The following is a 55,104-nucleotide window of genomic DNA, read 5'->3' as shown; positions in this document are numbered from 1 at the left end:
AACACAATTTTGGTACAATAAAAAAAAAATAAATAAAAAAAACAAGACATAGTAGTATAACAGTTTAAAAATAAAATGAAATATATATATAATTACATTTCTAAATGACAAGGAAATGAAAAAGGAAAAACTTACCATAAGTCCACATTAAAATCCAAAAAATAAAAATAGAGGAACGTTAATTGCATCCCCTAAAAAGACAATGAAAAGAAAAAAAAGCTTAACTTAGTCATCAGAAACCCAAAACCATGTCTAAAGAAGGAGCATTAATTGCGTTCTTAAACAAGAAGTTTAAAGACAGATAAGTAATTTACCATTTAGTTCTTAAGAAACTCCAAGAAGCCACCCTATAACATTTTTCTAGTTTTTATTCCAAAGAAACTCAGACACGTGATCATTTTTTCTGAAACATTTTTTATGGCCATCACTAAAAGAAAAAATCAATGTTAATTACGCCCAAGAAAAAAAAACAATAAAAATAAAAGGAGCATTAATCGTACCCTTAAGCAAAAACAATAATAAAACCATTAAATATTTTTAAGAAAAAATTTATGTGAACCCTTATACTAAAAAGGTTTCGTCCAGATTTTCGTATTTCGACCTAATTTTGGATTTTGACCTGATCTTGGAGTTTCATTTCGGAATGATTGGTCAAAAGCCGAATACTAAAATTAGGCCAAAATTATTGAGTTTCAGCCACATGTATTTTAGTTACTAGGCAAATTTTTAAAATTAGTAATAATAACATTCTTTGGAAAATAATTATGAATATCATCAAGGAAAATCATTTATCTGCAATATACTGAAGTTAAAGCTCATACAGATGATGTTTTAAATAATTATGTTGATAATATAGTTACTATAGCAACATAATGATCAAAATTTAAATATTAATTTAAAATTTGAAAAGGTTTTTAAACCTAAATAGAAATGACAAGTATAGAAAATGTGAAATAGACTGGTCAGTTTTTTTTAATAATTTTTTGGGAGAAAAACAAAAACTACATACAGATTTCAAAGAATCGAAAATTAGAAGACACAAATAAAATTCAACTGATGATTGAAGAACTTCCTTGTATTGAACAAATTAAACGAACTTTATTTTCATTATATAAAGAAAGGCTTTGTCCTATGTGCAAGAAAAAAGAAGAGGATTTCAATCATATTTGGATTTGTGAGGAAAGGCGAGGTAATATGGAAGATTTAGTTTCTGGTATACAAGCGTGGCTTTTTTCAAGAAATTAGTAAAATTTTAGATCCTGTCAATCATATTACTCTCGATCATATTAAAAATATTGACAATATTTGGATTTTGGAAGCTTGAAATATCTGAGGATCATATAACTTTCATAGATTTGGTTAAAGGTTTTTTTCCTTGCTTATTAATTAATTTTTTTTAAACAATTATTATCTACGAAATTAAAGGTTGAAATTTTATCATATAATTTAAGGAATGAAATCTTAGATAAATCTATGATTTTTTGGAAAGTGAGGTGTAATAAACTTAATGAAATTTGATAGAGGGTTGGAAATAGATAATAATGTTAAAAAACATTTTGGTAAAGAACAGTTATTGATATTTCAATTTACAAAGTCTTCAAAATCATATTTATTTTAGGTAACACAGATTACTATAATATTATTGATTACGTAGTTTTAGTATTTTTTTTATTATTTTTTGTAGTTATGTAGCAGTAAAAGGTGTTGTGGGGGAGAAAATGAGGAACTCTTCCCGCCGATCATTCGGACCAAAAATTTCAGGACGAAAAAATGGCGGAAGAGTTCAAAAGTGCTTATGGAAATTTATTAATTTACGCATTTTAACATCACCAACTGTTTATTCAGTCTTTTCCGAGCATTTTGATATGGAGTTTAGACGAAGTTTGCTAGAAGGACTCAAATTTTTTCAACCAAAAATTTATTTCTCACTTTCAACTTAATGGTAGTGACCCAAAAATGCCAAGGAGGGCTGGGTGTTGCTCCAAATAAATTTTTGCCAGTGGGCGATAATAGAGGCTTGGAAAAATAAAAAGAAGTAGGCCTTTGGATATTGAAGAAGTTTTTGGATAGCTCTTGGAAATATTGGTTTCTTGGGAATTTTTCGTCGCAAAATTTTTCGTCGGCGCAGCAAAAATTTTAGCACGTGGATGGATATAAAGTAGTAACGGAAGATTCAGTGAGGAACCAATTGGATTGCAAGGAAATGAGGTGATTTACTGGGGGACAAATTGCGGCAACAAATTTAGCCAAGGAAGAGATCAGCCATATCCGCAGTAATCACGTGAGAGAAGAGATGACTATTCTAGTTTTGACTTGGATGGTAGCAATGTAAATAAATGTAGACAAACACTTGTTTTGTTCAAAGAAATACAAAAAGCTAACGTTAGGCAAGTCATGTGAATGGAAAAGGGAACTATGGAGAATGGAAAGGTAAAAGGTAACTATGGAGAACGCGCTTTTCGGGAAGAAGGACGCTCCACTGCGGGGCCTAGCCAACTCTACAGGGGAAAATGCTCTTTTTGGGAAGATGGACGTTTCATTGCGGGGCCTAGCCAACTCTGCGGTGACTGCTTGTATGTTTTGAAAGAGTAGGTCAGATTAGATAGGGTGTTAGGAAGACGTTTTAGTTTGGTTTTGAATCAGAGTAGTTTTTGTCATTTTGTTTTTCCTTTGAGAAGTGTGAAATGCGTAAGGAAGGAGGGTTGTTATTAATAAAGTATCTATGTGTGGGGAGTTCGATGAAGTTTAACATTGGCGCAAACTCTTGGTTAAAAATTTGTCAAACCAGGCGTAAAAATAGCTAGTGTTAAATTTTACATGTTCTTTTGTTTTATTGAGTTTAGTTTAGTGTTTCTTGTTGTATGTTTTTATTTTGTTTGTGTTTTTAGTAGATAGATACTTTATTAGCAGATGCACGTCGTCTAGAACATGATGCGCTGTTTCAACGATCATCATGTTATTAATAAAGTTAAACGTTAAAAAAAAAAGAAAAAAAAAAGGTGTTGTGGTGGGTTCTTATATAACATTACCGAAGTCCATACGAATAGTAGTAGTTATGCGGGTAGTTTAGTGAACCTATTTGGGTGTAGATAGTTCTTTTAAACATAAAATCTTAAGTCCCTAATAATATTATAGTATAGTTCACTAAATGTTAAATAATGTAGATCTTTTCTTTTTTTGTAATTTTTCTTAATTTCCTAATAAAGTAATAAAATGACCGTTAAAAAAAAAAAAATTGACAGCATGATGATCCTTTATCATTTATCCGTTCAATCTGACGGATTATACCCAACGGATAAAATCCGATTAGATTGTTGAATGTACCATATAAGAGAATTTAGCGATAAAAATATCAAAAAAAAATATATATAATTTTAGAATCATTATAATAAAGATTGCCATAACTTTTACACTAGAATAAATTTTATTATTAAGAATATCTTTATAATTCACATTCATTTCAACATTTTTATTGTTAAATATATATATATTATAGGATAAATCTAATTGTAACACCCTGTTACGCGTCTTATTTGTAACAACTCCCAATTTTATCCAATTAAAATTTAAGATCAGGCGTAATGTAAACAAAAACAAAAGATCAGTCGTGTAACTAAGACAAAAGAATTTTTTAAAAAATTTCAAGAAACTGCTTATAACTTAAAATTTTGTCTATGAAACTGTCTTAAATACATTAAGTAAAAGTTTTCCAAATTAAATTTTGCATATAAAAATTTTATTTGTGAAACACATATTAAATTTATTATTAAAAAAAAATAAAAAAAGGATGTTACAAATAAGATATGTAACAGGCTGTTACAAATACATTTTTTCTATATTATATATATAAAAATAATAATAACTACAATTTACGAAAAAAAAAAGAACTAAAATTTAAATAAAATTTAAATAAAATCTGTTATAATAATAAAAATTACATAACATCAAATTTACCGATAACTTTCTTTCCTTTATTTCTCGTTCTAGTAGGTTGAGTTGGACTAGTTAGACTTAAGAATGTAGCATCTGAAGGTGCGATCATTTGTGTATCTATTGAAATTGAATTGGTATTCATTTCACTCGAGTATAATTGTTTAGATTTGAATGTCTAAATTTTTTTTTTTAAAAAAAGGGTTAAAATCACTATAGTATTGTGAAAAAAAAAATTCATGTATATAATACATACCTCTTTTTTCTGCGTAACGTATTCATAAGCAGTAAAAGAATTGGTTACCAAAAGAGTATTAGGAAATTTAGCATCTAAAATTTCTTTTATTACATTATTATTCCAAAGATTAAGAGACATATCAGTAAAATAATCATAGAGTTTATGATATTCTTTATAATTTTCATAATTTTCAATTTGTAATACTCTTTGAATAAATCTTTTCATGGCAATTATGAATGAATCTACAGGAATTTTTTCTTTATTTCTATTTTCATAATCAATAGCATTATCAATCTCTTCTTCCATTTCTTCATTTAAAGGTTTTTTATATTTCTTATCAACGAATTGAATCATAATATCGGCTACTTGTTCTTCAATAATTTCATAAAGTGATACAATATGTTTTAATTGAAGATTAAAAGATAAAATAGTTTCGAATCTTGAATCTTCTGTTAATGAAGATAATTGAACCCATTGATTTATAAATTCAATTAAACTTAATTCTCCATTACCAACTGATGTTCTTTTTATGAAACAAAGTAAAATTTCTAATAAAGAAAGTAATTCAGAAGAATTATTATTCTTTGAAGCTAAGGTTGAAGAAAATGTTGAAAGTGACATATAAGAGGTAATAGCGTTTTGACCGATTATAAGTGATAATTTATCAGAAGGAATTGGCTCTTGAGGAATTACCGATTTAATATCACCAAGTATACGCATAGAAGATGAGAATAATTCTAAATGATAAGGGAAAGGTTCTAATACTAATTGTTCATTACCAACTTCAAAATGAACTTTATTTTGAACTAAAATATTGGCCAATTCACTTTCAATACGTTGTAAATCATAAATAATATCTTGGCCTTTTCCTATACCTAAATTTCTTTGAGAATATTGAAGAATTTCATCATTCCATTCATAAATAATAAAATTATCTTCAATTGCATGATCAACCCTCATAGTTCTAATAAAGTAAGGAGTATCATCAATTGTAGAAGTGGTATCGTCCCAAGAAGGAGATTGTAAGAATCCAAGAGAATCACAGGATTCAGGTGGTATTGACATTATTTTTCCCAAGAAAGTATTTTGAATATTAATTAAATATTCTAGTATAGCACAAAGATAAATTCCTTCATCTTTCCCTTCTATTAATCCATATATAATACTAAATTTGTCAGTAATTTGTGGTTTAATTCTAGGTAAATCATGACATTGATATCTTTTAACTTTGTTAATCATAAAATTATAAGCTACTTGAAATTCGTTAAAAGATTTACCAAGTGCATCGTAAGCCTCTTTATCACCTTCACTTTCGATAAACATTCTAAAGGTTGTTTTTTTAGCATCTTCTCTTAATAATTTATAACCTAATTTATTATTTAACATTTGAATGAATTTAACCATAGGGTAAAGATATTTAATTAAGGGTAAATCTTCGAAATATTTAAAGAAAATGTTGAGGAAAGGATATTTTCTAATATTTTTTGGTTCAGAAATATAATAAGCTCTAAAACTATTAAAATCAATTTTACAAATTATTCTCCATAAAGAAGGTAAATTTTCATTACAATATTTTTCATCCATTGAATTAGTTTGATTGATCTGTTCCTCTAATAAAGATTTTTTAACATCATCTTTTTTCATATTTTGTTCTATTTGAGCACGAAATTGAGCAGATGATTCATTTATATTACGAGTAAATGGAAGTACGTATATCTGAGTAAAATTTGTTTCCCATTGATCTCTGTCATCAGGAGTATCAAGTTTTGAATTATAAGTTGGCGGATTATTAGTAAGGGCCATTATAATTGAGTGAAATGTTAAAGCTAAATTTTCATCAGAACAATTAAGAATTCTCTTTAAAACTTCCCAATCATTTTTGATATGTTCCATACAATAATCTACTGCATTAGTATAATTCTTATTATGTTGTTGAATTAATGCGGTAACAGCTTGAGAAGGAGCTTGAGAACCAATAATAGTATGAACAATTAAATGAAGTATTCTATATGCAACCGGAGGCATTTTTCTTGTAGTGTAACTAATATCCTTGTCAATACGTTCAGAAATATAACCTTTCTGATCATTTGGTTCAAATGCGTTTCGATTTGCTGTGTCAATTCTTGTATTACCAGTAGCTGAAACAAAATTACTTCCTCCAATTACTCTTTTACATTCGGGACATTTACTTGTAGCCATTGCTTTACCACATTCGCCAATTAAATATTTATAACCACATTTACAAGAATATCTTGATACGTTATCTCTTGCCGCAATAGCATTAAAGACTAAACTTTCAATATCTGACTGACACGTTAATACAAAAGTATTTTGAGCATTTTCTATATTATGCATATACATTGATAATGGTGTGGTATTTGAATCAAGTAATATATGTAATCCAATTACATGAGCAATAACTGATTTCATTAATAATTCACTATTTGTTATCCCATTATTAACTCTTAATAATGATTGTGTATTTGTCATGATCTTAAGTAAATTTGCTCTGAAATTTTCTGGGATTGCGGTCAACAAATTAATTTTTTCTATAAAATATACGGAAATTTGATTTTCATTATATCTCCATTCCCTTGAAGCTCTAATTACATGTAATTTAGATACTACAATACCAAATAATCTCATTTTATTTAATAAATTGGGTGCTTGATTATTATATTGTTTGAAAATTTCATCAAATTGTGTCTTATTATTACTATTGTAAAGTAATGTATACGCAATTTCTAATTTACCATAATCTGAAATAGCCCAATAAGGGTTAAATGGTAATCTACATTCTTCTTTATCGTCCAAGTCAAGATTACTAAACCAATTTATATTTGATTGAGCTTCACAGAATTTCTTAATATCATCAGTGGAAAATTCTTTGTTAATACGTAATTCTCTTAAAAGATATAATTTAAATGCATTAATTAATGGATGGACTAATTTCATTGTTGTATTCAATTGTTCTACTAATGATGCACCATCGAAATCTATTACATCACATAATTTGTATGTAAGGGGTTTAATATAATCTTTTTTATTCTCAATTAAAAGATCCCAGAATTTTTTGGCGAACTCTTTAAGTAATGCAATTGAAGCGATACGTTGTAATGGTTGGATATTGTTGTTGTATAATGCGCCGATTGCTGAATTAAAACAATTAACTAAAGTAGTTAAATCCAATTTTGAAAAGAATTCTTGTTGAAAAGTATCACATGTTAACGTAGTCATCATTGTATTTAATTTATTAATATCAAAGCATCTGTTGATGATATTAAGTCTTTCCGAATATCCCAAGATTTGATTTGGTTGTCGAATAAGTTGTAATATAAAATTTGGATGTTCTTTTTCTTCAGTCTTAAAGATGCGTATTATAATTGCTCCCATAAGTGGAAATGGCTGAAGAGTAAATAATCCTTGATAAAGAAATTGTCTAACTGGTGATGTTAAAGCAAGTATATCAAGACATCTTAAAATAAATAGACGTCTCGGAATTAAATTCTTTTCATTAGGCTCAAGTTTAATTAATATAGTCATAACAACGTCAATAAACTCTTTTGAAATAACTTCATCAGAAGAAATCATATTTTGTTGAGCGTATCTAATAATTTGTTTCATATCATCTAATGGGATCGATTTTGCAATCAATAAATCATTACAAATTCTAAGTAAGCGTAATGAATATAATTCAGAAGTGGCATTGATCTTTTCACATAGTGATATTACTTTTGTCACTTCATATTGCCATCTTTCAATTATTAACCTATCTCCACATCTTTTCTTTTCTTCTTCTTTCAGATAATTGATTCTATTTAAAAGATCTCTGATTACTTGTTCAACGAGGTATTTTTCAAATTCTATTTCCAATAATTTATTTTCATCAGTCTCAGTATCAAATTGTTTAATAACGTGAGGACTAATTTGGGCTAAAGTAAGTTCGGCGAGAATAGATGATGAATTTTCCCACCAGCATAAATGTAATCTAACAGGATTTAAAATATCATTATCGGAAGCACTTAATCTTCTTTTAAAAATAAGTTTCAATAATTCCTCATTAGATTTACTATCCTTTTCTTTTACTTCACTACTACTACTAGCTTCATTAGATAATATAATGTTAATAAAATCTTTGAAATACTTTTCAGGATAATTAACGATAGGAGAATTTTTAATTATAGGAATTTCTCCAATGTTTTTAATAAATTTCTTATTGTATTCTTCTATTTTGTAAGAATATAATTTTCCCGTTTTTTTATCAACATTATCTGCATCATTAAATAATAATGATAATTCTTCTTCATATACTCTTCTTGAATCATTGATTTTTTTCATTATATAATATGAAAATGGAAATTCTAATTCATATATTCCATGTGGCATTTTATAACTATCTGGTGATGGATCGCCTATTAATTCCTCTATTGAAATTATATTTTTATCGTCAACTATTTTATTCCAAAATTCTAATAAATAGGCATCATCGTCAATTATGATTTCATCATAATCTTCCATACCTTCCATCATGAATTCTGCGAGACCTTTTGTAGTGAGGTTTTTATTATGCAAGAAAATTATAGTATGAATTACCGCATATTTCTCGAGAGCATATAACCATTTTGCGATAGGTTTACGTACAATACTCCTAATATGAGCCAAGAGTGCGTTAACAAAGGAGGAATAAGCGTATAATAATTTCTTATTAGATGCTATTTTATATTGCCAATTCGTATCATTAGGATTTTCTATTAACCATTCTAAAGTTCTGGTCTTTAAAAAATTAACCAATATAGGATTTTCACAAATTTTTTCATTAAGCATCTTAATATGTTCTACTGATTTGATGTTGGAAGGATATTTTATACATAATAAACACCATAATAATTCTTGTTTTAGGATTACTTCAAATGGATATGTGCTGCTTAATATTAAATCTGATAAACTTTCATTCAAAAGTGTTGATAAATTCCTTTCTTGCGGTAATAAGGTTTCTATTGTAATTTTGTCCCATCCGCACATGAAATCAAATGACGCTGAAGAACTTCCTAATTCTCTATGAATATGTAAGATAATACACACATGTTTAATAGGAAGCTGCTGCATATCTTTCTGTTTCGATGATGATAGTTGTAATTGTCGTCTCTTTTTCTGGAAGTATTCATTACGAAATTGTTCAATCAAAAATTTTGCTAATTTAATACATCCTGCATTAATCGTAGTGACATCACATTGCAATATTAACATTTCATCTTGAGATTCAGTCCAGAAATATTTAATTCTATTTTGAAATTGTGATTCGGTTTTGAATGTTGATAATTTATCTACTTGACAACTAATTTGATTTTGTAAACATGTTTTAACATCTGTATTAATATTTGAAAACGTATTGATTATAATTTGTAACCCTTCATCGTTAACGATTTCTTCTTGAATAGGAGTATTTTCTTCGTGAACGAAATTTTTAAGTCGATATTGAATATGATCGATTAAATTATTATGATGCTGATTGTTGAAATAAACATTTTTCCAATATCTAACTTCTTCTAAATTTAAATTTGATTTTTCGGCTCTAATCATACCATCAGATGACGCAATATTAATTAATTTTTCCTTACATTTAATCAATACCTCCTCCTCATCCGCTTCAGGAAAGCTCTTTTTCACGTCGATAACTAAACTTTGTAAAGTTTCATTCTTGTCGAATCCAATAAATAAATCTTCTTGTTTAAATCCTCTTAACTTAACGGTAGAAATTAACTCTGCCCAATCTTTAAGGGTTTCCACCAAATCTTGTTCTTGCGGCATTAACGCATCATTCATGGTTATTCTCTGTTTTTCAAATCTATTGAGTAATGGTGGATCGGCTTTTTCTAATTTACTTTCATCCATCACTAATATACACTTAAATGTTGGGGCTACATATAACAATGGATTTGAATATGCTCCAAGTGCTACTCTGGCATAAAATTTTGGATCTTCTTCGCTACCAACAACGATATAATTTTGGTTCCATAAATCGTATAAATTTCCTATTTATTTGAAAGGAGAGGAAAGTTAAATATTTTTTTTTTTATAAAAAAAACAAAAATGAATAAAAAAAGAAACTGACCATAAATAATTTCTAAATCTGTTAAAATTAATGGTCTACCGGTTTCGACGCACATCATAATTCTGTTTAAAACACTATAAGAATAATCATCTTGATCTTCAGGAAATTGGGATCCAAGTATTACGACAGGATCTAGACCCTTTTTTCTTAGTTGATAATTTAATAAGTTAACAATGCTATCACTTTTACCTATAACCATTAAATGTCTCGCATCTTTATCTTCTAGATTCGCATTAATTAAATCCCAAATTGGTATAGGTTTATAGTCATATTCCTTTGATGAATTAAAATTTTTTATTACTAAACCGAAATAATCTTTCACTAATTCTTCAATATTGCCTATACCTCCAAAATTTCTCGTTAATGCCAAATGTATATTTTCCGGTGTTAAACTATTATATTGTGATAAACTTTTTACTAAAGAATAGTAATCTCTTAATCCATGAAAATTGGATAATTTTTGTCCTCTTTGTTCGTAAATTAAATATGATTGTGCTAATAATTGCAATGATGCCTTTTTTATTGGTGAATTCTCATTTTTTATAAGTAATCGTGACGCTGTTTCTGTTAAATCATTTAATTCAAATTTGGGTCTTTGAACTAATAATGCTTTACTACTTTTACTATTATCTAATCTCCAATTCGAAATAGCTACACAAGAAACCGCTGGTTCAGTATTAGGATAACTCGGTTCAAGTAGTGAATGTAATACTTTTAATGGGTTAAACGGACTGATTTCAGCCAATCCCACTAAAAAAACAATATTAACAAATAAGTTAATATTTTGAAATTTTTAATAGTTAAGGTTTAAAAAATCTTTCATACATACCCCCATCAAGTAATACGACACTGAGAATAGGAAATTCGTCAGAACTTGTTTTTTGATAATTCGCTGCTTTTTCAAATACTTTGTGAATACCTTCAGAAGTTGAAGATGATGAACCTTGATGTGGAATTAAATATACTTGAGGTAAGCTTCTAAAATATTCATCATTTGAATCTACTCCTTGAAGATTTTGAATTATAAGTCTAACAGCTAAAGATTTTGATGATCCAGTTGCTCCAATTATAAAGCAAGGTATTTTGGTTAAAATGCATACAATCATAACTAATACGTTTTCTAGTAAAGCTTCATTCTTTGCCGTATTAGGTGGACATTGCATTCTGTCAATATAATTTTCCTGTTCTTCCCTTATAAATCTGTCAAATCTCTCTTCAGTAATATTAAATTTATGCTTCTTCAAAATTTCGCTCATCCTTCTTCTATATTCTTTTCTTAATCGCTGTTCATATAGCCTTGATTGATAACATAATCCTAATGCAAGTATATAAGAGCGTACATTATTTGTGATGTCACTAGGTAAAGGATATTTTATAATTTTTCCATATTTCTTAATCGGAGGTCGATCTTTTAAACTATTAATAAAGAATTTAACAAGCTTAATAGCACGCTTAACATCACGTAAACTAACGCTATAGGATTCTTCAGTTCTTCTTATAAAATCTTGAGAAAAAAATAAACATTCCGATAATACTTTATGACCAAGATCTTTAAGTAGTTCTTTTACCATAATTTCAATATATTTTGCTTCTTCTGCAGGTTTAAGAATGCCATAATCCCAGACATAATCTAATATTTGATCAGGTAATGGATTAACTTGATAAACAAGTTTACTTTTTTCTTGAAATCGTGATTCTTTAGGTTTTAGTAATCCTGCTTCTGTTGCTGTTTTGGTACGTATACGATATGGATTACACGCTGCAAAAAGTCGAATATTGTGATGAATTGGTTTTCCATTTAACATTCTATGAGCGATCAAATCAGCTAGTAATCCAATATGATTACATGTGTTAATTTCATCAAAGAATAACCAAATTTCTCCTTTATCAGCTTCTTTTAGAGATTCTTTCATAAAAAGTAAAATAATTTCTTCTGTAATACCGGCATGAAGATTCAATGCACGAAATTTTACTTCAACAACTTTGGATAAAAATCCTATTAAACTTGTTTTTCCACATCCAGCTTCACCGCATACAATTACAGGAATATTAGCACGAACTCTTAAGAGAATAAGAGCCATTTTAATTAAATTATCGGCAGAAAGAGCATATTGAGGGTAATCAATTTTATGTGTAGTTTTTCTTGCTAAATTTTCCAAAGTGGATAATAAATCTTTAGAATCCATATTACGATAGTCATCTAAATCCCAATTCTTATCTCCAATATATTTATTTTGTAATAAAGTTTTCACATTTTGTGGAACATTTTTCTTGTCTCTGTATAATGCACAGATCGAATCTGGTGTTTTAGATAAGAAAAATACCAACAAATGATTTGAATCATCCCACTGTACTATTGTACCGAGAGCAGCATTTTCATCATCAGGAGTTGAAATATTTTCTTTTTGCGCTGCTTTAGTTGCAATAGATTTTGTGGCAAAATCTTTTGATACACTTAATAATGTTTGAACGAGTGTACTATGTAAATTTTTTTTATCCACCATAAGTTTTAAATTTTCAACTTTGAAATAAGAACTTAATGATAGTCTAACTAACTGATCGGCAAATACGTTAACAAATATTTCGACAAATCTAAATGATGAAATTTCTCTTTCGTCTTTTATATCCTTATTATTCTTTACAAACAGATAATCTTTAATTAACTTTCTGCATTTATTAGCGGGTAATGGTTGTAAATCTAGAGCTCCCTCTACACTTCTGAAATGAATATCCTGATCATTTATTGCAACTTTTTTACTAAGTGCTTTCAAATAATGACAAACAACTTGAATTGGACTATTAATTTCTTGTGAAACAGTTAAATTTTCTATATTCCAATATAAATGTGTTTGACGAAGATATCCTGCGATGGGTAGAGATTCAAGCAAATGTTGTCTTATTGTAGAAGCTACCTCAATAAATATATGAGTGTTTGGAAGAAATGCGATATCCATATTACAAAATACAACTCCTAAGGTTAAAAGTTCAAATAATAACAAATTAACGTCCCCGGGGCGATCAGCTGATATGATATTAAAATGCACACTTTCAAATGGTTGCAAATTAAATTCTTTAAGTCTATGAACAAGCGTTCCGAAATCAATTCCATCACTAATAAGAAAAGTTTTTGGTGTTAAATTTTTTGAATAACTATATTGTCTAATATATTCAGTTTTACCCTGTCCAGACAATTCTGAAGAAATGCTCATGACATTTGGACATAATTCACGATAAAGGGTTTTCATTGCTTCACCACTTAATCCATTTGTTGCATGAACGTCTTGCGAAAATTGATCTAAAATATGATGAGGTAGTTCTTGTTCACGATAACAAATTAGTGCTAGTAGAAATTTATCATTATATTCACACATAGACTTAATGAGATTAACTAAATTATATTGTAATTCAAAATCTAATAACTCCATGTTAGCAAGACAGAATAAGGTTCCTTTGTATCCATTTTTATTTGCAAAGAAACATCTTTTAATGAAAATTGCGAGTTCTTCCATAGTTGTAGAAGCTGTACATATTAATATTTGCCATGGTAAAGGATGACATTCATGGTTCACGTATAATGACATTATAATGTTTGGAACAAGGAATTTATCAGTACATGCAGCAACAAATAATTTTCCAGGATAAACTACATCTGAAATTACACGCTCTTTAATATTCTTGACTTGACGTTCTTCTTTGGGAACTGTTGTAAATATTTCTTGTAAGATTGTTCCAATTTTTCCAAAAGTATCATCATATTTATTTCCTTCCAAATTAATTGTAATTTTGTCTTTTGGAGGTAATTTAGCTTTACTATTGACAAATCGGATCAATTTTTTACATTCTTCAGTATTTGCTTTGTCATTTGTTTTACTTTCAACGCTAAAATAATCAAGGAATGACAAAATATGTCGAGCCGGGAAAAATGTTAAATAATAATATTCCTCTTGGGCTTCATTCACAATTGCTTCCCTATTTTTTTTTAAAAAAAAAGGAAAATAATTATAAGTCAGGCATATAACAATTAGATGTCGCTATTATAAACATCACGAAAACATATAATTACCATTCTTTTAAGTGCTCTTTTAATTCAATTACTGTATGTTGCATATTCTCGGTACCTTTGATTTCTCGCTTAAATTTACGATAATAAAAGTGACCTGTTTGAAAAAGCTTCGAAGAAAGGTTGATAATTTCTTGTGACATATCTACTTGAATAACGAATTCGTCCATAATAGGTTTAGAAACTTTCTGTTCAACTTCTAATCCGGGAGCGTGATTAGTTGCAATATCAACAGACACTGAAGGTTTTGATATCAAGAGCGCACGTTCACGCAAATCGTGTAAATCGGTCAAGGAGTAAGAAGGTTTAGTAGTTCCCCTAGTAAATGTAGAATAAGACAAAGTAACTTTACACGTATCTCCTTTAATATCACGTTCGAAAGTGTAAGTCCCTCTCTTAGCCGCATTTCTAATCTTTTCCCTCGTATTTTCTTCTTTATTTGAAATACTGTTATACAAATTTTGCAATGCCATGTTGTTGCTACTACAAAGTGCTACTTTGCTTCCTAACTTTGCATTCTGCTGAGTTATATTGCTAATTTCAATCAAAAATTTCTTAAGCGATAATCTTTCCACAGATTTTAATAAAGGGAGCAAAAATTGTTTGACTTGAATGAGAGAAGAAACTTTGTCTTCTTCATATGAAGATTCGTCTACCGAATTAACTAAATTTTTTATGTCATGTTCAGCGATTTTATAAAGAAATACAATAAAATCACTAGCTTTTGAGAGTTCTTTGATCAAATCCCAACAATCATCATTAATTAATCCAAAATGTTGATTAAATATTTCAAAGAAATTCACTAATTTTCCTAACCAAAGATAATCGTCACGAAGAACTAACTGTATTCTTTCAAGCCAATCATCTTTAGTGTGAGTTATTTTAAACATAACTACGACTATAGATAATTGCTGAAGTCGTTCAATTTGAGTCGGAACTAAAGAAAGATATTCAAGTGTTTTAATTAACTTTGGACTTTTTTCTGTTTGAATGTAATCACTTATCAAATTTAATTCTTTTTCGATATCTTTCACATTTTTCCATATAAGGATTCCTTCTGAACATTTAAGACTTTCCCATTCTTTATATTGTTGACATAATTGATCATATTCGATAAATACGGCTGGCATTAAAGTTTGAGCTATATATTCGACAGTTACTAATTCATATTCATATGATTCCAATTCCAATTTATTATTAAAAACATTATAGAATGTATGCGACTTTGCCCATTTATGTGCTTTTCTAGCGGTAACTATATTTTTTTTATGAAAATTCCAATGATTATCAGCCAAAGTTTCTTTAAGCGTAAGATTTCCTAGATTATTATTTCGATTATTAATGTCATTAAGAAAATTTTGAACGTCTTCAACTTTTTCAATAGGACAAAATTTATCATAAAATGATCTTAATTGTTCTATTTTCAAAATGTATCCATGGTAGTTTTTTCGAAGATTTTTAACCAGAACTTCGCTAATTTTCTCTTTCTCGGCAGATAAATTGAGAAAGGGATACAAAACTTCAGTATCATATTCAAGAATTTCTTGTAGGGATCGGATTGTTATATCCTCTCTAATAATAACGGCATCGAATTTAAAGATTAATCCTTGAACTTGCTTAACATAAGGATGGGAATACAAATTATCAACAAGGCCAGTTGCGTTGAAAATTAAACTCCAAAATCGATAATTTTCAAGTAATCTTAAAATTACAGTCGATAAATTTGTATTATTCTTGATAATTTTATCTTTAGCTTCCAAATATGTCATTACGTGATAGACAATATTTTCGCTTAAGCTAATAAAGTAAAAGTGAATTTTTAAATTAGTAAATTATAAAATCATATATAAAGTCATCCGGTATTTGAAAAGAAATCTTTAATTACCTATTTTGTATAAATAAAACTTCGTTTTTGCAACCACAAACTTGCAACAAATATCTTATCACGTTATTATCAATTTTATTTATGTAATTTTTTAATAATTCCTTGACCATTTCTCCATATGAATCATGAATTTCTTTCTCTAAAGTTGAGATAACTGGCGTAATAGTTAAAATATTAGAAATATTAGATAGAGCGCAGTTTTTGGCACGACCAGCCGCAACATCTAATAAATCTTTAAAAATTTTAGCATGCTTTCCAACTATTGGAAAGATGATTGATAAATAATAATAAATTTCATAAATGAAGTTTGAATCGTTAGAATCATATGATCCAGATCTATAATAATTATTCAAACTTGTTGCATGTGATGATGAAATAAGTTGCTCAACGCGAAGACAAAAGTATTTAATAAGTTGAATATCGCGTTCTGTCGTGTGTTCAATGATATCAGTCCAAATAAAACGAAGAATTTCGAAGGAGTTACAATTGTAAAATAACCACTAAAAAAATAAATCAATTTATAATTAAGAATTTTAATTATAATATCGTTTATAAAAAAACTTTAACTTACCCTTCCAATATTGGAATAAATTGACAAGTTCTTAATTTGATTTACGATAGATTTTGCGGATTTTGTATATTCTATTAAAAAATTCTTCATTCGATCATTGCTATATTTAAGGTCTTGAATTACTTCGATAAAACTAAAATGTGGATCGATAATACTAGCAACTTTGAAAAGCTTTAGCCAATCAAAAGATCTATTGATTACGTTTAAACGGATTGCAGCAGTCATTGTTATGTTTAATGCGTCATAGAATTCTCCAGGCAAAAGATCGGATTGAAATTTCTCTAAAGTATCAATAATTTGAGCTATAGGAAACCCATTTGGTAAGCCAAACCGACCAAATGATTCTTGGCGAAAGTGAATATAATTTCCTAAAAGAAGACATAAAAAAATACGCTTTTCGTATTCCTTTGATTTTGTCTTTGAATATTCTGACTAATAAAATCAATATCTGTTTCATGCAATACAGGATTACGAAAGTTATCCATAAGTCCTTGATATTCCATAATCTTATCTTTAAAATTATCTGAAGTTATACTATTAAGGATAATACTCGTAAACACAAAGTCTCTAAGAGATCGAAACTCAGTGCGCCGGGTTTTAATAACAAATACTTGTGCTATATCAAATTTGAATCCAGTTTTTTTTTCCAAAAGTCGCAATTGCTCATTTTCCTCCGAATAAAGATCTCCTTCATCAGGATCATCGTCGTTGTATTTTTTCTTTTCATCAGATTTGGGTTTGGTAAATAAAGAAAATTTTGATTTTCCCTCAATTCTTGGCTTCGGGATGAAGAACGCATATTTGTACTTGACTTCATAATTATTGAATCTATCAAGTGGTATGGAAATTGGATCTGAATACCAATAATTAGATTTAAAGTGCAAATATTCACCTTCCTGTTGTTTTAGTTTAACAATCGGATTTTCCCAATTGCCCAATTCTTCGATATTACCAACAACAATAGGATAACCTTCAACAAATTCAAAGGAAGGTAAGTAAACATGAAAAGTAACTTTAATATTTGAAGAATCATCTACGAAAATGGTTTTCTTCCATCCCTTGAAAAAATTTTTGTTTTCTGTGTTAGTCGATTCAGGCTGTGATTGATGCTCAAAATCATCGGCTTGCAAAGAAGTTTCGGACAAAGTTTCTACGGTGGATTTGTCCAATAAAATCACAGTTCCATCTTTATTAGTTTCGGACGACATATTTCATATTTCCAAATAATTGTTATTATTCAAACTATGACAAAGATAATTATAAAATCTGTCAGTTCGAACAAGAATAAGAAAAAAAAACGAAATGAAAATTTTAATATGAATTTATCTGAAAGATTGTTCAAAAAAAAAAAAAAAAAAATTATATTTTCATTGTTTATTTTCCAAATTAAGAAATACTGCGTAAGTTTATTCACTTAATTTAAATGAATTAACTTATCCGGTTAATTAGATCTTGTTTTTTTTGTTCTTCATTTGCTTGAAATGGATTCTATTTGGAAGTATTTAAATGAAAAATTATTTTTGGACTAGCTTTGATTTGAAATTCCTAAAATTAGTTTAAATAAGTGTACGTAATTTAACGTAATACATATGGGCGGATTTGATGATCGGAATGTCGATCATTTTGGCCAAAATTAACGTTAATTTTGGCCAAAATGAGTCAATCCGCCCATATTATGTAACAACAATTACTGATTTTGACCAGCATTACTATTAATTTTGGCCAAATAATCCAAATAATGAATATATTTCAGAAAAAATATTAATTCTTCCAATTTTGTTTAATTCATACCGTTTGTGGGTATGCATTACATAGATTTTACAAAGTATGAAAGTAACATTAATGGTTGGATAATTTGAATGATACCCTTTTTTTATACATATCAGATATAAATTGATCCGCGAATATGTTAAATTTTACAACTATTATGTAAACGATTGTTTTATAAAAAAAAAAAATTTTTATGTATTTATACTAAAAAATATATCTTTTTGTATACTGTACAGGAAAAGAATTTTTTTTCCCGTAGTTAGTTCTGAAAATTATGAGAAAGAATTCATATAAATTACACTGATACTTCGATTTAAACTATATTCAGTTTTATCCACATGCCTAAAAATAAAGTGGTTACAAATTCAATACACGTAGTGGTCAATCTCGCAAGGATGACAAAAAAGAAAATTTAACGCAAAGACTATAATATTCCTAAATTCGTAAAAAAATGATGCTAGAAAGTGTAAAATCGAAAATTTGTTATTATTGGAGATAAAAATAATTGATTCTTAATCAAATATTAATAACGCAATTAAGGATTATTAACGCGAATGGCCAAAACTAATGTGGTGGGCGAAACTCTATTATTTTAAATAAAAATAGTAAGACACAATTATATCAACTTTAAATTAGAAGGCATGCAAATTTCAGAATTTGACTTTATATCGCGCTTTTCAGAATTGTGTTACCCATGCAAATAACTTAATTACCAGATTAATTAATTATTTGCATGCATGGATAGCACAATTCTGAAAAGCGCGATGAAATGTTTTGCCAACCAAAAACAACTATTGATCATATTTGAGAAGAAATCTAACAATAAATCGAACTGAAACAATTGGTACAAAAAAATTACATTATTTACTATTCATAGTTTTGTTTTTCAAGGTAATGTTATTCTATAGTATAATGCTTGTGGATCCTATTCTGATAAAATACAGTTACACTTACTGTATATAGTGATGAAAATGAATTGATAACGGGTAAAAGTTTGTGTTATCCGTTTTCCGTGATGCAAATAATTTTTGAAGAATTTCAGTTTGTGAGTATTCCCTGCAAATGTGTAACCAAACTCGAAAATTATTTATATACTTGCCTCGTTCAAAATTTTTTCCAATAATTTCTTTGCCATAACTCCTTAGTTACTCTGTTACCAGTCTGATCCAACATGAACATGTGAATAGTTTAGGCCTTTCGGCCTTATAAAGGAGTTTCGGACATAGTTTCGGATTCCGTCTGAGGTTTCGGATTTCGACTGAGGTTTCGGTTTCGGAAAAGGGGTTTTGAAATCCGAAACTGGCCAAAATCCAAAACTGAAACCTGGCCGAAACTGGGGGGTTCGGCTACATGTATAATTTAGGGTTAAACAAGAAAATTGTTTCTAGTTTATATTTAAAAACTTTTTTTTAATAGGATTTCCTAATTATGAAAATGTATTATAAATAATATTTGACTTTATTTATATTTCAAAATAATTTGCAAATACAAACTGTTTTACATAAATATTTGCATATACTCTATAATCAGTATTGAATAATAAAATAATTTCTACTTTAAAAAAAAAAAAATTTTCATTCGAGTCGAAAATATGATATAGTAAACTTCTAATTATTTATATTGCACCGTCTAAACATTCGCTATTATTATTATCATTATTTTCATCATATTTTAGATAATCTGTAAAGAATTGAGTATTCGAGATGTATAAATAGCCCAAGGATGATTAGTTGCTTGGTCAACTATAAAAAAAGGAAGATTTGCTTTTCGATATTCTTCTGCTTGTTTAAATGAATCATTATTTATATATTGATTCCAAGAAGATATTTGTCATATATTTCAGTTGCACATGGTCTTTCGTCCGGATTTGAATCCCAACACTTTTTCATTAAGTCAATATAAAGTATAATTTCAATGATTTAGTCATTATTCTTTATTAATTCATTTAAAGTATCATTTATATCAATAATTTTCTGTTAAAAATCTCTTTATATTTGTCTTTTAATAAATTTTTCATTCAAAGAATGAAAAATTATTTAATGTTTTACGAAATTTCAAAATGAAAAATGAAAGAAAAATGATCATTCATATGTACAAAATATATCCGTCCGGCACGCGGCGATTGATTTAATAACGCTAGTTAGATATGGTCCTACATAATTTATTCTATAGATTAACATCATGCAAAAATCTTCTCATCATAATACAATAAAATTATTAAAATAATCATGTCGGACATAAAATTACGCCAATCTATTGTATCAAATACTATTTTAATCACCGAAAAATAGATCATAAAGTAAGGATTCGAATGGTTATGCGTGCATTCTTTTTCCTTGAAATCTGGAAAGATTATATTAAACGTTGTAGTACGATTCATTTATCAAAATGGTATAATATGCAACGTAGTAACGTAGTATTATTTCTATTCAAAGTTTTGAAATCTTTATTAGTATGGCAGAATCCTTATTTTAGTTCATCGAAATTACTATCCTAATTATCCTTTATTTTTATGGGATCATGGAACTGAGGCAACTGAACATATTTTTGATATATCATATACCCACGTCAAATATTAGCAGATTCTAACTTTTATGAATTTTATAAAATTCAAAAACGTGTTATGTATCGAGATAAGATGCCACATGCTGGATTAATTGATATATCAAGAGATCGGACATCAGCTGCAGATAAAAATCCATATCAATTAAAATAAAGTTTAATTAAAATTTTACACTATTAAATATTTTAGGCTATTGAATTTTTACGTACTTGGCCATCTGATGATGACATTAAAGAAGTGATTCGAATTGGATATGATGAAGCAATAGCATTGGCAAATTATCAATTGAACTTCAAATTCAATTCAGTAGCAGATTTCTTACAATGAAACTTCTTCAGACAATAATACAATAATTGATAATGAAGATGATCAAGATCAAAATTCAGGTATGAAAATAATTTGTTATCCTAAATCTTTATTAAATTTTACTAAAATTGCTAATATTTATATTAGAACAATGAAGTTGAAATACAAATAAATTCTGAAAATATAGGGACTGCTGCATTTGAAGTTTCCCGCTCTTGTTAGATGAAATCATGATGCTTTCTCGCCCGGATCTTTCATCGCCAATGATTTTATATTCGTTGCGAATTGATTCCAAAATACCTAAAACTGATGTTCCATAATTTTCAAGTCTAAATAAAAAAATCATAAAGTTATCATCATCGTCCAAAATTTCGTGAATAGGTGGAGTAATTTACTCTCAAGGCCATATCTCGCAAATACTTCTTCCAAACACAAAAGACGAAAAGTTTTTCTCTTAACTTATTTAACGGAGTTCACAAATCTCGTCCACCTTTCATGTCATAACTTCTGTTTCTCTGAGAAAGTTACGGTCATTTTGCTTGAAGGAATGCTACCAAGTTCTCTCACCATTTGGTAAGAAGTATTTGGCTATAACTCCTTATTACAGATACTTCTAAAAAATTTCTTTGATATTTTATTTTGAAAATGGTTTCGACGTTAACATTTCATTTAAATAATCTATGATATAAATTATATTATAAATTTTCATTTAATAGTATTAAATATATACATTATACAATTCAATTTTATTATTTTATTAATAAATAATTTGATCATAAATATTTTTAGATTCCACGTGAACGAGGTCACGATACAAGCTATAAGGACAAACTATTCGTAAGCCTTTAACTAAAAATCGGGAACACCGCCATTATGACAGCGCCACCCTGGTGTCGAAAAACAATGTTTTTATGTCACACAGACATGTCAGGTGATTTCCACAATAAAATCATTGCACAAACCTCTCAACTTCCACAACTTGAACAACTTCCATAACTTGAACAATTTCCACAATCTGAACAACTTCCACAACTTGTTCCACAACCTATCACGGAAAGCTCCTCTATGAAATATTATCGTGTGCCCGCCGGAACTGGTCCTCCGGAAGTAGGTGAAAAATACACAATATTACATTGGCCACTTCACCGAATAAATGCCTTGTCACAAGGACCCCTCAAAGGGGAATACAAATTAGATGAAAATAATGTGAAGTTCTACCAAACTACGAAGGATGGCTTTGTAGTGCCTGGCTGTTCAAGTTTCGTACCTCTAAACAGCAGACACAATGTTCCGAGTCGACGGTTACTAGGTCCGGAATCTCCTTGTTATTTTCTTTCTCCGGGGACAGTCCTTCCTGATGGACTTGCTATCGTCTACACTAAGAAAATGAAGACTAGGTTTCCTTCGGACTTACAACATTTATGGCACTTCAATATCTTTCCCACTAGAAGCATGACGCTTCACGAATATTCAAATATGATAAAAAATCTTGATTGGAAGCCATGTAATATTAAGGTAGGTGCATCACCAGATAAACTGGTATCTAAAAACGACGACATCGATGGTTTGAAAAGCATCGAAATTCTTGGGTTATATTTCCTTATGTCATTGTGGTACGATCAAGCGACCAATTCCATGGATCGCCTTCAGGCAAATGAAATTCATACATGGATTTCTTTGGATAAACCCACATTTCAAGACTTAATTTGTGATGAGGATCGTTCATTTTATGTGTTCTCGATGCTCGACCAATTAAAGACAGAATCTGTTACATTAGAAACTTATTGTGCTGATATTTTAGGCGAATTAGAAGATAGATTTATGTGGAAAGAATCAGATTTCTTTGATCCTAAGGTTAGTATTGATTAGGTTTAAACATTTGTGCCAAAGATTCAATATTCTTATGTACATGTAGAATTATTTAATATAGTGAAGGATTATTGAAGAGTTGAAGATTGATGATCGCACAGGTAATTTCAGTTCTTTATTTACATAGGATGAAGTTAGTGTTAAAATAAAGATTAATTGTATATTTCTTTACATTATTACAATAGACATCTTCATCAACTGACAGTTTTTTACTTTAGACAGATATAGATGATGACGGGAAATTCACAGTTACTCTTACGATCAATGGTGAAGAAAACAATAAAAGAATATTACACAGATTACTCCGCTTTGGGTAAAATGACTATGCATGTAATTTTATTTATCATAATATTAATAAAAAATTTCCTGGCAAAATTTCCGCTTGTCCAAAATGATGTGTTTTTTTTTTCTTGATTGGAGTTAGTGTTTCTAACAGATTTTCCTAGATGCATCATGCTAATGATGCAGTAATTTTTGGATTTCCATGGAATTCCTATTTTTTGCACAATGTATAAATATATAATGGTATTTAATCAGGTATATTCTGACTTACTAGCAAAATCACCAGCTTTTCTAATAAATGAGGCATGGGTACGTCCCACATCACAGAAGCATAACCCACTATCTGTAAAGAAGCTAGTGAAATTAACTCCATTGTAAAATCATTTTAAAACATGAAGCTATTAAATATCAGAAAAGATTAATGCACGTGCCAATGTTATTATCATTTAAAAAATTACCAGTTGCATATATTACAGATATGGGACTCAAGCCAATATTATTACGTGCAATCATGAAGAAGAAACAATCACTGGGTTATGAATGAACTTAAAGTATTAACCCAGCACCTGTTTGATTATAATAAAAGAACATTTAAGAAGTTCATGTGAGACATAGAAAAAGAATATAGAGAGAGGGTTAATGCAAATAAGAAGTTGCGGTGTGAAATTGAGGATCTAAAGATCCAAATGAAGGAGGCGGAAAAAAAAGCTGGCATCTATAAAATTACCTGAGATGCACTTTGATAATTCTATTCGCTAAGGAATGGTAATATCATCCTTTATGAATACTATGATGATGGTTTTGAGAGACTATTAAATTGAAGATGACAAAATTTTAATCACGTAAATAGTTATCAACATCATTATATATGCTATGCCAATCATTGGCATATAAGTGGAGAATTCTACTCAATTCATCCAAGGTGGACCCATTGAGAATGATATAATTTAATTATTTTCTTATTAGTTTCAGACAGTTAAAAAACTTTACAATATATAGATTGGGCTTATATTTTGTGGCATCCTTTAGTGAATGAAATCATCTCCTGAATCAGCACACAGGTTTTTGAATATAACAACATTTATAAAAAGTATTCAGGAGTCGACAAATATTTATTAAAGCTTTTTATTTGATTCATTTCCAATCCGTCTAAAATCGGCACTATCGCGAAATTTGATGTAAAACTCCATATTTACCATACCTTCTGCTTTGTTATGAATTTTATGACATATAATTAAGTTTTAATAGCTTAGTGTTTACCAATCTCGTGAAAAACGCAAATAAAGACACTTCCTTTTTTGCAATAATAAACATGCAACTTTTTAGCGTACTCCTTTTCCTTGGAGTTTTTTACATATATGGTATGATTTTATAAAATATAAATAAGCTTTCGCAATTATAGTGTTTGTGTTATTGTCAATCTACGAAACATTAAATTTCACCCCGATTTTTAATATAACGATAGTGAGGATCAGTGATTTAATCTAATGAAATTTGTATCTTTTTCATAACATATAATTAATTTATATTTATTTAGCTGTACAAATACAGGAACTTTTTATACTTAAACGATTATGAGCATGTATACTTTCAATTTCTGCAAAAAAATTCTGAAGTTATTGCAGGAGAGATCTCATGACAAATATTATATCAGCGTCATCAAAAATTATATTTACCAAATTTTAGCTTAAAAGAAATATTGTCAAAATAATGACTAGATAAAAAATCAAATAAAATTTTTTTTAACGATCTTACTGCGCCCTATATATATTTGTGTAGCTAAATTTTCAAAATCGACAAACAAATCCCTCTGATATACTCTATTTAGTTTCGTTCTTTTTAATTTCGTTCTATGCATTAATTTTCGTGTTTTCTAAACCTGAACAACGTAACAATCTAGAGTTTGCATAGTAACAAATGCATGCTAGCTTGTCTGCAATCTGTCCAATTTGTCAGTTGTCAGAGAATATTCGATCGTCAAACGCCGTAAAGTTATTTATGGGAAAATGTCTCACTTCTTTATTAATAAATAGTTATGATAAAAAAATTTACAAATAGGTTCATAAGCATTTGACTATTATAAAAGATTAAAGTTGATTTGTTGACCCGAAGCCCCTTTTGCTGTGAGGTGTAAAAATAAATAGGTAAACATTTTTGCATTACATAAATAATAAGAATTTCTTGTTTTAGCAAAATTAAAAAATAACATGTAAGATTATTAAAAAATGCTAAATAATAAATTATTAATCTATGATCCTAATTGTTGTTGAGTAGTTTATTACGAAATATCATCATGTGGTGCATCGGCAGCATAAGTTTTATTTGATTGTGGTGTAGAATCAGCTGTCAAGGTTTGAGTTAAATTTGGTGGTATTGTAATCGCTAAATTTTCATTTTGTTGCTGTGATGATATGGTCTCAGATGTAGTAAAAGATGCTGAATTCGTATTTTGATTATCATCCGTATTATTCGTTGTGTCTACGTTATCACGAATTCTATCTAAATATTGTACATCAACGACGTATTCTTGTAGAAATAACTCTAAACTATTAAGTCTCAATAGAAACAATTTATTTTGCTCGGCTAAAGAAAGAGAATTTATTTGATCTTTAGTATTAGGATCATCAGAAAATGGAACAGTCGGTAGGGAATCTTTAAGCTTATTTTGTGTCAAACGAGAAAATCCGCAACAATGCGATTGTACGGCTCCCCATGGTTGTAAGATGTTCGCGCCTGTAAAGAAGCAAAGAAAAGATCAATTTAAATTTTTTATGTCGATAAATAAATAAACAAAATGCCGAGATAAAATGAATAACGCTATAGCTTACCAAAAAGAAATGTATAAATTGCTGCAGCTAATCCCCACGCACCACCTATTAAACCCAAACCACTTAAGTACTATATGATGAATGTTTAATTAATAATCTTTTTAAATAAAATTGATTAAAACATTTAATAAATACTTACTGTATGTGTTCTTTTAAAATATTAAATTAATTTATTCAGTTAGTACGATTTGCAGATTACCATTATAGTGCAAAACAAACGATACAAACCTGAGTTCTTTATCTATTTGAATGGTATTAGAATACTTAGGTTGTATAGTAAAACTTATAATCTGCTCTGATGTTTTGTCTTGTACTATTGGATTTCCAACTGAAAAAAAAAAATTGTAGTAAATGTAAATTAAAAAAAAAAAAAAGAAAAAAATTTAATTACCTAAATCAGATATGATATATGGTTTTCGTTCATATTTTGGAGGAACACCAAAATCATTCATCCAACTTGGTACTATAACTTCTCTAATTATATTAGAATAAGTAAATCTGTAATCCTACAAAAAAGAAAGTTGTGAATAAATTAATGTGATATTTTTAATAATTCTACATACCTGACTTGGCATTATTGAATAAGTGTTCAATGTAAAAATTGATTCTTCAACAAAGTCACTTCTTCCTTGATAAAAAAAGTCTTTTTCTAATATTTAAAATTAAAATAATTGAGTATTATATTAATTCTGGCCAGAATTAAATGATCATAAGATACCTGGATCATAAGCCATTAACGTCATGTCCCAAGGTTTTTCAAGTGTAAATTCTTCATTAATAACTAATTTCAAAGTTACATAATATAATGATTTCTTACTGAAAAAAACATTTTTTATCGGTTGGTAACTTGTAATATAGTGATTTATTTTCTCATCGTAATATAGTTTTGTGTCTTCTAAGCAATCTACTGGTGGTGCAAGCATATCATTCACCACTAAGTGATAGATAGATTGGTTTTTTTATTAATGTAAACAATTAATTATGACAACTTCAGTTATTTATAAATGACTTACTATGAACTTCTTGACAGGAAATACTAGAATTATAAACACCACCAAAATGCAAATCTATAATAATAATAATTTCTTTAATTAATTTTATAATTTATAAAAATAACATTAAAGTTTCATTCTTTATTACTTGGAGCTCGAACGCCATCAACATTAACATAAGAAGTTATTATAATTGGAGCATCTTGGTTTACATCAACTATTAAAACAGCGAGATAACCTGTCAAACCAGATATGAGCACGATCATTGTAAAAATTTTTAATCCCAAAAGATATTTAGGTTCGCTACGACGATTTCCGCCTAATAAATTTGTCAATCTCATGATTTTACAAGTATAATTAAGACTTCTAATGAATTTTTTTTTTTAGAAAAAAAAATTAGTAATTGATAAGAATATGATTCTAAGCCAAATTTATAAAAACACAAATGAAGTATGTGCTATAATTGGTAATATTATAATGAATTAAAGATAGGGGTGTTTATTTTTTTTGGATTGTTTGGATTGTTTTAATCGTGAAACAATGATTTACACAAACATCAATTTAATTTTATTTTATATACTGTATCCCTGTAAAAAAAGTCAATCCGTTTTTTATATTCCATCTTTTTTCCGTAAAAGGCTCATATTTCCGGAATTAATAACCTTATATCGCGGAATTTATCGAATCTGTGAAAGGCTCATTTTTACGGAGTTTTTACAGAATTAACGGATAAAATTTTTTATAGGGTATAAAATTCCAAATAGAAATTCTTCAAAAAAGATAATTCTATGTGAGTGTAGATGTGTGATTGTGCGGCCCTTCACGAGATATTTCCCCTGCATGGAGGTCACGGCAGTCTGAGTGATACTAAGAGGATCATTCGCCAGTACACGAAAGAGTCTGAGCGGGATATGTAATGTGTGGAAGTTATTTAGGATATTTTTACTCTTATTTTTCTTATAAATAATGAATTTAGGGAAATGACTAATTATTGAGCAAAAATATTTTAATACAAGTCTTGGAATATTCTTATTTCTTAAGTGGGTTGAAATGAGAGCTGGTGTATGACAGTTCATTTAATAAAATTATTTAATTGTATAATCTATTGTAAAGGATAATAAACAAAACATATAATATAAGGACTAATATGAATTAATAATCTTGCAACAAAGGACGTTATTTATCGTAACTGAATTCAACGATGCATATGGTCACGCGGAAATAAAGTTCGTCTAGATGTAATGCAGTGATCATGTAATTATGTGACAATGTATATGGATTAACAAATAAATGTACATCATATTATAATAAGATTGTTCGACCATCACATAAAAATATCGATCGGCAAAGGCCGTGAAATTAGCAAATTAAAAATTCATTTATGGAATAAATAAATGGCCATCTCTTATAAATAAATATAATAAAAAAAAAAAATTTTCATACAGTAAGAGATTTGATCTTAAAATTGAATTTGTTGAGCCGAAGCCCCTCTTTGTAATTTTGTTGTAGTAGACAAAATTAATTAAATGCATAATTGTATTGCATTGTATACTTAAATCACATGATTTTTTCAGCCAAAAATTAAAAAAAAAAATAACACGTACAATTATCAAAAAAAGTGCTATACAATATTAAATAATAAATTACTAATATATTATACTATCGCTATTGTTGAGTTGTTCATCATGTGCTGTATCGGTAGCATAAGTTATATTTGATTGTAAATTTTCATTTTATTGATGTGATGATATGGTTCCAAGCGTAGAAGATTCTGAATTCGTATTTTGATTATCTCCCGTATTATTCGCTGTGTTCATATTATCACGAATTCTATCTAAATATTTGACATCAACAACATATTCCTGTAAAAATGATTCTAAATTATTAAGTCTCGATAGTAATAATTTATTTTGTTCGGCTAAAGAAAGAGAATTTATTTGATGGCCTTTAGTATTATGATCATCGGAAAATGGAACAATTGGTAGGGAATTTTTAAGCTTCTTTTGTGTCAAACGAGAAAATCCGCAGCAGTACGATTGTACGACTCCCCATGGTTGTAAGGTTTTCGCGCCTGTAAAGATAAAAAGATACGATTTAATATAAATCTTTTATCTCAATAAAAAATAAAAAGAAGGAAATATGAGATAAAATAGATAACGATAAAACTTACCAAAAAGAAATGTATAAATTGCTGCCGCTAATCCCCACGCACCACCTATTAGACCCAAACTACCTAAGTACTTTACGAGTTTACGATGATATTCATATTAATAGATTTATAAATAAAATTGATTATAATATCTAATAAATACTTACTGTACGTGTTCTTTTAAATATCGTATTTTATTATTTGACTTACAATTAGTAAAAATAAGGATAAGATTACAATTATACTGAAACACAAACCTAACTTCTCTATTTAATTGAATAGTATTGATATACTTAGGTTGTATAATAAATTGTAGCATACCATCCGAATTTTTGTTTTGTAATGGGCCTCCAACTGAAAAAAAATACTAATAGTTATAGTAATATAATTAAAAGAAAAAAAATTATTTACTTACCTAAATTGGATGTGATATATGGTTTTTGTTCATATGTTGGAGGAACTCCAAAATCATTCATCCAACTTGGTACTATAGCTTCTCTAATTATATTTGAATACGTAAATCTGTAGTCCTACAAAAAAAGGTCGAGAGTAAATTAATGTGATATTTTTACCATACGTAAAGTATTTCTGCATATACAGTACCTGGTTTGGCGCTATATTATATGTGTTCATTGCAAAAATCATATCATCAACATCATCACTTGGATTTTGATAGTAAAAGTCTCGTTCTAATATTTCAAATTAAGATAAACACTCAATACCGGCCAGAATCAAGTAATATATTAAATTAAGGTTATCAGCCTCTTTTTGATCATACAATACCTGAATCATAAGCCGCTAAAAACATCTCCCACGGTTTTTCAAGTGTAATTTCTTCATAAACAAGAAAGAACAGAACTATATTATATAATGAACCCTTACTAAAAAAAACATCCTTTGATGGTTGATAATCTATCAAAAATTTTTTTGATTTCTCATCATATGATTGTTTCATGTCTCCTAAGCAATCTACTGGAACAAACGCTTTATTCACCACTAAGTGATAGATCAATTATTTTGTTAATGTAAGCAATTAACTTATGGCAACTTTCTTTTTAAATGACTTACTACGAGCTTCAACACATCCAGTGATACTGGCATTATAAACACCACTAAAATGCAAATCTATAATAATAATAAAAAATCATGTTTGTATAAGTAATGTTATTTCATAATTTATAATCAAAACATTATCATTTCATTCTTTATTACTTGGAGGTCGAACGCCGTCAACATTAAAATAAGAAGTGACAATAATTGAAGCACCTTGGTTTACATCAATTATTAAAACAGCGAGATAACCTGTCAAACAAGCTATGAGCATAATCATTGTAAAAAGTTTTATTCCTAAAAGGTGTTTAGGTTCACTACGACGACGTCCGCCTAATAAACTTGTCAATTTCATGATTTTACAAGTATAATTAGGATTTCTAAAGAATTTTTTTTAAAAAAAAAAATGACCGATGCGAATATAGTTCTAAACCAAATTTATAAAATCACAAGACAAGCTATAAGCTATAAATGGAATGAGGGAGTTTATTTGCTTGGACTGTGAAACATAATCAATTTATTTATTTATTTATTTATTTATTTATTAATTTATTTATATATTTATTAATTTATTAATTTAAAGTATTTTTTTATACTTTAAGCGACATCCGAACTTTGTATTATATAGTTGGGAACTGAGTTAAAATGTTGAGTATGCATAAGGGGTGAGAGATTAGGATACGGAATAATAATAATCTTGGTTAGCTATTATGTAAATTATTAATTATTTGTCATACAAATAAAGGTTCTAATTTTAAATTTAATAATTTTTACGGCAAGATTCTTTTTTAAAGCGGGCCGCGATACAATTCTCGACGCACATGTTGAACACGACATTAGCGAACGCGGAGGGAAATTGTTTAATACAATATTTTCTCCATCTGTAAATTAATTTTGAAAATTTTGAAAATCTTTTCATTCCTGATGTTAACACCCAAAAACTCAGCAATGATTTACAAAATTTTATTAATTTTCGTATTAAATCAATTATTTTTATTAGGGTTTGGACAGAATTACGTACCAGAGCCTCGAGTAGGGCAAGCAGCAGTTATTATTGAAGATAAAATATATTATATTGGAGGATATAAATTTAACCAATCACAACCCACAAGTGATGTTTTTTACCTCGATGTAAAAGAATTTAAGTTTACATGGACAGATTTAGTGAGTCTAGGAGCAAATCTAACATTGACATCATGGCACACTGCAAGTCCAAATGGCATTAGTCTTGATTCAATATTTATATTGGGAGGTGTACATTTAGATGAAGCAAATATGAATTATGTATATAAATTAGATATTAAAACAAATGTAATAAGTGTACCAATAATTCAAGGAAAAACTCCACAACCACGTCAAGGAATGAATTCTGCTGTTAGTATTGAAGGAAAAATTTATATATTTGGTGGCTACGTAGGTTCTGGCGATAATATCATATTTGTTAATAGTTTAGATATATTAGATACTATTAACTTGAGTTGGAGTGTCGGTAGCTTGGTTAATTCTCCTGTTGGTAGAATCTATTATACAGCAACATTACTTAATGATGGAACTATTTATTATATTGGTGGTAAAGTGGATCGTAATAATTTTTCCCCAATGACCGAGGTATGTGTTTTTATTGTGTAAATTTATAAATACTTAAAAATTATGTCTAATGAGTTATTTGTCACAATAGATTTACCAATACGATACTATTGGGGATAAATGGTCTTTGAAGGTTTGTAAAAATATTAAATATACCATTTAAATGCAACCTTTTGCTAAAATAAAATAATCATATTTCTAGACAGCTACAGCTGAAGTTGCAGAAACTATGCCAGGACCTAGAATGGGGCATACAGCCGTTTTAGGTAATTTATTTTTTTTTTTCTCATCTCATACATAAAAAAAGAATAACTATAAAATTTTATATTATGTTTAGGCTCCAGTAAAATTATTGTCTACGGAGGATTGTACTATAATGATGACATACCATATGGTATACCATCTAAAGAAACAATTGCTATGTTGGATATTACTACTCTAGTATGGTCGATACCTCCGCTTGAAAATTTTAATAATATACCAAAACTTGCTTTTCATTCTGCTAAATTGGTGTATGATGCGGCTATGATTATCACTTTTGGTGAGTTACCTTTTTTTTAAAAAAAAAAAATTAGGATTGCATATCTTTCTAAACTTACACGATTCATCTGATTTTACTCTTTCAGGAAATAATACGGACATTCCAAATAGTAATAATCAATATAATAGATTTATCTATGTTTTTTTATTTGTAGGCCAAAAATATAAATGGATAAATGTACCATTAAATGTACCAACGAAGGATAGTATTAAACCAAAATCAAAATCAGAAATCCCATCACCTAATATTTCTAAAACGAGTCCACCTCAAACTAATTCAAATAGCAAAATTTTAATTGTCTGTGTGTCGATTGGATCAGTAGCGGCTGGTTTAACATTATTTGTAGCTTCTATATTTGCTTATAAACGCATTAAGAAAAATAAGAATCAATCATCTAGTTGATTCGATGCTTTTTAATCAAGTTAATGAGTTGATTATTATACATTAAATTATTTTAGAGTATAATATTTATATGTTTATTTTAATTACTTAAATAAAGTTTACCGGCCTAAAAAGCTATTACAATTTCTATTGCTGCATAATTAATACTAAATGAAAAATTTTATTTAAAAATCGCCCTCACAAAAAATTCAATTCTCTCACGTCCATAACTCATCAAGTTTTAATAATTGAATAAAATTACAGACGCAAATTTTAGAATTTAATTTATTTAAATTATTTTAGACAAAAAAGTATCCAAAATAACTTGTTAACGTTTAGTTTTTTAAACAATTATATAAATTGCGAATCTGCAAGAAATTATAATAAAATAATGTTTCAATCAACCCAAGAGTATTTTTGATTTTGAGTAAAACAGTTAAAGAAAACCATATGTGGTCGACGATTTTCACGTGACTTTTACGGATCAAATTCTCACGTGATAATTTAGCCGGCATTACAGCATTAAGTGTGGCGTCATAGAATTAAGTGTGGCACTCATGTGACTAAAAATGGTATTAGTCCTTTTCTTTATTTTTTTTTAAAATTTATCCAAAAAGTCCAATAATTCAAAAAAATAAAAATAAAATTTTGTAAGATTTATATAATATTTAATACTATAATTAAATAGATTTTATTTATACTTAATTAGTTTAATTTGAATATTACTATTATATTTAAAATATAACTTTTATATATATGAAATTATATAAATTAATCAATAATTACCAAAAAAATCAAGTTATACAAAAAAAAATCAAAAAATGAAATGCCAAAACTTAATATTTCATAAATATTCCATGGATTTTTATAGATTTCCATGGAAATTTATTTATAATAATAAAAATTAGGCAATTTCTATTTGTACACTATGAGATCCCCCAATTCCCTCTGTCATCAATTTACAGAGTTGCCACATCGAACGGGCATTCTCATGGTCGAACGAACGAATAAACGAATGAACGAACAATTAAACGAGCGAGCAATTAATCAACAACATAATTAACAAACAACATACAACAACATTATACGACAACATTCTTGGTTCACAACATAAATAGCGTTAGTAATATAAAACGTCGAACGAAATAAAATAAAATTTAACTTCTCTAAATTTCCCCAAATTATATCCACTTTTACCTTTAATTTCAAACTTCGATAGCTCTCGCTACGAATTATTACTTTCCAAAAGTGTATATTTAATTCATCTTAAAATTTCCATTTATTCAATTAAAATTAATGAGGCAAACATTAATTAAAGTTTAGGGCGAACCTATTACCTTTAATTAACATTAAACTTTACTAACAAATAATTAAAAAAATAAAACTTATATTTTTATTGAGTTCTGTGGATGAGAACTAAGGAATTACCTTGAATTCCGCTCTCTATATATACAATTTTTATGCTACTTTCTATTCTATCTATATACTATCTTTTATGTTCTTTTTACATATTATCTCTGAACTATCTTTCTAATATACTATCTATATTTTAAATACGCTATCTTTTAATATGCTATCTTTTAATATGCTATCTTTTTATATATGTTCTTTTTAATATATTATCTTTTACGTTCCATCTTTATACTATCTTTTTATATTATCTTTTACATTATTTTGTGTTCTTTAATCTTTCTGACATTATTTTATATGTTCTTTTAATTCGCTTTATGTGTTTTGCTTATAATCTATCTTTTGTGGCTTATAATTATTCTTTCTTATCGTTCTTATTGTTAAAGATTGCTAAGCCGCAATTGATCGACTCTATTTATCCTATTGGTTCCTTGTCAATCATTCAATAAATATTACATCATGTAGATCATTACTCTTCCTAAATGTTTATCCTTTTCGGCTAATTATTTATCCATTTACGCCAATCCACGATTAATTTGTTCGTTCTTAATATTTAATAATTACATTTGGTGGTTGAATTTTATCATCTTTTCGTGCTTGATATTTGACCGTTTACATTATCCCCCTCTTCGCTATTTGTGACCTCACAAATAACTTTGATAGAATCGAACTCGTGTCTTATCCATAATATTTTACTCGAATCGAACTCGGGTCTTATCGAATACCTCTTTAATTGATTTCGCTTCTAAATTTGTTACTTTCGTTATGTGTTCTGTATTTTTAGTTCTGTGCTCTTCTCCATTTCTCCACCTCTTTAAATACTTTCCTCCAACTACTATTGTCATTTTTAACTTTTACTCGACTGTATCTTTCAGTATCTTTGTACACGCCCTGATTTTCTTCAAACATTCTAACCATGTCCAAATATTCATCCTTCTTTAATGTTGGATATGATGATTTTTCCGTTTTCTTTGTTTCTCTTCCAATGTAATTTTTCCAACATACGTCGCCATCTTTTTCTAAAAATATCACTATTGATTTATCTATTGTTTCTTTCAATCTGAATATTTCTTTTTCCATCTCATGATTTCCATGTGGAGTAATTAATCCTCTGTCAAAACTTTTCGTCTTTTGATAATAATATTCACAATATGGTGATTTGTCTAAAATTATTATATCTGTATCTTCGTCATATTCTAACATTCTTCTGTTTATTTGTTCTACTACTTCTTTTCTAAATTTCCATTCCGTTTCCATCTTTGATTCATAAAATTCATCTTTGTCTTTTCTTCTTCTTTTATAAGTATTGAATCTTACTTTTAATCCTTGTTTTTCCCATTCTTTAATTAAATTTTGTACTATACTTGTTTTTCCTAATCCGTCTACTCCGTCGATTATTACTATTTCTGGTTGATCCTCTACTATCTTTAATAACCTACTTAATGCGTCGGCGTTCGTATTTTCTTTTCCCGATCTATGTATTACTTCAAAATTATATTGCTGTAATTCCATCACCCATCTTGCTCTTTTTCCTTTTGGTATCTTTGCATTCATTAATCCTTTTAATGCACTGTGATCTGTTATTACTTTAAATTTTCTATCGATTAAATATTTATGAAAATGTTGAATTCCCCAAACTATTCCTAAACATTCCAATTCTGTTATCGGATAATTTTCTTCTGCTGGTAATAAACTTCTACTTGCATATGCTATTACTACTTCTTTTCCTTTTTCATCTTTTTGGCTTAATACTGCACCTAATCCTTTTCCTGATGCATCTGTTATCAATAGAAATTCTTTCTTCCAATCTGGATGTCGCAATATTGGATATTGTATTAACTTTTCTTTCAATTTTTCAAACGCTTCTTGTTGTTCTCTTCCCCAAATGAAAGGTATTCCCTTCTTTCTCAAATCACTTATTGGTCTTGCTATCTTTGAAAAATTCTTCACAAATTTTCTGTAATATGAACAAAGTCCTAAAAATGATCTTACTTCTTTCACTGTTGTTGGTGCCTTCATTTCTTTTATCTTTTCTATCTTTTTATCGTCTGGCTTTAATCCATCATTTCCTACTATATGTCCTAAAAATTCTATGTTTCTTTCCAAAAATCTGCATTTCTTTAATTTTATTATTAAATTATTCTCCTGTAACTTCTTCAATACTTTTTCCACATGTTCCATATGGTCTTTTAAATTTTCTGAATATATCATAATATCGTCAATATATACTACTACAAAATCGTTTATGTATTCTTCTAATATTTCATCCATTAATCTTTGAAATGTTGCTGGTGCATTCGTTAAACCGAATGGCATTACATTATATTCAAACAATCCTTTCGAACATACAAATGCTGTTTTTTCTTTGTCTTCTTCTTTCATTTCTACCTGATTAAATCCTGCCGCTAAATCTATACTTGAAAACCATTTTGCTTTTCTGTATTTGTCTAATAATTCATCCATTCTTGGTAAAGGAAAACTATCCATTATAGTTATCTTATTTAACTTTCTGTAATCAATGCAAAATCTATATTTTCCTGTTTTCTTTCCTGCTAATGTAACAGGTGAACTCCATGGACTTTTTGATTTCCTTATCCTTCCCTGTCTTAACAATTTATCTACTTCTTCGCTTATAAATTTTGCCTTTTCATCTGTTTCTTTATATCTTCTTTGCTTTATTGGTTCTACCCCATCTTTTATTTTTATCTCATGTTGCGCTGCTTTTGTTCTTCCTTCTATTTCCTCATCGTATTCCAAAATATCTTGATATTCTAATAGTAATTTCACCATATTTTCCCAAATTGGTTCTTCTACTTCCCCTATACTTAGTTTTTGCATAAATTTTTCACTTGGTTCGAGCATCTTTTCCGTCTCTCTCTCTTCAGAACCAAGACTCTCTATTTAAAATTCTGGTGCATTTTGAATACCTCTCCTTCATCGTTGCTTTCATATTCTTCGTCGTCCTCACTCTCCTCACTTTCATATATTACTTCTCTTTCATATCCCACTGGAATCGTTATTATTTCTCCCTGTTCTTCTATTCTTAAGGTATGATCTTCAAAATTTATTTTTGCATTATACAACTTCCATATGTCATTTCCCAAAATTAGGTCCTCTTCTTCTGAATCGATTACTTCAACTTCTTTTAGTATCTCTAATTCATCTTTGTATCTCAAAGTTATATTTGCCTTTCCTAATGCTGCTATCTTTTGCCCATTTGCTATTGTACATCTAAATTTACTTTTTCCAAACATAGGTATATTCAATCTTCTTCTTAATTTATCTGTTATCACGCTTACTGCTGCTCCAGTATCTATTATTACGTTTACCAATTGATCTTCAACTTCTAATTCTGTTCTCATTGCTGTGGTTCTTTTTTCCTCATTTTTCATAGTTCCCACCGAGTGTAGTCAATTTTTCTCGTTTATACTTCTTGGTCTATATGTTCCTTCTCTCAATTGTTTATGATACTTAGGATTCTCATTTGTTAATTGTCCAATCGTTATATTCGCTCTACAATTTTTTACATCTCCCACAATATCATAAGGTGGTATTCCATCAGTTAATCTTGGTCCATATTCTCTGGGTTTTGTTGGTCCTCCTGCTTCCCTCCATTTCTTAATCCTTCTGTTGGGTCGTAATAAACTTGTCTTTTATTACTCCATTTCATCCCTTTTGGTCCTATCGGTCTACCCTGATTCTGTTCAGTTCGTTCTGGTATATATCTTGGTGTCGTTGTACCACTTGGTATTTCCCTATCATCCATTCTATTTCCTGCTTCTCTTAATTCTTCTTGTAAATTTCCTTCTTCATTATTATTTTTATATCCCACTATTGGATTCGTCCTTCTCGTTTGTCTTCTTCCTTTTACTGCGTTATCTTTTGCGTATAATTCATTATTATAATAATTTAATTCTCCATCTTCATAATCATCGTAATAACCTTGTGCATAATATACTTCGTTATATTGTGGTTCCTCGTATCCATATTCATCGTAATAGTATCCTTCTTGATCATCATATTCGTCTATCATATTTACTCTCGCATTCCTTCCTTCGGGATAATTATTCTTATAATGCCCCACTCTATTACATCCGAAACACGTTGGTACCCTATTCTGATTTGATTGATAACTATTCCTATTACCATTATTTAATCCCCTTCCCATATTTGGTCGATACCTATTCCTATTATCGTTATTTAATCTTCTCTCCATATTCGCTACTAGTCCTTCTAATTTACTAATTCTTGCCTTTTCTTCAAACGCTTTAACTAATTCGTCCTCATAATTTTCGTTCAATGGTTTCGCGAACATATTTTGTCTATTATCATCTTTTCCGATATCTATCCTCGTACTAATTGGTTGTCCTAATGCTTTCCTAATAAATTCGTCCTTTGCACCTTCTTCTCTTACTGCTATTTCTATTGCCCCATTTAAGTTCGCTGGGTTTTGTCTTCTAACTTGATACCCTATTGTTGGTTCTAATCCTTCAATATAAAAATCTACTTGATATTCATCTGCTAAGGCATGTCCTCTAGTTGCTATTCTTAATATTTGCCTAAATCTTCTTGTATATTCCTCAACACTTTCATTCACTTCTTGTCGAGTTTTTCTTAATTCTAGCATTTTCTTTCTTCTAACATCCTCTCTAGTAAATCTCCTTTTTACTCTATGTTTTAAATCATTATCATTATCTGCATCTGCCCAATTCACTAAGTGACCTGCATTTAATTCTTTCATTTCATTGTACCATTGTGCTGCTGCTCCTCTTAAATGTGCTGCTGCGTATGCCGCTTGTCTTATACCATTAGCTCCTGCTGTTTTTCCAACCACTGTAAATGCTACCTCAAATTGTCTAACCCAATCACTAACATCTTCATCTTCTCTTCCATAAAAGAGTGGTATACTAATTATTCCTCCTGCTTCATTCCCTGCATTTTCGATCCTTTCTATCAAACTTCCTCCTGCTCCTACTGCTGCGTTCAAAGTATTAGCTGGATAACCTAAAGCATTCTCTATCAATCTTTTTATTTGGTTCTCAGTTGCCATATTTAATATATTCTCTTGAAATAAATCTCGTAAATTGTAATCAGATAATTCACTTTCGTTGTCAGAATTTTTAATATTTAATGAACTATTCGTATCTGAGTTTTGACTTAAGTCGATATCTCCTCTATTTATAACATTTTCAATTTCATCTTCAAACTCTTCTTCATCAAAATTTTCAATATTTTCATCCCATATTTCATCTGGACTTAATATTTCTCCAGTTTTTTCTGAATCATCTGTATTATCTTCTTCTGATTCTTCATTATCACTCTTTTCACCACTTTCTTCACTATCTATTATTCCTGCCTGTTCTTTCAACAACTTATCTAACTTTTTCTTTAATTCTTTTTCCGACTCATTTTTATTTTCTTGAAAGATTTCAATGAATTCTTTATCTAAAATTTCTCCATCTGTATATCCCATACTAGTTAATCTTAACAATTCTTTTTCAGTTATTATTGTTCCAATATCTTCAAAAATCTTCTGTAATCTTTTTACCCGATCATTAATTTCATCGACATCTTCTTCCTCACAATCTTTGCATATGGTTTTTCCTAATCTAAACATATCGTTCATCCATCTTATTTCGCATCTTTCGCACCAGGTTGTGTTCTCATTTAACCATTTGTGCACCTCTTTTCTTAACTCTCTATCTTCTAATTCTATTATTCCCATATACCTTTCTATGAATTCTTCTGTTACCATTATTCGATTATTAACTCCGAACTTCTTTATTCTTCGAATTTCCGATACATCTATTTCGTATCCTAATTTTTTTAAGTTGTTTCTTAGTTCTATTAGTTCATCTTGTTCGTTTTTCTGCGCTTCTTTAATACATTCCCCGCATTCGCTATCCGCCTCTTCCATTTCGAACCTTCTATTACCACATTTTTCACATATTATTGTTTCTTTTTCTAACCATTCTTTTATCCTCAATTCTTTTTCCCTTTCATCCATTTCCTCTATCTCTTGAATTTTATCCATAAATATTCTTGTTACCAATATATCCATTTCTATCATCAACTTTATTCCTATCTTCCAAATGTACCTCAGTTGATCTTCATCCATAGCATTTGACCTTCTTCTTAATTCACTAAATTTCCATGATTTATCTCCTATTATTATTTCTAATTCTTCCTCAGAACTATTTTCCAATTCGTAACTTGCTGGACTATCTTCACTTTCTGAATCTTCTGGTTCTTTTGTAAAACCCCTAGTATCTATAAATATTCTTATTATCTTCTGTACCATATTCTTATGATGTTCATGAACATTATCTATTTCTACATTCTCATGTTTCATTCCTCGTATTAATTCTTTCACTTTTTCTTCACTTTCTGCTATCTTTTCTTCTTCATACAATAATTCCTTGAACTTTCCTATTGCTTCTACTTCTGCTCTTACAGCCCTAATTTCTCCTAATGCAACCCTATACCATTGCCAAAATTTTTCAAATCTTCTTTCAACATCCCAATCTTCTAAAATATATTTGTGTTCTATTAATTCGGGATTTCCAATTAATCTATCAAATACTTCGTTCTCTAGATTTCTTTCAATACAATCTCTTACAATTACTAATATAATTGTTCGTAATCCTTTTTCTTTTATTTTCGGCTGTATTCTATATCTTATTGATTCTGTTATTCTATCCATTATATCCCTACATTTTCCTTTATGTATTGTATCTTCTCTTTCCGAATTATTCATACTTAATAAATCTAATACTCCCTTAATCGTCACATCATTATATATTATTATTGCATCTTCAAATTTAAATAATGCGTCCCAAAATTTCTTGAATACTATTGGTTCATTTACTATTGGATAACATAATTCACAATTTAAACATTCGTCCAATTCTTCCGTTCCTACTTCGTGTTCCTCTTTATGTGTTCTATATTCACTTTCCCATTGATGATACCATTCCATTGTATGCCTTAGTTAAATTGCCATGAATATCCATCCAGAATCTCAATCGGACTCCTCTCTCTATATATATATTTCACTCTTAACATTTCTATTTTCAATCTTTTAAACATTCTTTTATCTTTAAATAGATTGTTTCTTCTAATCTCTAGATTCCATCTTTCAAATTTATATATTTACTACTCCATATTCTATTATCAATTTTTGCTGCGCCTCAAAATTTTGAAAATTATTCTAAGTCCACGATCTTCTCAGTCTGCGGAGGTTTTTACTGCGCCACAAGGTTTATCTTTTGTCACCAAGATCCATAATCTCACATATCACATTCTAAAATTTATCTCCTATCACCGTGATTCATAATTTCACTTATCACATCTTTTTGTCACCAAGATCCATAATTTCACATATCACAAACTCCAAAATTTTCATAACTTTTAAAGTTTGCGAATTTCCAATCTTTTTTATCATCCACATAAATCCTTCTTACTATATATTCTATATTATATAAATTAATCTATGATACACAAAATGTCGTTCTTTTCAAATAAATGTCCTTCTTTTCAAATAAATGTTCTTTTTCAAATAAATATTCCTTTTCAAATAAATGTTCTTCTTTTAAATAAATGTCCTTCTTTTCGGATTTTACTCTATTATTAAATACTGCACGTAATATTCATTATACGGCTCGTTAATGTGTAAATATCCTTTTATTTTATCTTCTTTTAACGGAACATTGTAATGAGAGCGTGAACTAGGACACTACACCAGGAACCTTCATCTGAAATGTAGCCTAGGACCTGTAACAATACAACGTATCTGTCTTTTTCTTCTTTCGTTGGCTGACTCGTCTCTTAACGGGTGAATCTAACCTTCCAAAATCCAGTTTCAAAAGTCATCAGCTATCCATAAAACTCATCTAAACCAACTTATCTTTCCTCAAATTGGTGGACCTATACTGGGCTTATCTCTATCTTTTTCCCATTGGGTAAAAGCATGATAGTTTACAGGTTTGTCCCATTTTATCCATTCAATGTTTCTTGATAGTAGGTGTCTTTACAATTTTCATTCCCCGTCCCCAAAGCAATTTGCGCATTATTGAGCTGGGTATCCAGATTTGACGTAACCCATACGTTATAATCCTTAATGTCGAAGAATAAAAATTTTCCAATTTCGAGCATTTATCCAAAATTCAAACTCAGAGGTAACCCATACCACACAGATGAACCCCGGATAATACATTGGTGTTCTCCCATTATTAATCTTTATTCCAAAATTCATCTTTCACTTCCCCATCTCCTTACGAAATTTCCCAGGTACTTTATTCCCGAAAGAAATATTCTTGTGCTTTCTATCGATTAAGTGATTACTTGCACAACAACAAACTCCAATCTTTCACCTTTCCAAGTTTTTAACTCGATTAAATCCTTATTGATTTATTGGTTCCTTTTGAACTCGTTAAAACCTGAAATCTAAAAATAAATTCTAAAATAAAATATTGATTAATAATACCTATCAGTGACTTACTAACGAAATTAAATTTTCATATTCATTATAATAATAATCACGTGATGATGATCATTTCCTTTCTTGCGAGCATGCACCATATGAGATCCCCCAATTCCCTCTGTCATCAATTTACAGAGTTGCCACATCGAACGGGCATTCTCATGGTCGAACGAACGAATAAACGAACGAACGAACAATTAAACGAGCGAGCAATTAATCAACAACATAATTAACAAACAACATACAACAACATTATACGACAACATTCTTGGTTCACAACATAAATAGCGTTAGTAATATAAAACGTCGAACGAAATAAAATAAAATTTAACTTCTCTAAATTTTCCCCAAATTATATCCACTTTTACCTTTAATTTCAAACTTCGATAGCTCTCGCTACGAATTATTACTTTCCAAAAGTGTATATTTAATTCATCTTAAAATTTCCATTTATTCAATTAAAATTAATGAGGCAAACATTAATTAAAGTTTAGGGCAACCTATTACCTTTAATTAACATTAAACTTTACTAACAAATAATTAAAAAAATAAAACTTATATTTTTATTGAGTTCTGTGGATGAGAACTAAGGAATTACCTTGAATTCCGCTCTCTATATATACAATTTTTATGCTACTTTCTATTCTATCTATATACTATCTTTTATGTTCTTTTTACATATTATCTCTGAACTATCTTTCTAATATACTATCTATATTTTAAATACGCTATCTTTTAATATGCTATCTTTTAATATGCTATCTTTTTATATATGTTCTTTTTAATATATTATCTTTTACGTTCCATCTTTATACTATCTTTTTATATTATCTTTTACATTATTTTGTGTTCTTTAATCTTTCTGACATTATTTTATATGTTCTTTTAATTCGCTTTATGTGTTTTGCTTATAATCTATCTTTTGTGGCTTATAATTATTCTTTCTTATCGTTCTTATTGTTAAAGATTGCTAAGCCGCAATTGATCGACTCTATTTATCCTATTGGTTCCTTGTCAATCATTCAATAAATATTACATCATGTAGATCATTACTCTTCCTAAATGTTTATCCTTTTCGGCTAATTATTTATCCATTTACGCCAATCCACGATTAATTTGTTCGTTCTTAATATTTAATAATTACATTTGGTGGTTGAATTTTATCATCTTTTCGTGCTTGATATTCGACCGTTTACAACGAGGTGTTTGAACCTGGGTCATATGATTATTGCCATTTTGTCTAATAGTATAAACTTCAAAATTAGTAGATAAATGGATTTTTGCCTGCTCTACAAGTTTATCTAAAGAATCAAAGGTGCTTTTGAATGTCAGTTTTGACTTTACCTATGAATAATTGATTTTGCCGATCGCTCTTGAAAAAATTTAGGAAATGATCGGCAAAGACAGTTTTTCATATATTAGTCAAAAACGGCATTCAAAACCCCCTTTGATGCCTTAAGTAAACTTGCAGAGCAGTCAAAAATACATATATTGTATAGAAAAAGTAAAAGGGTGTGACATTGGTATCATTATATTTCACATGACCCGTGTTCAAACACCCCGTGTAAACTTTGAAATTTTCTAAAAATTATTACATATAAATTTTATTAAAAATTTTTAAATTATCATTTATTTAATTTATTTATATTTATTTTTATAGAAAAATTATAATTTTTATATAATTAAATTAATAGTGAATTTATATACCGCATCCTGCGTTATAACGCATCCTTCCTTTTTTGTAAATTGTTTATGTCAATCTTTACTTTATACACCACACCCCCCTTAAAATGGCAAATGATAAACATAAAAATATATATAAATTTGTAACGCAGGGTGCGGTAAATACATTATTTCTTAAATTAAAATTAAAAATTATTATTATATAGTTTAATTAATAATAATACTAAAACTTTTAGTAAAAAGGATTCAGATATTACTACTCTATATAAATAAAATCTTTTTATTCAAATTAGACTACTCATTACTTTATTTTTAATTTTATATATTTGATTTTTTTTTATTTTAAAATATTTAATTTCTTTTATTATATATGAAAATCCAAACCTTTAATTAGTATTTAAATTATTATATTAATATTATAGTATAATAGAAAATTTTTTCATATTTTAGCAAATTGACAGAATGTTACAATAGTGAAACTTTGCTGAAACTATATAAAAGTCTTATTAAAAAATTGCAAAACTCTAGAAAAAAACAAAATCTGATGAAACTTATAAATGTTAAAACTGCCAAAATCTTGCTAAAATTATAATAAAATCTTGAAAAAACTAATTATAGAATTTTAAAGAAATTTAAGCAAGCAATTTTAAATATAATACAAATAAAAGTGAAAATAATTTGAAATAAAAAATTTTAAAATAATTTTTTTTTTTTTTATTTTATGATTTAATGGTTTATATATGCTTATATTAAAATTAGTTTGCAAAAATGAAAACTATTTTCTAAATTAGCTATATCCACAGGACCCCACTTACTTATAAGATAGGTCACCCCTAGGCCTAAGGTAAAAACATATATAAAATTCTTCACAAATCCTACTATAAAAGGAAATTTTATGTTACATTGTTATGATTTTTTTCTTTTTAGCTAATTAACCAATAAAATTTAAGAAAAAAGTAAGGTAAAAACTATTAGTAAAGGGCCAATTTTCTACAGTGACCCAGCTCTTCCAAAAGAAAACTAAGAATTAAAATGCTAAAATTTCAGGAAAATGAAAAAACTAAAAATTAAAAAGGAAAGTCATAACTTTAGAAAACCCCTAAAGGAAAAACTGAGTAAAAAGGGTAATAAATACCAAGCCTTCATCTACCACTTCAAACCTCTCAAATAACAACTAAATGAACTAATAACAAGAAAAAGTCCACTTTTCAAGTGGCCACCTCTACTTCAACTAATACTCCATAGAAAAATCTTTCGCAACACTTCCAAAAGTAAAGAAACCACATCAGGAAATTATATAGTGCGAAAAGTTGCGCAAGTTTACACATCATAATATTTCGTAAGCTTCCAGACCCGCCGCAAGTTTGCGTAAGCGTAATATTTCGTAACTTTTTAAAATATTTCAAAATATTACGATATGCAAAGCTTCGTAATTTTACGATTTGTAATATTCCGTAATTTTGCAGTTCGCAATATTTCGTAATTTTACATAATATTTCGTAAGTTTTCAGACCCGCCGCAAGTTTGCGTAAGCGTAATATTTTGTAACTTTTTAAAATATTTCGAAATATTACTATATGCAAGGCTTCGTAATTTTACGATTCGTAATATTCCGTAATTTTACTGCGTAATACTTCGCAACTTTTTAAAATATTTCAAAATTCTATGATGCGTAATGCTCCATAATTTGACGATTCGTAATATTCTGTGATTTTACACAACTTAATATTTCGTAATGTTTCAAAAATAATACTTCATTTTCTGTACTATAAGTTTATATAATGTATGTTTTATTAGATATAATTTTATTAAACCATAAAAAATTACAAGTATTTATTAATATACAGAATACATAAAAGTAAAAAAAAGAAAGAGTAAAGAGTAACAATATTATTAGACGTAAAAAGAAGAGAAACAGCTATAGTAACGTTAGTATTAGATATAAAGATAAAAGAAATATTGTTAGTATTAAGGTAAAAAGAGTTAAAGAAACAGTAAAAGGAGTAAAAGAAACATGGATATTATCGTTAGTATTAAAGTACAAGTAAAAAGGAATAAAGGAAACGTAGATAGTATTGTTAGTATTATGACATAAAGTAACAAAGAGGTAAAAAAAAAATGCGTTAATATTAAAATAATTAGTATTAATAAATAAATATTTCTATACCTGCAAAGTAATTGAACAAAAGAATAAAGAAATAAAGAGAAAGGAAAAAATAAACATGTTGTTAGTATTGTTAGTATTGTTAGTATCATTAGTATTAAAGTACAAGTAAAAAGGAATAAAGAAAACATGGATATTATTGTTAGTATTACGATACAAAGTAACAAAGAGGTAAAAAAAAATGAAAATAATTAGTATTAATAAACAAATATTTCTATACCTGCAAAGCAATAAATTATGAAATATATATAAATATATTGTTTGTATATAATTAAAGAAATAATAGAAAGAAGAGACAAAAAAATTAAAAATATTGAACAAAAGAATAAAGAAATAAGAGACAAAAATAAATAAGACAAAAAACGCGTGCATGATTAAATGATTAAATCACATGCAAGGATCAGCCTAATTTTGATTGGCCAGAAAAACAATTACTAAATATCATCCCCTCGTGATAAATTAAAAATTATCAACACAAATTCAACACAAATTTAACAAATTTAACGAAATTTGGCCAAAATTAAACAATTTTTTACCAGAATTATCAACACAAATTGAACACAAATTTCAGCCACGATTTATTTATGTCACACCCGTATTGTTAAGAATTAATAACCATTTTATTTATTAAAACTATATTATTATAGTAAAAAAAATGCTATTACGTGTGATATATATAAAAAATAATATTTATTTCTTTTGTTTCCTATGCAACCCATAATTCTCTAATAAACTATCTACATACCGACCTTCCTCCTCTGTATTATAAGAGTCACTAGAAAGTATATCATCGTCAGCTATGCCATCATTAACCGCAGCACCTGCTCCATCGTTAGTCGCAGCACCTGTTCCATCGTTAACCGCAGCACCTGTTCCATCGTTAACCGCAGCATCTGCTCCATCGTTAGTCGCAGCACCTGCTCCATCGTCAGCTGCTCCATTACCACCATCATCTACATCATTACCATCATGAGAATCGTCATCCGAATGTGTAAATTTATCCCTATTTTCCAACTTTTGCTAAAAATCAACAAATAAATAAATAAACTGTAATTCAAATAATTCACATTTTGCAAATTGTAAATTAAAAACTTACTAAGTTGTTGATTATCTTCGACTTCATTATACTTTCACTCATTTGAATGTTTTGATTATTAGGATTTAAGTACGTTTCACATATGCTAATCGCATACGCTATTTGTGTTTTTGAGGGATTTTTATTATCTTTTCGCAACTTATCAATTATCAGCGACATATATGTCGTAGGTTGTCCATCTTTAACCTTTTTAAATAGGATGTTGTAACATCTTTTCACCTCCGGCTTACTCTTCCATTCCTGAATCTTTGACGGACTAGCCTGAGTGTTAATGGACGGTAATTTATGCCCAGTTGCTTCATAAACGGAATATATTACATCTTTTACTCTGGACGTGAACGTCCCTCTTATACTCCTATGTTGTTGTACTAACTATTAAAAAAAATATTAGTATGAAATTTAATAAAATTCATAATTGCTTTAACTTACAGTTGGGGCAATTTTTTTTTCGAAAAAAAGAATCCATTGATTTTTTTTGAACTGGCGTATAAATTCTGGATTTTCGTCTTTTAAATATTTTTCGGTAGCAAGTCTGTACTCTTCTTGCGAAGGATAAACAAAATTTTCAAATAAAATTTTTGACACCTTCTTAACGAGCTCCTAATCAAATGAGGTTAGCATTTCAGGTTTACATTAAATAATATTCATCTTTATTACCTTTATATACTCCGTATCTATTGTATTATTATTTTTGTTATCATCGTTGAGCTTTTTTTCTATACCTGAGAGACGGGTTTCAAGATTTTTTTGTCCGGTAATAAGAACTTCAAGCTTAGAAATTATCTGCGAATTGGTTCTTAATAGTTTTTCTATTGTTTTTTTATTAACTTTAACAATAAAATATAATTACTATATATTATATAATTTCTTATAAAAAATATGATACATATCATGTCATATATACCTTCAACATTATCGTCTGATAATCTTATTCGTTTCTCGGCTTCACTACTCTTCTCAGTATTACGTCTTGAGATTCTTTCATTATCATCAATATTTCGTTTTTCACCACGTTTTGTAGCCATCGGGATAATATGTGAGGGAGGAGATATGAACTAAACTCGAAAGGGAGAAAAAGATATTACTAGAAATTTGAAGAGGAACTAGAAATACGAAAGGAGAAAAATATGAGAAAAAGGGGAAAGACATGAATCAGAAATTTGAAAATGAGGAACTAAAAATACGAAAAAGGGGGAATACATGAACCAGAGGTTCAGAAAAAGGAGGCAAGTTGTCATAACGTCATTTCCGCCATTCTATACTAAAAAAGAAAAAAAACTTGCGAAATATTGCGAAAAATGGATGAACTAATGCGAAATATTACGAAAAATGAATGAACTAATGCAAAAATTTTGCATTGTGATATTACAAAAAAAAAATTGTAACACTTTCATGAGAGAATTTTTAAAAAAACTCTCGTAAAAGCATATAGTACAATTGAAGTATTAATCAACATCCATTTATAAAAAAATAACATGTTACACATGTTGGGGCTTGTATGCATGGCAAAAAAAAGTTGCAGCGAGTGAATTCATTTGGCTGATTAGATTGATAGTGATCTTGAACGCTTATAACTGATTATCGCATAAATTTGTGGCTGATCATCCGTCCATTATTGTAAAATGTGTTAAGCCAATAAATTTGCGGCTGATTATCAGATGATTAGCCGATTGAATAAGCCGTATTAGCCATCCGGATTCTTACAGCCCGTTACAGCAAATTCAAAATTTGCCAGCCTACGAACTCGGCAAGTTCCTGGCAGCAAAATTGCTGAGTGTTTCGCATATTTTAAATTTTGCTATAATGCGTAAATTTGCGAATTATTCTGCGACATTAGCCACCAGATTCTTACAGCCAGTTCTATTCATTAATGCGTAAATTTGCGTAGTTGTACTGGCAGCAAAATTGCTGAGTGTTTCGCATATTTTGAATTTTGCTATAATGCGTAAATTTGCGAATTATTCCGTGACATTAGCCATCAGATTCTTACAGCCAGTTCCATTCATTAATGCATAAATTTGCGTAGTTGTATCTATTCAAATAACTCAATCAATTGTAATCCATTCAATAATTCATTAAATTTTTACAATAAATTTGCAATATAATTTTATTAGCACACAAAATCTTATAAATTGAATAGTGAATTGATACTTTTCATCAAATTTGACGCGTTAATTTAGCAACATGAGTTTCAAATGCCCCCTTTGTATGCGAATATTCAGTCAACGCTTTGCATATACTCAACACGCCCAAAAATGCTTAAAAAATGTAGAATTAGAAGTAGAAGAAGATGATGATAATAATGATAGTGAAAAATATAGCAGTGAAATGGATACAAGAAGTAATCTAAGTAGTGAATATGAAAATGATAAAGTTGAGGTAATTATGTTATTCCAGATTATTCTTTTTAAAGCTCTTAAGAAAAAAGCTCAAATTATACTAACTCATTTGGTTTATAATTTTAGGTGGATGATGATAATGATGTACAAAATATGTCATTTGACAGTATTGGAAGTGCAATATCAGAGATGAGCCTTGAAGATAGTAACTTTGAAAATATATTAGATTCATCTGAAGAGCTTGAAATTTCTGAAGAGCCTGAAATTTTTGAAGAACCCAAAAATCTCAATACCAAAACTTGCACAGAATTTCCTAATGATGCTTATAAAGATCTAATGTTATTAGTAACGAAATATAAAATAAATAATAAAGGTGGTAATGAAATAATACGTTTTTTTAATAAACATTCAAATCTTACAGAATCACCATTACCAAAAAATATCGAACAGGGACGAGCATTTATGAATAATATGAAGTTTTCTAATTTAGAATTTAGTAAAGTTCTTATAACAAAACATAAAGATAAAGATTATTTTCTTTATTATCAAAACTTAATACAGTGCATCAAAAATATCTTAACTGTTCCTGACATAACACAAAATTTTGCGCTATCTTACGAAAACTATGAGGTAAATAGTAAATATTAGTTAATTCAATAATTTAAATAATATTTATTTTAATTTATTTATATTATTTTATAGTATAATAGAGAAAGTATTTACAGTGAACAAAACACTGGAAAATGGTAGAAAACTATGCAAGAATCCTTACCTACTGGTTCCAAATTATTATCAATTATTTTATATTCAGATGCAACAACTACAGATACATTAGGAAAAAGTCAATTGCATCCAATATATATTACATTAGGTAATATCCCAATATGGTGTCGTAATAAACAGGATGCAAAGCAACTTTTGGGATATTTACCAATTTTAGAAGCTGCAAATAAAGATCTGGTTCGTGATACCTTTCATAAATCTTTACGTCATTTACTAGAACCTATTATTTTATTAAAAGATGGTATAGACCTTTTTATAAATAATGAAAATACCTGGTTTTATCCTAGAGTTTCAACTATTATTGCAGATTGGCCGGAGGCCGCAAGTTTTTGTTTAGTTTATAAATCCTCCAATTCAAACCTTCCATGTCACTCCTGTTTAGTTAAAAGGGAAAATCTTGCAAATATAGACTTATCGGTTAACGATGTAATACTAAGAACTCATGATGAAATGTGTAAACATTTTGAAAATGATACACAAAGATCTGTTTGCATAGAATCTGTACATAATTTTTTTTGGGATTTACCGTAAGTATGCAAAAGTAGAAATAATTATAATAACATATATATCTATTAATTATAAATATTTATATTATCAAGGAATATAAATATCTACTTGGCTACTGTTCCTGACAGAATGCATCATTTAGATTTAGGTTTATTTCGTTATTAAATTATCTTCACGTGCGATATCTTAAAATTGCAACATGTTAATGGTAATAAATTAGTTGAAGAAGTAGATCGCCGTCTAGCAGCAATCCCACGTTTTCCCGCCATTAAAATTTTTTCCAATGGACTGCAGTCAATTGCAAGATTAACTGCTAATGAATATCGAAGTTTGATGAAAGTCATGATATTTGTTATTGATAATTTATATGATGAAAATAACAATGAAGTAGATAATTTTGTAAATAATGATGATCTTACGAAATTGTACGAATATTGGAATGAAATGTATATTTTAATAGATATGAAGAATTTAGTGAAAGTGACTTGGAGAAATTTAATGTATGTATTAAAATTTTAGTAAAATTGAAAATTTAAATTAAATAAATTAAATTAACATTTAAGTTTTAGAATGCAATACATAGATGGGCCCGGATGTTTGTCAAGGCTTTTAAATTTGTTTCTCCTTCCAATTTGAAGTTACCTAAATTGCATTCATGGGTTTATCATATTATTGACTCAATACGATCTTATGGCGCAATAAATGGCTATACTACAGAAACTTACAAAAGTCTTCACAAATATTTCGTTAAAATACCCTACCGAATTAGCAATAAAAAAGATGTCGAACCTCAGATTTTACGAACTGTAAGTATTTGAAAATTTTATTTATTGTATATATTTATTATATAACTTAAGATGGAAATTAAATTAATAGATAAAACGTCAAGCAATATCTATTAGAATGTCTCAACATTCAGTGAATCCGGCAAAAACACCTCGCACTTGTAAATTTTCTGCAAGACTCTTTGAATTCTCTTTACAAGATGCAAATACATTTTTTAATGAAAAAAAAGATTCCGTAGACAATAAAATGCAGACTGGTTTTGCTAGATTTATAAGTTGTCTGGATTCATATCTAGATTTACTTGATGGTTTCACAATTATTGGTGAAACCCGAATAAATATATACGGATCGGTAACACTGGAAAATGGTGCCATAATGCGTGCCACAAACAGGTATCATAATAAAGTATGGTTTAGCGACATAGCTATTTCAATGGATTCTGAAGAATCAAATGATTATATATCAGACAAAGGACTTTGTTATGGACAGGTATTTTTCCAATTTATGTAATAATTTATTATAAAAGTATTAATAAATATTTATTATTTATAGGCCTTATTGTTAGCAGAAGTATTAACAGACCCACCGCTAAATCTCGCATTAATTCAATGGTACGATTTTAAATCTAAAAGGAACCCATATTTATATGGATGTCCTCACTTAAAATTGATAGAATTATATAACTTTGTAGCTATAGAGTCTATACATGGTGTCGTTCACATAGTACCCCGATTTGATAAACAAAATGAATATTTCGTAAATAAATATATTTTTTAGTCACTTGATATAGGAGTTTTGATTTATTTTAATAAAATTATATCCTTAAAAGAATTTATGGTCACGTTTTCCATATCATAAATAAAATGCAGATTTATTTATTTAATTATTAACAACACGGGCGTGACATAAATAAATCGTGACTGAAATTTGTGTTCAATTTGTGTTGATAATTCTGGTAAAAAATTTGTTAATTTTAGCCAAATTTCGTTAAATTTGTTAAATTTGTGTTGAGTTTGTGTTGAATTTGTGTTGCGTAATTTTTATTTATCACAAGGGGATGATATTTAGTAATTGCATGTACGACGTACAAGATTTTTTTTATGATTTTTTTAAGAAATGTACGCAAAATATTTAATCAGAATATAATTGTTTTATTTTTAAATATGATATATTGAAGATTTTTTTTTAAAAATTCAATAGAATGTGCTAATAATAAATTGTTTTATTTTTAAATATAATATATTGATATTTATATTTAAATAACCAAAACATGTACATGATTTTTAATTATTTTTAATTGAAATCAAACTAAGATTTTTTTTTTTAAAAAATTAAAATAAATTAAGTGATTTATATCTATATTTAGAATCATGATATTTATATTTAGATAATCCATATCCGCATGAGATTTAATTAATATGTTTAATGATGAAAAGTCTAATAAATTAAATTTTAATTGAAACGAGAAATAAAATCAAACCAAAGAGGTATTGTTCAAATTTTATTTAAAGTGACATTTTACGACTTTCTTTCAAATTTTTACTCATCCCAAAATCAAATTATAAAAATAAAATCAAATCTAATAATGCCTCGCCAAACACGTCGTCGTTCCTATAACGTCCATTGGAACTGGACTATGATGGACGAACTTGTCGACATACGCCGCGACAGAAACCGCGCCTACCATAATATTAATGGTAGAAGCCGCCATGATTTTTGGGACTCTGTTGCCAATAGGTTCATATGACTAATATCTATAATTTTCTTTAAGAAAGAATTTAAATTCAAATTAACCAATCCATTTAATTGAATCAGAATAAATAGAATATTTCGAATGAGGGTTTCCGGGCAACAGTGCAGCCAAAAGTGGAGGAACCTCGTCAGGGATTACCATGTAAGTAAATAAATAAAATTACATTCATTTAAATTAAATGTATTTACCGAATATTCAAACTGATTTTGATATTTAGAACTATGTCCTTTATCGTAATGGTACCCCTGCTGATCGGCCTGGGCGGCGGCTGTGGACGCGTACCGGCCAAAGATATTATCGTGAATTTAGAACGAGATTTTGGGAGAGGCCGGTAATTATACTATAATAAAATTTTATAATTAATATTACATTCTATTTTACGTTCACATTTTAAATTTGATAAATTTGATCAATTTTAGATACGTGTGACGATCGTAGGAGAAGGAGAAACTTACCTACGTATCGTAGAAGATAATTATTTTTATTTTTTTATTTATTAAGTGAGTAGCTAGGCCCAGTCCGTACCAAATATCGGCTGGAGACTCACGTTTTTTTGGGCTGTGACTGATACTGACGTCCACGCTGTACAGCCTGGGTACTATTTTATAAAATAGTAGCGAACAAGTATCAAATGTATATTTTTTTATTAAGTTATAATAAAAATTAGAATTTACTTTAATTTTTAACATAAAAATTGTAAATAATAAAAAATTCGTAAATAAAAATAAATTTGCTTTCCCAAACTTAAAAAAAAAGGTGTTTATATAAAAGAAAAGGTGTTTATATTATTTTTGATTATTCAATAGTATCACATGCCCCTTGTATACGTTCTACTGCATACGCAGTTTACAATCTCATAAATTTTCGAAACGGAATATTACGCAGGTTTACAGTCTCATAAATTTTCGAAATATTTCAACCGTAATATTACGCAGGTTTACAGTTTCGTAAATTTTCGAAATATTTTAACCGTAATATTACGCAGGT

The 55,104-nt window shown here is 28.5% G+C and overlaps 6 protein-coding genes across 8 annotated transcripts; 2 read left to right on the top strand and 4 right to left on the bottom strand.

Annotated features, from left to right (window-relative positions):
• Positions 1-3,934: 3,934 nt before the first annotated feature.
• OCT59_014127 (uncharacterized protein) lies at positions 3,935-18,004 on the bottom strand (the record flags this gene model as incomplete). Of its 3 annotated transcripts, XM_066141966.1 has the most annotated exons (8): positions 3,935-4,108; positions 4,187-10,200; positions 10,281-11,030; positions 11,110-14,249; positions 14,344-16,137; positions 16,226-16,725; positions 16,797-17,164; positions 17,230-18,004. In XM_066141966.1, 8 exons carry the CDS (start codon positions 18,002-18,004, stop codon positions 3,935-3,937), a joined length of 13,515 nt encoding a protein of 4,504 aa, XP_066002041.1. The 3 variants fall into 3 exon arrangements, with proteins under 3 accessions (XP_066002041.1, XP_066002042.1, XP_066002043.1); XM_066141967.1 differs by lacking the exons at positions 3,935-4,108; positions 4,187-10,200; positions 10,281-11,030; positions 11,110-14,249 and having other exon boundaries at positions 15,736-15,757; positions 15,856-16,137; XM_066141968.1 differs by lacking the exons at positions 3,935-4,108; positions 4,187-10,200; positions 10,281-11,030; ... (1 more) ...; positions 14,344-16,137; positions 16,226-16,725 and having other exon boundaries at positions 16,788-17,164.
• A 4,496-nt stretch (positions 18,005-22,500) lies between these two features.
• Positions 22,501-23,365, top strand: OCT59_014126 (uncharacterized protein; the record flags this gene model as incomplete). Its single annotated transcript, XM_066141965.1, has 2 exons — positions 22,501-23,289; positions 23,351-23,365. The coding sequence occupies 2 exons, from the start codon at positions 22,501-22,503 to the stop codon at positions 23,363-23,365; spliced, it is 804 nt and encodes a 267-aa protein (XP_066002040.1).
• A 2,499-nt stretch (positions 23,366-25,864) lies between these two features.
• OCT59_014125 (uncharacterized protein) lies at positions 25,865-27,747 on the bottom strand (the record flags this gene model as incomplete). The annotated part of the gene is made up of 10 exons (XM_066141964.1): positions 25,865-26,319; positions 26,415-26,484; positions 26,554-26,563; positions 26,643-26,742; positions 26,806-26,920; positions 26,978-27,063; positions 27,133-27,195; positions 27,262-27,348; positions 27,428-27,481; positions 27,555-27,747. 10 exons carry the CDS (start codon positions 27,745-27,747, stop codon positions 25,865-25,867), a joined length of 1,233 nt encoding a protein of 410 aa, XP_066002039.1.
• A 1,392-nt stretch (positions 27,748-29,139) lies between these two features.
• OCT59_014124 (uncharacterized protein) lies at positions 29,140-30,960 on the bottom strand (the record flags this gene model as incomplete). Its single annotated transcript, XM_025331785.2, has 9 exons — positions 29,140-29,477; positions 29,577-29,646; positions 29,723-29,732; positions 29,813-29,909; positions 29,971-30,085; positions 30,159-30,244; positions 30,339-30,551; positions 30,624-30,680; positions 30,768-30,960. The coding sequence occupies 9 exons, from the start codon at positions 30,958-30,960 to the stop codon at positions 29,140-29,142; spliced, it is 1,179 nt and encodes a 392-aa protein (XP_025182509.1).
• A 569-nt stretch (positions 30,961-31,529) lies between these two features.
• Positions 31,530-33,135, top strand: OCT59_014123 (uncharacterized protein; the record flags this gene model as incomplete). The annotated part of the gene is made up of 5 exons (XM_066141963.1): positions 31,530-32,213; positions 32,284-32,325; positions 32,395-32,458; positions 32,530-32,733; positions 32,819-33,135. The coding sequence occupies 5 exons, from the start codon at positions 31,530-31,532 to the stop codon at positions 33,133-33,135; spliced, it is 1,311 nt and encodes a 436-aa protein (XP_066002038.1).
• Positions 33,136-47,543: 14,408 nt separating this feature from the next.
• Positions 47,544-48,974, bottom strand: OCT59_014122 (uncharacterized protein; the record flags this gene model as incomplete). Its single annotated transcript, XM_025316766.2, has 5 exons — positions 47,544-47,873; positions 47,950-48,321; positions 48,379-48,549; positions 48,607-48,776; positions 48,854-48,974. The coding sequence occupies 5 exons, from the start codon at positions 48,972-48,974 to the stop codon at positions 47,544-47,546; spliced, it is 1,164 nt and encodes a 387-aa protein (XP_025179729.2).
• Positions 48,975-55,104: the final 6,130 nt, after the last annotated feature.

This window comes from Rhizophagus irregularis, chromosome 21 (assembly GCF_026210795.1).
Source record: "Rhizophagus irregularis chromosome 21, complete sequence".
Taxonomy (NCBI): Eukaryota; Fungi; Glomeromycota; class Glomeromycetes; order Glomerales; family Glomeraceae; genus Rhizophagus; species Rhizophagus irregularis.
This window is presented reverse-complemented; position numbering and strand designations above follow the sequence as displayed.